Source organism: Vigna unguiculata, chromosome 7, assembly GCF_004118075.2.
Source record: "Vigna unguiculata cultivar IT97K-499-35 chromosome 7, ASM411807v1, whole genome shotgun sequence".
NCBI classification, from domain to species: domain Eukaryota; kingdom Viridiplantae; phylum Streptophyta; class Magnoliopsida; order Fabales; family Fabaceae; genus Vigna; species Vigna unguiculata.
In genome coordinates, this window is record NC_040285.1 from 6,869,173 (window position 1) to 6,941,261 (window position 72,089).

At 31.4% G+C, this 72,089-nt stretch overlaps 5 protein-coding genes and 1 pseudogene across 7 annotated transcripts in view; all 6 read right to left on the minus strand.

The window, feature by feature from the left end:
- Nucleotides 1-1,642: 1,642 nt before the first annotated feature.
- On the minus strand, nucleotides 1,643-2,792 carry LOC114192692 (annotated as a pseudogene).
- Nucleotides 2,793-20,581: 17,789 nt separating this feature from the next.
- Nucleotides 20,582-25,508, minus strand: LOC114189465 (glycinol 4-dimethylallyltransferase-like). Of its 3 annotated transcripts, none has more exons than XM_028078027.1 (13): nucleotides 25,377-25,508; nucleotides 25,230-25,280; nucleotides 23,564-23,850; nucleotides 23,353-23,436; nucleotides 23,180-23,254; nucleotides 22,755-22,838; nucleotides 22,570-22,659; nucleotides 22,377-22,478; nucleotides 22,116-22,211; nucleotides 21,952-22,023; nucleotides 21,781-21,879; nucleotides 20,988-21,092; nucleotides 20,582-20,872 (listed from the first exon to the last, which is right to left on the minus strand). In XM_028078027.1, exons 1-13 carry the CDS (start codon nucleotides 25,426-25,428, stop codon nucleotides 20,831-20,833), a joined length of 1,239 nt encoding a protein of 412 aa, XP_027933828.1. In that variant the 5' UTR covers nucleotides 25,429-25,508; the 3' UTR covers nucleotides 20,582-20,830. The 3 variants fall into 3 exon arrangements, with proteins under 3 accessions (XP_027933828.1, XP_027933827.1, XP_027933829.1); XM_028078026.1 differs by having other exon boundaries at nucleotides 25,230-25,298; XM_028078028.1 differs by lacking the exon at nucleotides 21,781-21,879 and having other exon boundaries at nucleotides 25,230-25,298.
- A 3,628-nt stretch (nucleotides 25,509-29,136) lies between these two features.
- Nucleotides 29,137-33,992, minus strand: LOC114189468 (glycinol 4-dimethylallyltransferase-like). The gene is made up of 12 exons (XM_028078031.1): nucleotides 33,905-33,992; nucleotides 33,480-33,769; nucleotides 32,958-33,041; nucleotides 32,783-32,857; nucleotides 31,955-32,038; nucleotides 31,772-31,861; nucleotides 31,592-31,693; nucleotides 31,411-31,506; nucleotides 31,245-31,316; nucleotides 31,058-31,156; nucleotides 29,536-29,640; nucleotides 29,137-29,430 (listed from the first exon to the last, which is right to left on the minus strand). The coding sequence occupies exons 1-12, from the start codon at nucleotides 33,960-33,962 to the stop codon at nucleotides 29,389-29,391; spliced, it is 1,197 nt and encodes a 398-aa protein (XP_027933832.1). The 5' UTR covers nucleotides 33,963-33,992; the 3' UTR covers nucleotides 29,137-29,388.
- A 5,249-nt stretch (nucleotides 33,993-39,241) lies between these two features.
- On the minus strand, nucleotides 39,242-48,702 carry LOC114190375 (glycinol 4-dimethylallyltransferase-like). Its single transcript, XM_028079226.1, has 13 exons — nucleotides 48,639-48,702; nucleotides 48,184-48,585; nucleotides 41,812-42,089; nucleotides 41,629-41,712; nucleotides 41,473-41,547; nucleotides 41,118-41,201; nucleotides 40,937-41,026; nucleotides 40,740-40,841; nucleotides 40,451-40,546; nucleotides 40,283-40,354; nucleotides 40,105-40,203; nucleotides 39,624-39,728; nucleotides 39,242-39,283 (listed from the first exon to the last, which is right to left on the minus strand). The coding sequence occupies exons 1-13, from the start codon at nucleotides 48,700-48,702 to the stop codon at nucleotides 39,242-39,244; spliced, it is 1,593 nt and encodes a 530-aa protein (XP_027935027.1).
- Nucleotides 48,703-56,219: 7,517 nt separating this feature from the next.
- LOC114189466 (glycinol 4-dimethylallyltransferase-like) lies at nucleotides 56,220-60,326 on the minus strand. The gene is made up of 13 exons (XM_028078029.1): nucleotides 60,168-60,326; nucleotides 60,023-60,073; nucleotides 58,794-59,071; nucleotides 58,570-58,653; nucleotides 58,401-58,475; nucleotides 57,835-57,918; nucleotides 57,651-57,740; nucleotides 57,462-57,563; nucleotides 57,173-57,268; nucleotides 57,009-57,080; nucleotides 56,825-56,923; nucleotides 56,605-56,709; nucleotides 56,220-56,503 (listed from the first exon to the last, which is right to left on the minus strand). Exons 1-13 carry the CDS (start codon nucleotides 60,217-60,219, stop codon nucleotides 56,462-56,464), a joined length of 1,230 nt encoding a protein of 409 aa, XP_027933830.1. The 5' UTR covers nucleotides 60,220-60,326; the 3' UTR covers nucleotides 56,220-56,461.
- A 9,257-nt stretch (nucleotides 60,327-69,583) lies between these two features.
- LOC114189467 (glycinol 4-dimethylallyltransferase-like) overlaps nucleotides 69,584-72,089 on the minus strand; it is a 4,572-nt gene continuing 2,066 nt past the window's right edge. Inside the window, exons 5-13 of the mRNA XM_028078030.1 lie at nucleotides 71,953-72,027; nucleotides 71,250-71,333; nucleotides 71,069-71,158; nucleotides 70,876-70,977; nucleotides 70,576-70,671; nucleotides 70,411-70,482; nucleotides 70,225-70,323; nucleotides 69,963-70,067; nucleotides 69,584-69,856 (exon numbers count right to left, since the gene is read on the minus strand). Coding sequence (XP_027933831.1) covers nucleotides 69,815-69,856; nucleotides 69,963-70,067; nucleotides 70,225-70,323; nucleotides 70,411-70,482; nucleotides 70,576-70,671; nucleotides 70,876-70,977; nucleotides 71,069-71,158; nucleotides 71,250-71,333; nucleotides 71,953-72,027 — 765 coding nt within the window. The 3' untranslated portion in view covers nucleotides 69,584-69,814. The remainder of the gene's footprint in view (nucleotides 69,857-69,962; nucleotides 70,068-70,224; nucleotides 70,324-70,410; nucleotides 70,483-70,575; nucleotides 70,672-70,875; nucleotides 70,978-71,068; nucleotides 71,159-71,249; nucleotides 71,334-71,952; nucleotides 72,028-72,089) is intronic.

Consider the following 72,089-nt stretch of genomic DNA (forward strand, 5'->3'; position numbering starts at 1 on the left):
AATATTCCTTGTTCGGAGCTACCCGAGCTCACATCTCCGTGTAAGTAGACCTCCACCATCTTTTACCAGCTGTTTTGTTGTGGCCCTACCTAGGGTTCGTCTTAGTAACTTTATTTTGTTTCGGGTGTCAATATTTTCAGCCCCATAATTTGTTCCTGAAGTTGTGGTACTCTTCCTTGGGGTCCTGTTTCGTTTGGCTAAGTTTTATTAAGGTAAGGTGATCTACACCTTATATTCACGTGATTTCTATTTTATGTGATTAGTGTTTTGTGGAATATGAGACAATACTGGAGAAAACGTTAATTTTTGGTGTACTTTCGAGTTAGGGGTTCAAATATTCATGAAACTGTGATATTTAACGTTATTTTTCGTACTTTGGAAGTGTCGTGTGGTCGCTGGGCGACTATGTTTTTTTTTTCTGATATGTGCGGTTTTAATAAAATTGACTTTTCTAACTCATTAACCGTTGGATTGAGCTCAAATTTGGACATTTGGTTCATAACATTCTATTTTGTGGTTTGACTGGTTGGATCGTCGATTAGATGTATGTAGCTTGAGAAATGTGTCACACATTACTGTAGTGATTTTGGTTTTGTGATAATAAATTTTCTTAGGAATTTTGGTGTTAGAATTATGGTTGTGTTGTGCTTGATTGTATGGAATTGCAGGTACTTAAATGTTGGCACTCATTTATTTAGAATGAATACTATTTTGTGATATATGTATAATGCATTTATAAAGTATGAGATTAAATGAAATCTTGTTATGTTGAGTATGAAATGGAAAATATGACTTGTTTGGTTGGTGGTCACTACAAAAAAACATGTAAATATCGACAGTTATTTTTGTAATTTACGTCATTTTTAACCGTCGTTTTTTACTTGAGTGACGGTTTCCAAAAATGTCGTAATTCTTGTCGTCACAAAGTATAATATGGCAGTTTAAGATGAACCGCCGTAAGAACCGTCATTTTATACTATATATAAAGTGACAGTTTAAAAAGACAAATAACGTCAATTAAAACAGACGTAATATTTTTACTAAAAAACGACGCTTGGAACTAACATTATTATCATTGTATTATGACATTTTTAACTGTCAATATTATAATTAATTCTCAGATAAACTACATTATTATCAATTTTAATAATTTTAATATTTAAATATTTATTATTTTCTACCTATATTTATACTTTTGTAATTTAATAAAATTTATTTTTAATATTAATTTAAAATATGCAAAATATTATGAAAATTGTACAAAAAATTAATAAACACCCTTTTTTCTTTGATTGATCAACAAATCGCAAGGAACTCAAGAATTCAAAAATCCAAAAACAAAAAACATAATTTGAAAGTAATTGTTAAACAATACAATTCTACAATTGTTATCGTAATCCTAATCCTAGAACTTTCTAAAAGTTCCTAAATTTCCCCATCATATCACAATCACATATTTTCTAAGATTGTAATAATCTTTCCAAGGCCTTGCTTCATCTCGTTGAGCCTCATTTGTCATTCAATGTAGAACCACTTCTATTTGGTTCCTGAAATACATAAAAAACATAAATCTCGTTATTCAATTTTGATGATAAATCAATTTGGTGGAGCTTGAACAGTTCCTAGTCCCATTGAAATAATGGCCTACATTGAAATGCATCTAGGAGTAGATTGTCTTGACAAGGATTTTCAACAAAAAGTTGTTTCCCTATGTAGTCTTGTCATTGCTCAATAAAGACATGTCTGCAAGATAATCTACAAGATGAGTGCATCGACAAAGTCAATGAAAGCCATAAAGAACCTTCCGAGGATCCAATTGTCCACTACAATAGCTTGATGAAACAGTGGAGAGTTCCTGATATCCCATCCACTCTTCTAAGGGCTTCAAGAAAACAGGAGTTTCAATAGCTGCAGAACATACACATATCATCATCTTGTAATCATCATCTCCCAAATCAGGGATTGCCTTGGCCTTCTTAGCCCAGGGATTCCACACCACTGCACTCTCATCATAATCACAACAGATCAGAAATGTAAATGTGAATGCCAAATAGATTCATACAATGCCATGCAAAAAAGTCTTAACTACCTGCATCTGGCATTCCTTTCTTCTGGAGTACAAAAGTTCTTTTCTTCTCATAGTCTATGATGGCAATTTTATTTGGACTGTGCAAGTACACTCTGTCAATCTACAAAGGTAACCAAGCCACACTTGTTCTTAGAAACCTCTTAAACAAAACATGATTAGGTATCTCTTACAAATATTCCAAAAATGAGAAAATTTATGAGCAGAAGATGAAGCTATTATACCTCACCATCAAATGTAAGTGCATCAGCCTGTTCTGTGAACCGTGATCTGTTCATCAAATTGTCAAAGTAATCAAGTGTCTCCAATCCCTCAATACGCACTTCACTGCAAATTCATTCCACCTCTCTTAGACTCATAGTTAAGCCAGATATGATGAATTGGAACAATCTATATCAGAATTAGCAATTAGCTTGTCAACACTGAGAGAGATGCGAAGTCGGAACTCAAAACTGCAGAAGCAGCCACACAAGTTAGACATTTTTACTGGTTCCATTCAGCAGAACTTCATCTTTTTTAAACACAGTTTGATTGAATCCATATATAGATGTACCTGTGGGGTGTCTTTAAATCAACTTTTGTTAACTTCAATATTAGATCCACTGATGAGTGATTGTCTAATGGAGGAGGAAGAGGTGAAGAATCCCTATCCAATGACCACATCCTGTTTCTTGCAAATCCATGTTGTTCAAGTGAACCAAGATCACCAAACTGAAACAAAAATAGCATTGAAAATGTTGGATTTCACAGCAACACAAGCCAAGTATATTTTTAGGGCAAATCACCCTCAAAGATATTTCAGTATACTTAGGTTTATTTCTTTTCTGAACATTCTAGTGATGCCACTGATGTTTTACCCACACAAACCTTGAACCGAACCTGATTTAGTAGTTCAATTAGAAAAAAAAATACAAGAAACAAACAAATGTGACCATACCAAAGGCAAATCGACATGGTTTTAAGAGTCCAAGACAAAAATGGGATTTAATTAGTATGTAATGCATGATTGGAACCAAGCACAAAACTGAATAAACTCCAAAGAAAGAGGGAAAATGGTTAGTTAGGTAGTACCTTGGAGCTGGAACAAGTAACACTCTCTCTTGCTTTTCTTCTTCAGTTCCGCTTCATGTATTTCTCCTATATCAACCTACACCTATCATTCAATAAATAAAAAGAAATCGATAATTAACCCAACAATGAACACAATTCAACAAACACGAGGACCCATGACAAGAGGAAAACATCAATTAGGAAAAGATAGTGAAGAATCGTGGAGGCGGTGTCAGAGAACCCTCCTTCTCCATGCATTGTTTTGTATGACTTCATAGGAAAGAGGAGTTTCATTTCAGATTGAAGATTGGAAAAAAGAGAATTTTGCCAGCGATATTGTAATTGATTATGTAAAGGTGAAGGAGACTCACCTGGCGACCCACAACCACAACACAGAGTGGAAGTCCTTCCTCTACTGCGAATGTAGGGTGGGAGTCCTCTGTTGCAAATGTGCGTGAGGGATATGAAGTGGCTCTAATAGCGGCATTGTTCTTTTTGGCCAAATGGCGAATGAGGGGAGTAAAAAGGGGAAAACCTAAGGGAAAAGTGGAAAACATATGAATGTAACGGGAAGCAAGGTGAATAAAAAATCTAATTATCATGTTGGTCATGGGGTTGCAGGTGGGTCTGCTGGTGGGTCGTGGCTACTGGTCAGGGAAGGTGATGAAGGGGAAGTCAACGATGAAGGTCCTCTGGATGAACTCCCACTTAGACTAGGGTTCCACAATGTATATCTCAAAAGGTGGGAAAATAAGAAGGATAAAATCTCAAAGGCGGGAGAATAAAATTCAGAGGAAACTGGTTTAGACTAAGTTGGAAAATGATAGATGGAAAAGCAATATTAAGATTTATTAAAATAATTAAAATAATGATGCTTACAATTGCCATATTTTACATGTAATATATGGCAGTTTAAAGATTGATAGTTAAAATCGGTCATATTTTACATGTAGAATATGACAATTCTTAAATTGCCGTATTATGTTGTAAAAAGCGACGGTTTTAAACAACTGTCATATTAAAATTGTCGCAATTTACATTATTTTTTGTAGTGGGTGGATTGGCATGAGACTTGAATCACTAGTGCAGGGAAGAGATTTTGCTGCGGTTGTTTAGGCTTTTTGGCTTCAGTTTTATACCTGAGGCATATGCCAGCGAGGTAAAAAAATATATGTTTATGCAATGCGAGGGTTACTGCCTTGGTTCTGGAGGGAATCGAAGCCTAATGTGCATCGCAAATTTAAAAAAAAAAAAACTTTATGACCCAATAACAACGTCACACGTAGCCATGATCCTTGTACACATACCTACACCAACCACAGTGTGTCACATCATCATCTTCAACCTTCTCCCAAATCAGACACCCTAGCCACCACTCAAACCCTAAATGTCGTTAGTGTGTCGTCACCACCATCTTCGACCACCGCATCATGCTGGAACAGCTTCATGACGCCTTCATTCATCTCGCCGGCGATGCAAAACAACTTCTTTTCACCACCATATCTGAATGGAAAACGTGAAACATCCAACAGCTAACCACCGTGAGTCAAATCGCGACTTCGACACACATCAACGTTCGAAACCCACAGGAGAGTTTTACGATTTAAAAAAGAAGAAGCATATTCCTACAAGCGATATTTAATGACGACAATGGAGGCGACTTCGCAACCTCTACAACGACAACATTGGAAGAGGCCCGCACTACGGAGAAGGCTCGTTCAACGGCGGACCGGTGGTGGACACTACAAAATGCACTCCTTGAGTTTTGTTCTCATAATGCCATGTCATGTGTTGTGTTGTTTCCATTGAAGCAAACATTCTTTGTAATCTTGGAATTATAGACAAGTAAAACATAGATTTCAATGGAATTGGTTTTTTTTGCCTTCTTCCTGCATGGATTGTGTGATATCGAGCTTGTCCACAAAATTTGCATTCAAGTAAGGATGCATCATTTTTGCCATTATCGTTGTCATAAAAAAGCATACACCCATTAACACAACAATCAATCTTCTTAGACTCTAATCCTAACTTTGAAACTAATCTCTTGGCTTCATAATAATTCTTTGGCAAAGAATTATTTGGTGATGTTAGATCTAAATAGATTTTTGCCATATTGTCTAATGCTTGGTTGGGAATGTTCCAATTAGATTTGCAAGCCAATAGTCTAACGCATACTGATAGTTTCGACTCTGTTACCCCTTCAAATACAGGTTGATTTGCCTCTGCCAATAAATTGTAAAACCTCTGAGTGGCTTCGTTTGGAGACTCTTCTAAACGGCTATTGTCTTGTTCTTCAAATGAAGGATGTCGATTAAGAGCATCATTCACCATTTCTTGCATATACATAAATTGATCCATCTCAGAGGTGTGTGCAACAGTACTTGAACTATGAAGGCAATTTTCTTGTGCAGTCAAATCAACAGAGGCCATTTCTTCACCATGAAATGTCCAAATCTTGTAATTTGGCATGAATCCTTTTTGGTATAGATGAACTTTAACCACCTCGTCTTTTAAAATTTTAGTGCATTGGCACTTTAAGCATGGACATCTAATCCCTCCATCAAGAGCATAATATTTATATTGTCGAGCCGTCCAAACAAAGTCTTCAACTCCTATGATAAAATCTTCCTTTAAACCTCTTCTTCTAGGATAACAACGGTCATACATCCAACCACGATGGATGGGAACTTCGGCCATGTCCTGGGACAAGCCAAAGGAGGAAAATGTTATGTTACACTATGCTAGTGCAACAAAGTACAATTATCAAACATGAGACTTAAGTAATAAACCTATTACTACTTAAGCTCATGCATGTAGAAGGCAAAGATAGAGGGTGCACGAATAATTTCTTCATTTTAGCACACCTCTAGTTAACTTGATTTCAAATTTTGCACCAATTTTATAGTATTATTTTAGTCCAATAGCAATTCACATATACAATTGGATGAGAAATTCGACCATGTCCTAGGACAAATCAAAGGAGGAAAATGTTATGTTACACTGCATAAGTGCAACAAAGGACAATTATCAAACATTAGACTTAAGTAATAAACCTATTACTACTTAAGCCCATGCATGTAGAAGGCATTTGATTTGAAGGTAGTATACTTGATTTCAAGGTAGCAATTAAATAAAGCAATTAGTATTTGTTGTAATCATACTTCAATCATATATATTCAAACAACAAGAAAAAATTTACAATGAAAGCTACATACCAAAAACACCAGAGAAGGGTTGAGGAATTAGAAAAGAAGATAGTCAATGTACCTGCAAAAGAAGAAGCCATTTAGAAAGTTGACTAAACTTTGACTTTTTTATTTGAACCTTAAATACAAGTGTAAACTGATGGAGAATGTTTAGGATGCTTCAATACACGTATTATAATTAACAGAAGAAAGGTGGAGAAAACATCACAACTCAGAATTAACAAGGTAATTCGAGTTTGCCTAGTCAAAACCAAGAAAAGAACTAGAAATTGGCAAAAATGAGCTAAGGCTACCAAATTAGTAAGGGAATTGATAAGCAATGATGCAAACACAATCTAATTTGTATAAGAATGATGAAAACTTAGGCCAAAGTGAGGAATAAGATGGCACACGAAAATTCATATGTGGAGGCAATTTTATGCATAAGTAGTCTACCACTCACAACTTGATTAATGCTTTTCTCATTGATATAGAGTTACTAACTTTGTGGCTTAGTTTGATGTAGAAACAGTGATCCCATGGCAGAAAATGCAGCTGAAATAGTGGCCTAAACAAGCACTAAATTGGATGAAAAGTTGCTAAGTTGACTAAGAGTTGACTTTTTGCATTTTTGCTCTAATATGATAACTATGAAAACTGGTAAAAACAGCACCAAGAACCTACTCAACAAGCTTAAAATGACAAAAGGAACCTAAGAAATAACTCAAAACTGAAATTCTACATAAAACTCAAAGTTTCACTAACTAAAACCTCTGAAAAAACTCTAAAACTAGGCTAAAAACTATGGTTATGCTAAATCATGGGTAGAAGTGGATAGAAACTACCTAGACAAGTTTAAAATGACTTAAGAAAACTTAATCCTAACACACAAACTGCCTCCGAACAGATTTACACAAAATCACTACCTAAAACCAAGACTAGTCTACTAAATTAAGTATTTTCTATGTGCATGTACTACCCTAACCTATGCAACTTTAATCTAACTATCCACACAAGTTTCTAATGCCAAAATATGACTACAAAACAGCTCACACGACTAAAAATAACAACAACTCGAAATTTAAGTCCTTAAGACCTAAAACTACCACTAAACTATGCTAAAATTGTGAAAATTAAGAAATTAAGTACACTAGTGCATATAACTCGTATAAATGTGAACATATCAGCATTGGTTTGTGAGTTGTGAAAATGGACATGGTTGTTTTGTTGGGAAAACAAAAGGGTGAAGGTGAGTAAGAGTGATTATGGATAAGAGAGAATGGGTGGGGCCACCATTAAAAGTTCCATATAAACATAAGAAATGACAATCCTATATACGACTAAAATCAAATTTGGAAACTGCATAGGTTGTTTTCTGCAGCAAATTATTATGAGTTTGTGCAAAAAAACCCAAACACAAAACACTGGAAAGTAATCTTTTTGTCATCATCAACCACATGCCATGATAAGAGTTAAACATGATTAGGCTAATGCACCAATAATGAAAACAAGCCAAAGTTGGCGTTTCCAAGTCAAGTACAAATAATTATCATAAAATTAAGCTTCTAATCACAACAACATGCTCTATCACATTCAATTCAATTCAGATGCTTCAAATCACAACAGCAACATGCTCAATCACATTCGATTTAATTCAGAGATGGTTCAAATCACATTCAATTCATATGCATATCACATTCAATTCACATCACACTCAATTCAGATTCAATTCAGATGCAAGCAGTGGCAAGAAAAATTAATGGAACACGGGTACCTCCACGATGGCCCAACAACACCAAACCCCTACGGTGAGAGCGCCTCGACGACCGGAGTGTCTCAACGATCGGAGTAGCTCCAAACACAGCACCCTCCTTCCACAGAAACCCTTCTTCGCAGAAATCCCCCACTCACGCGAAAGTCCAATTCGCAATGGGAGGACGCACGCGACAACATTACCGGAAGGAGGCCGTCACGACGCCGATTGCGAGTGGCACGACAGCGGAAGTCGCAGCAGCAACGGGTGGCGACAATGGCAGCGACTATAGTGATGCCCTATGCGGAGAAGAACTGCGTTTTGAAATTGGGGAGGCCCGCGATAGTGTTACTGGAAGGAGGTCGGAACGGCAGCGATTGGGTATGGCGTGGCAGCGACAGTGGTAGCAGCAAGGGGCCACAACAGGGGCAGGAACAGGGGCGGGAACGGGGGCGACGATTTTAGTTTGGAGAAGAAATGGTGAAGTGGTGAGTTTCGCAATGGGGAGAAATGGATTTTTTTAAGTTTAATCTGTGAACTTATCGACGGATCAATCTGTCGGCCACCTGTCGGTAATTGTCTCCTCACCTTACCGACGGATAAATCCGTCGCCAAATCTCCCCTGTGGTTTTACCGACGGATATTTCCGTCGTCATATGTTTGTTGTGTTATTACCGATGGATATTTCTGTCGGTATTTTTCCCACTCTAGATCCGTTGCTAAATCCGTCGGTAAATCATAGTTACCGACAGCTATTTATCCGTCGGTATTGGTTCGTCGGTAATTAGCATATTTCTTGTAGTGGGAGAGGCGAAATTGTAGCTACGTGGAAGAAGGAACCTTTGCATTTTCCAACAATGGCATTCGAAAATGGAAGAAAGAAAAATGAACGTTACTCTACACGAAGAAGACGAACATTGATGTGATTTCTTTTAAACCCTAAGAAGGCTTATTGCCTCGATTGATTTTAAACTGAGGTATAAACATCTATCTGTTTCGGTTAGATGTGACCTGAGGCATATTCCACTCGAAAAGCAATCAAATATGCCTCGATTAAAATAGACCTAAGGCATAAACATCTATCTGTCTCGATTAGATGTGACTCGAGACATAAAAGTCAACCACCAATTTAAAAATATCAATGCAGTGAAAAAAATAAAAATTTTGGGGGGTTTATGCCTCAGTTCTAAGTACAACCGAGGCATAAAAATTCGAAAAAATTATAAAAGTGCCACCGCATTTTTATATACCTTGATTGCAGGTGAACCGAGGCATATAGAGCATTGTAAAAAATCCATTATGCATTAGTGAATGATTGAGATGACATGTGGAGATTATTGGTAAAAGAGTTTAAAGGGAAACTCTTGGTGATGGTGGTTAGTGCATACCTTGATATAAGAGATGTCTAGATAAAGGAAGGTATCCTGAACTCTAATAATCGTTCACACTCACATAGAGCAAAATGATTTATGTGGTGAGAGTGGTAGGAGGTCCTAGTCTTGGGACATATTGGGCCTAAGACATTAGAGGATTAACCATGTGTGTGATTGGGTGATAACCCCTTGCGTCTAGACTCTGTAGAGTTTAGAAACCAGGACAAGTGCATACTTCCTTTAGAATTCTATATCAAGAGTATGATACGGATAATCGGGTCAAAGAGTCCTGTATTTGTTTGCCTTCACATGATTTGGGTGTTTACTGCTTTATATGATTTTAATCTGATTTAGCTTTTATTTGCCCTGTAACATGATTAAAAAAAATTTTACTCTAGCTTACCTTGTTTGTTTGGTGTATGCCTTTTGTTTTTCCCTTTTGCGATGATCATCAATTAGATTGTATGAGCAAATGCAGAAACCCCTGGCGGTCATCAGGATGATGGGAGTGCTACGATTTAGATGAATCATGCTTTGGTGTTGGCTCATTACTGAGCCCCTTTTTGGAAGAACAATAATTGTTTTAATTCTCTGCTCTTTGGGCAGTTCTTTTGCGTACTATTAACTTTTATGTTCTGTTAGTGGCCATTGTTTTGTGCCTTAACTTTCATTCCAAGTATATTTTGGATAATTGTAATAGTTAGTACGTGTATGCTTCATGTCGTGTGCTCTTTTATATTATAATCATGTGATGTTCCTCCATCAGTTGTAGGAGAATATGATTGGTGCTCTAGTGTACGATCCTCACCCCCAACCTCCACCCCCTGAATGGAGCTTGGAGGATTTCTTGAAACATCAGCCGACCAAGTTTGATGGCAAGATAAGTCCCAATCAGGTGGACCAATGGATGAAAGATATGGAGTGCATCTTTGATTCCAAGAGGTGCTTGGATGAGAGCAAACTTGCTTTTCACTGTCTACACTCACAAGGGAGGCTAAGCATTGTGGGCCAACATGAGGTTGGTCATGGAAGAGAAACATGAACAGATCCCCTGTGAGGCCTTCAAAAGGAAGTTTTTGTCTGAATACTTTCCTGATAGCGTGAGATACGCTAAGGAGGTAGAGTTCCTTCAATTGACCTAGGGAGACAAGTCGGTGGCTGAGTATGCTGAGAGGTTCAAGCATTTGGGGCGCTTCTACACCATGCCACTAGATGAGGAGTGGCGATGCAAGAATTTTGAGAATGGCCTTCGAGGAGACATCAGATTGATGGTGGCACCACTCTCCATCAAGGACTTCACAGCTTTGGTGGAGAGAGCTCGTGTTATGGAGCAGATGAAGGCTGAGGTGGAGGCTCAACAAAGTCAACAGTAGCAGAAGGTCAGTGGATCGTCTAGGTCCAGACCTAGAGTAGACATTACAAAAAAAATAGATATTACCGATGACCGAGATCCGTCGATAACAACAAATATCCATCGGTAATCTAATTTTTTTATGGATTTTCGATGGGCTGAAATCCGTCGATAAAAGGGTCGTAGCTAATATTTACCGACAGATAATGTCTTTCGTTAATTACCGACAGCATTATCCGTCGGTAATTTCCAACAGCATGATTCAATAATTTTTGACGAAAGGATCCGCCAATAATTTCCGATGGCAGAATCCGTCGGTAAATACATGAGATTGGCGCAGCATTTTCCGATGCATTGTCGACGGAATAATCCGTCAGTAATTTCAAAACCATTTTCCAGTGCATTTTGTATTTGCACAGTCCACAAAATTTATCAAACCTGCAATCTCATAAATACAATCAGACCTGTCAATCTTATAATTATCCCTAGCCAATTCAAACAGGTATCTTATACATACATCACCCATGCATAAATATTCTAAGATTCTGCATATAAAAGTGAAATAAAGATAAACATCTATCAATCACAATCTCATAGGTTATGTTTAACTAATGTAAAAGTATACATAAGTAACAAACTCAATATAGAAAAAAGTCCTAATACTCTACATAATCATTTGAATGATTTTCTTCTATAGGGTCTTCTTGTTGCTCAGTCTGTGGCTGGACTACGGTGGACTGGACCGGAGTGGGTTGGACTGCAGTCAGTTGTTGCTAGGGTGGTGTTGGGCTGGACTATTGTTGTTGAAGACGAGTGTGGGCATCAACAGGTAGAAAGGCCATGACTAGATTTTGGAAGCTTTGAAACTGACTTCTCAAATTTTCATAAGCCTGGTCATGTTCTTCTAGTCGTTGCGTGAGTCAGTTTCACGGCCTCCTCAACATTGTTGGAAAAAGATGCTTGTTGTTTGTGGATATCTCTTCCAACATTGTAACCTTTGCCAAGTTCTCTAGTGCCATAAAGTCTTCCTTTATTTTTTCCGCCGACAACGTCAACCCAACATTGTGTCCTAATGATGTCTTCCTTATTAGCATCGTCATTATGCTCTAATGCAACAACACATGACCCTTACTCAAATCTGACCTATGAGAGTCTAGTTGAAAATTCTTCCACTAACTCATGTGGGGGTAGTGTTTCAATAACACAGAACCAATTTCTATATCTCAATATATAAGTATATTGTAATTATTACATCCTCAATAAACCTATATGTAGATTGGATCATTGCATCTGCATTCTTCTTTTTCTTTTTCACCCTTTGGGTCAAAGGTTTAGATCACATATCAATTAGCCACAACCCTTTTCATACAAAAATATGTGTAAAATATGGACTTTTACATTGGTTAGTTAAAATGAAGTCTACCTAAACAATTATTAAAGATTGGTGATGATAATTATCATAAAATTAAGCTTCAAATCAACACCAACATGTTTTATCATTCAATTCAGATGCACTACAGTAGGAAGAAAAATTAAAGGAAAATGGGTGTTACCTTCACGACAGCCCAACAACACCAAAGCCAGTAGGTTCCCCCCACGGTCAGACCGCCTTGATGGCCAAAGCGCCTCAATGGTCGGTGCAACACCAAACAGAGCATCCTCCTTCCACAACAACCCCTTCTACGCAAAAATCCCCACTCACGCGGAAGCCCAATTCGAATTCCTCTCGCCACAAAAATGGAAGCAACTATCAGAAAAAAAATGATTGGTAAGGATGAATTAAAAGGTTAGATGATTGCTCGAACAACAAAACCCCTTACCTTGCTTCTCTTTCGATGTCAGAGCAGATCCGGGAAGTCAAACTCAAGCTAGCGAAAACGTTACCGAAAGGAGGTCGTCACAGTGGTGATTGGGAATGGCACGACAACGGTAGTAGCAACAGCAATGGGTAGCAATAGTAGAGACAACTTCAGTGATGTGTTTAGAGGAGAAAAATTGAGTTTTGCAATGGGGAGAGGGCAACGACAACGTTACTGGAAGAAGGCCGTTACGGCGATGATTGGGAGTCACATGACGGCGATTTGGAGTGGCAGCAATGGCGCCAACAGTAGCGACGCGATTTCAGCTATGCGTTTGGAGGAGACAAACTGAGTTTTACAATATGGGGGAATGGGTTTCATCTGATTATTTTAAGTTTAATCCGCGAACTTATCGACGGATTAATCCGTTGGTAAACTGTAGCCAAATGTCCCTTGTGGTATTACCGACAGATAAATCCATTGCCAAATGTCTCTTGTGTTATTATCGATAGAAATATCGGTCGGTATTTTCCCACTTGAGATCCGTCACTAAATCCATTGGTAAATTATACTTACCAACGAATAAATATCTGTCGGTAATTAGCAGATTTCTTGTAGTGAGAGGAGAGGAAAAACCCTATGCCACTACAACAAAATAGGTAATTTGCGAGGGAAATTAGCGAGGGAAAGTATTTCTTACTAATTTCTCGCTATTTAGCGAGGGATTAGTGACAAAAAATTTTGTAGCTAATTTGTGAGGGAAATTAATGAGGGAAAATATTTCTCACTATTTAGCAAGGGATCAGCGACCAAAAAAAGTTTTGTAGCTAATTTACGAGGAAAATTAGCAAGAGAAAATATTTCTCACTAATGTCTCGCTATTTAGCGAGGGATTAGTGACAACAAGGTTTCGTAGCTAATTTGCGAGATAAATTAGCTAGGAAAAATACCTCTCACTATTTAGCGGGGGATTAGTGACAAAAAATTACCATAGTTAATTTGCGAGGAAAATTAGCTAGGAAAAATATCTTTCACTTTTTAGTGAAGGACTAGCGACAAAAATAAATTGTAGCAAATTTAAAACTAATTTACTATGTTTTGAAAGAGGTAAATCATTTTATGATTATTCTCTCATTAAAATTCAAGTTTATTTAATTATGAAATTTTTTTCCACAAATCCATGACAAAAGAATAAAATTTGTGTTAATAAGTAAATAATATTCAAAGTATTCTCGCTCTAATGAAATTAAAAAATAAAACTATAGATGTATTATGCAAATTTCATAAGCTATGAATATTTTAACAAATTGTTAAAAATATGTTTTATTATTATATAAATTAATAATTTTATTATATCTTTATATGTTAATTTAATTTAAATAAAAATATTAATTAATTTATATTGTTACATACTATTAGAAATATCTAATTAGTTTCAATTAATAATTAATTTTTTATAAATAATTATTAATATTAGTATGCAATTTTTTTATATTTACATAAATTAAGTTTTTCATAAATAATTATCGATATTAATTTATAACTTTTTAATATCTATATAAAGAAAATAATTACATAAATACTTACTTATAAAAAAAATAACATTGAATATTACATAAATAATATTAGAAGTGATTTAAAACCTTGAAAGCTTAATCTTTTTTTTTTTGTGTGTCAAAATTGTGAAGTGTTGGGCCTGTCAAATGAATTGAAAAATTGAAAGAAAGTGTGGAGAGCGTACAAGAGAGTGAAGAGAAGCTTCAAAGAGAGCTTGGAGAGAGCTTGACTACATCAACGACATCGAGTTTAGTTCCTTAGAGCAGGTTACATATGCTTCTATCTTCACGTTCTTGGGTTTCATCGAAGTAAAGCAGTAATTGATTAATCAATTGGTTGTTCTTGTTGTTGTTTGGTAGATTGTGATTGAGACGATTCCGGAGTTGCCGAAATTTTGTATTTGAACGGAGGAGGCAACACTGTTGCGTTTCATTGAAGTGAAGGAGGCAGTGTTGTTGCCATTACTATGTGAACGACACCAGATCGAGGGATTAGGGCAAACATTGATCTCGTTCCCTTTGCCAGCAACATGTAATCATTTGTTCCTTTTCTTGAGTTCTTAGTTTTGTAATCATTGTAGCAGAGTTCTTAGTTTGTAATCATTTTAAATAGTAGTTTGTAATCATTCGTGTTTTCAAATTAGTTAGTGTCTGGTTGGATGTATATGCTAACCTTGCCCTTTAGGGTCTGCCACACAGAAATCTTGGAGAGCACTGGTATCAGCTGCTAAAGCAACTGAAAGTGAAAGAGATAGAAGAAATATCAACAACGAGAAATTAGTCATTTGACAAGAACTCAAGAAGAACTACAGTGGATTTTGCAGTGACAAAAATAAGTATCGCCTATTTGTACTAATTGATTATTGGTGAATGAATATGGCATTGGGTTAAGAAGATGCGATATAAGAAGAGAATAAATCATGTTTGACGTGGTAAGAGAAAGTGATAAGGGTTTTTCTGAAGGTGCCATGTGGAGATTGTAGAGGGGTTATTTCTTATTGTGGATATAATGCCGACAGAAAGTGTTGTTGCCATTTGGCTAATCAACCAGAAAAGAAGAACAGTATGAACCCCAAATTGATGACAACCTCTATTTTGGTTAAAGGTAATGTAGGGTTACTTCCATCAATTTTTACCGAAGCTATCATAATCCATTTAAATATATGTAATATACAAAAAAATAGTAATTATATCTTTAATTATCAATCGTGATATAAAATAATATTCAAATTAGTTATGAATATAGTAATACATTTGATCACATTCCAACGAGAGACTATATTTAGTATGATGCGCCGCCACCTTCCATTTTAGTTTGATAGACATTGGCAGTAGCATATTCCCCTCATCATGAATTCAACCTAGTATTTATGTTAATCTTATGGTTGACATTACACTGGATCTTGATCATGTTCACATTAGTTTTAGTAATTGCCTCTTAATCAAAATCAAATGGGTGAGGTAGCTACTATCAGACTCACTTTTGTTGAATAGAGTCTGTCAAAGAATCAAAACCTTTCCTTTAATGCATCCAGAAACTTCTTAATAAATGTTCTTAAAAGCATTTATGAACATTATGATTGTTTTTTATATATAAATCATGTGCCTTTTGGAAACAATACTATTACGAAAAATCACTATCAGTAGGTAAACTCTCACTTTGGATATATTTATAATTGCAAACTTCTGTTGTTTGAGTATGGAATCCAAATAAAAGGAATGAAGTGAATTTTTTTTCTTATTTTTTTTTATTAAGATCACATTTTGTTCTTTTAACGTCATATTTGTTATCTCACATCATCATATTGTACAAGAGTTAAATCAAGCCATGAAATTGAAGCTAAACTGGTCTTCTTAATTTATTTATTTCTTAATTTATTTTATTTTAACTGAATTTCTAATGTTATTTTTCTTATAGTTAAACTTAGTTGTAGTTAGTTCTGTAAGAATTTTAAAAGCATTTTCTCTACTCTCACACAACATTAATTCTTAATATTCTTTACTCATAGTTTATGATGCATGATTTTGCAAGATTTACCTCTGCATAATCTCAGAAAGCTAAACTGATAATTAATGTGTTTTTCAATAATACCAGAATCCTTAAATTTCAGATGGTACCATAAAGTTTCTCTTATCTTATAGCTATTGGTCTTATTGTCATGTTCCATTGCAATGTAGGGAGATGTTCAAAACGTTAAGTTCTGTTAGTGGTGTGGTAGTCCAACGAAGCTTGGAATACCTGAAGGAGAAGAAAGATTCAGAGCTATATGTACCAGCTGTGGGAAGATTGCATATCAGAATTCAAAAATGGTAAATGCTTAAAGAATCATACCTGTTTACTTTCATGCCAAGAAAACCACCTTATTTTCTCCTCAAATCTCACAATGTTTCTCATGTTATTAAAGATAGCGTTGCAATTTTCTGATGGATGGTTTGATTCTATTGTCTTAGTTGTAACTATATAGGGATTGGTATAGTTTTGTGGATTACCTAACACTCTATTCAAGTTGATTTAGTATGTATAATCCTTTAGACTGAAAGTGTTTGATAGTTAGTACTTATAAGTTATGACTTGTTATTTTAAATATAATGACTTTTACTAGATTTTTAAGGTAAATTTCATGCTTACATTGAGAAAAAGAAAATGTGGTTCTATCTTGACTAAGCATTAGTTGATCTAAGGAAGCAGATTGTTATATAAGCTTTTGGACTCTGTTTATTATGTAATACATGAATTTAGTTCCGAAGTTGATATGGTTCATAATTAATCACGTATTAATGGTTTTATACTAGTTGTATGACTTCTATTTTCTACAAAATTATTGTACTAGTTGTATACTATTTACTCTACCACTCACTACCAGGCCTCAAGAACAACTTGTGCAAGCAAACCCTCTCTGCAGAAAACATCTAATTACTGAGGATCTCCAGACTTTAAAAGACCACACATTTGCACCAATCCTTTATCTTTGTGAAAATACTATTATTATAATAGCTTAAATATTAAAACTGTGCCTTTAATTTTAAATATTAGGAGTTGTTGAGGCCAAACTTTCATGATTACAACATGCAAAACTATTAAGAGGTAGTCGGTTGCCTCATTGAACATGATAACAAGGTCCTCCTTTGCAAGTTTTTTATAGCCATAATTAACCTATTGTTTGGCACCATTCAATGGCCAACTAACAAACTTGAATTGAAACTACCCCAACTATATTATGCTAATTAATGTGTTTATTGTTCCGTACATCAAGGATGTTATTCTTGGATGCTAATAATGATGTTTTGCAGGTTGATGTGGAACCGGGAATGTGGAGACAACATCGTTGTTGTGTAATCAAAAGTCACCTAGAACTTGCTCTCACTAGTGCATTTTGGACTTTTTAACTTGAGCTTTATGCCTCGGTTATAGCGGAAACGAGGCATATAAACATGCAGTGGCAGTTTTGTAATTTATGCAATGTTTTATGCCTCGGTTGTAATTGACCCGAGACAATAAAGCTAGTTTATGCCTAAGTTGTTATTAACCCGAGGCAGTAAAGTCAGTTTATTTCTCGGTTGCTACTGACCCGAGGCAGTAAAGTGTTAGCAAATTTTTTTTCTTTTTTTTTTCGGACTCTAGGGTTTCAAGTGTTAGGACTCAAGGCAGAAGATGGTGACATGCCTCGGTTTTCAATCGAACCGAGGCAGAAGGTGGGATAAAAATCTTCAAAACCAGAAACAGTCAATCTCCTTCCTCTGGTGCGCAAAAACCCTAACTCTCATATTTCTCTCTTCGATCCTATAAGTTTCATTAGGGAAGTGCAGCAATGGAGTGGCTAAAGCGTTGCATTCTAAATGGGTTCGTGATGTTGTGTTCGTGACTTTGGTTGCGGTGGTTATGAAGATTTGATGGATGCATTGCTATGTAGTGAATCTCGCGATTAGGGTTCGTGATGGCTTGGTTCAAATGTTGTAGCATTGAGTTTTCTGGCGTGGTAGACGTGTGTTGGCTAGGTTCGTAGTAGTTCGTCTGCGTGGAAAAATCCATGGCGCGTTCTTGATTGCTGGGTTCGTTTTGTCTTGCTGCAACAAGATTTTGGCGAAGAACTGGTTTGTTTCGTGAGTGCGGGAACGAACCTATGCCAATGGTGGTTCGAAGGTACTGTGCCATTCTCGATCTGCCCGTGGTTGCGCTTCTCGATTTGCTCCGCCAGCACAGCTCCGACGTCATTCGTGTCGTGAAGATGGTATGGAAGGCTGAGTGGAAGGTCAGAGAAGATGAGAGAAAGATGATTTCTGCAACTTTTTTTTTAATTTTTAATGTATATTACGCCTCGGTTGCCATCAGAACCGAGGCAGTAATGATGGGATATGCCTCGATTGAGAATCGAGGCAAAAAGATGACCATTTTTGCCTCGACTGCATATGCCTCATGTCTTAAACCGAGGCCAAATGACCAAAATAACCGCGACAGCAAGTCTTTCCTGCACTGGTGTCTAATGCCACCCAGTATGTGTTTTAGGATAGTTCCATCCTTCACTAGCAGCTAACCAAGTTCTAGCTGATGCATTAATTCTCCAAGGCATAAGTCTTATCTAATAAAGAGTCGTGACTATTGGTCAACTTTTGTTTTGATCATGTATCTTGAAATTGTAATGTTAAAAGTTTACGTTTTATGTATATGACTAAGTATTTTGAATACAGGGAAATTTCACATATTTCATCCAAATGTCTTGCAAGATATATTATATTTTTTTGTTTACCATTATATTTTTTAAATGCATTTAAATAAATAAGAACATGGAATATTTTGGTATATTTATACAACGTAAATACGAATGAGTTAGGGTGCTAGGGATAATTATTATAATATAGTATGGATCAATTAGGAATCAACTAAGGATAAATTTGCTATGGATTAATTAGGGATTAGCTAAGGATAAATTTGCTAGAGATCAACTAGGAATCAACAAGGGATAAATTTGCTAGGGATCAGCTAGGGATAAATTTGTTAGGGATCAGCCAGGGATTAACTAGGGATAAATTTGCTAGGGATCATCTAACGATTAGCTAGGAATAAATTTGCTAGGGATCAGTTAGGGATTAGCTACGGAGAAATTTGTTAGGGATTAGCCAAGGATTAGCTAGAGATAAATTTGCTATGGATTAGCTAGAGATTAGTTAAGGATCAATTTGCTAGGGATCAGCTAGGAATTAGTTAGGGAGAAATTTGTTAGGGATTAGCCAGGGATTAGTTAGGGATAAATTTTATGGATTAACTAGGAATTAGCTAGGAAAATCATGGATAATAGCGAGGGAACAACCTCCTAGCTATTTAGCTACTCATATTTTAGCTATGGAATAAAAACGACGAAAATAAAACTCAATAAAAACGACGAAAATAAAAGTTAAAAGAGAATTTAGGCCTGTTAAAATAACATTACGTAAGTATCTAAATGTATTTAGTCTTTCTTCTTCTAGCGTAACGTTATGTACTTTTTTAAATTAAAATAATAATATAATACAATTATTTAGCTAGTCTATTAAAGTGTAATTCTATATCACTTATGAGTGTATAAATATAAACTAGGTTTTCTTCTTCATTTTATACTTGACCAATGGTTATAAAACAACTCATAGATGAGTGATATGCAACGTGGAGTGTAAAGTATGGTCATTCAACATAAGAGGAGTGAGGAATGTTTCGTGTATTAATATAGAATATTTAGAGAATTGTAAGAAAACAAATTTAACAAACTCTAAGCCTGCAAAAATTGACTTGGTGAGAATGATTAAAACATCAATGTAATACAATATTAAATACAAAATCTTTACTATGTGCATTGTTATTAGACGATAATGTTTTTTACAACTCTAATTTATAAGATCTTAAATTGTTAGGCTAAACCTTAAAGAAAACTGTTGTATGATGTGTAATGTTGGTGGATTTAAGCCACTTTAGGATTATGCTATATGTGTTTTAAGACTTATGAGTCTTATAAAAGCTAAACAAGGTTCTGATCGATCTAAGTGTTTTAATTGGTTCTATTAGTTGGTTGTGATTAATCGTGATTCAATTATTAATATATCATGTAATTTTGTTATTTATAATTTTAAGATTCTATTTATTGAAATTGTGCTCTTTCAAATTTTAGAGTTTGAAATATATGATTATTTAATATTATTATTTTTTATTATAATAGATTCAAATCCATCTAGGAGTGGAAATTACACCAGTTCACTTTTATTAGATTTAAACAATAATCATCCTAATTCAACACCAAAATTAACAACGAAATTAAGGAGGGGATCCAATCGAGAAGGTGGCAAAATTGTTTTTTAATCACTTACAAATTATACAAATTTAGTAGTTTTGTTGCTTAGAGCAGCTTGAATAATACCTAAAATCTGAGCTAAAGCAGAAAAAACCTCATAGGATAATCTTATAATAACAAGTTGCTTCTATTTTCTTATTCCTTTATTGAAAGATGTGGCTATAGAGATAAAGTTCGATATACATACTGAAAATCATCACACAATTAAGAAAAAAGAAAAAAAAAACCTCAGTGATACAAAACTCATCATATCTAGAGGAACACATATATGTGTAATTTTTTTTGCCTCAATAAATTTAGATGCGAAGGGTGTATTTCTGTTGCATGTGTTGAAAACTTGGTTTAATCTTGAGTGACACCTTATCTAATTAAAGGCAGGAGAACGTATGAGCCCATCAACAACTGCAAAAACAAACTCATAAGTACTTATGTAATTAGATAACTCTTTCCTTAATTATAATAAAATTGATATTGAACTATTCAAATGCTAAACAATCTTTATAAGAAGAATTATTACCTTCCAGTTCAATGAATAGAAGGATCTACCAGAAGCTGGATCTGTCACGTCTACGTATTTGGTCTGGTACCACAGAATTGAACCAAGAACAACATTTCCCAGACACTAAAACATAGCACATATTATGTTTAAATTTTCTTCATAAGTTTAAATAACTTCATTTATAATGATATGTAAAAAACAATAAACCTATGCTTGTACTAAAATATTGCTTATTTTAAAGATCAGTTGTACCCTTCACGTCGAGATTAAAAAGTAGGAATAATCTGCACCATAAAGACAAAAAACATTTCTAGAGAAATCTTTTGTTTATCTAAATAAAGATATATGGCATATCATTACCAAGAAATGTTAAACATTAGGGATGTTTGTTGAACTCCAAGAAACTTTGTATGAACAGAGAGATTTAAAAGGGAAAAAAAAATGGTTTCACTCTATGAACTTTTCAGCTCAAATATCATTTGATTTTACCTTTTATTTTTCATTTTTAGACTATTTTGCTATCAATAACGAAGTCTCCCTTATCGGATGAAAAAAAAAAAAATAGAATACATAAAACAATTACACTGTTATTTCACTAGTGCAAAAATAGATATAATGACTACTTATTATGACGGATGAAGGACACTAGCCATGATAAGTAGACCAATTACATATTTTAAAACTTGTTATGACATATGTAGATGAACTTATTAAAAGAATATTCTCTGCCAAAACAGCGTATTATTATAAGACTTTGTTCATCAAAATCATTCTCCATGTTGAGGAAAAAAAACAAATAAAAATATGTTACCGTGACAAATTTAATCCAAAAGGGCGATGAAGATGATGCTGCTGCCAAAAAGGCAACTCCAAATGCCATTTCAAAAAGGAAAACACAAATCCAAAATACCTATCAAAGAGTTAGAATCAGTCAAGTGTCATAACAAAAAAAGAAAACATTTAATGTAAGAAACATATATACTTTTTTCTGGCCTAAACGTGCTGCGAAAGAAGCAACGCCATGTTTTATATCTCCTTCTACGTCAGGTATATCCTACACAAATCCAACACAAGATTTTACATTATTGGACCAAAAATCTTGATGTTGGAAATTAATACATGTCCTGAGAAAATAAAGACATTTACCTTGGATAATGCTAAACCAATAGAATAGAAACTCATGAACAGGAGAGAAACAATGAATGATCTTGTAAACACAAGTGGCCTCTTCAACACAAACGTCTGAACATTTGTTACAAACAATTAGTAATTTAATAAATCCATTTCTGATCGGTGGATTCAAATGGTTGATTTGTTATTATTCTTTGAAAGTCATAATAATTAAGTTAAAACATGGTTATTCAAAACTAACATCTATAAGAGGCAAAGATTAGTGATAGGGCATACCTGCATATGAAGGAAGTATGTAAATGGAATTAAAAATGTCCAACAAAAAAACATGAGTAATGATGTCTGTACAGCATTTTTCTTCCATCGTAAGAAAGGCAACTGCAGAATATATATATAAGAATAATCAATGCACCATTACTTATACCTTAAAACATAATAAACACTTTAAATGAAATTGAAAAGAACTTACATTGACAGAATAGCAAGTCCATAATGTAACGCTCAACACAAAGTTCCAAATCAATGCAGGAGAACCTATCATCAAGTTAATCCCTAAACCCTGTAAAACAGAATAAAATAGTAACTCTCATTTTTCTATGAATTCAGCTCATCATAAAATCCTTTATTCTAAAAAGTGATGGATCTATATGGCACCAAAATTGCAGATAAGGCAACAATAAAGACACAATTTCTGAAGGATAATTTGCCAGCAGCCAATGGAAGATATGGTTTGTTTATCTGCAATAAAACATGTAACATTGATTAGTTCTAAGAAACATCCAAAAGGTTTGTAAACTATACATAAAAAGTTACATGCTTTCACTATCCTATCAAAGGATACGGTAATTAATTAATGGAAGACTTCCGAATCAAAATTATATAAATTGTTCAAATTGATGTGCATGTGACGTTCTTGCGTAAACTTAGTCTTTATACATGTTTCTCAATATTTAACTTTAGATCAATCTTATACAACAATAATTTTTGATTGTATTTTTTAACGGAATATATACAAGTATATAAAACAAATAAATAAAGAAATAACTCATCAATGATCCATAGTATTTTATTCATAATACCTTATCTATTTCAAAGTCAAACAATTGATTCACTCCGCTAACATAAAGAAGCATAAAAGAGAGAGTTGACACAGCCTGAAACATTCGAAAAAACAACTCAAAAGAATGAATTTTATTGAAGTTAACGGGTAATTTTAAACTGTTTCAGAAAAACAATATATTTGGAGTGTCACCTGCAACAAACCAATAAAAAACAATGGAGATATATCTGATAGTTTTTGTACTGCAAGCAGAGACGCAGAAGTTGAAGCTGATGTCTGTAAAATACAGATTAAGTTAATTTAAAATAGCAACGGTATTAGTTGTACAAATAGGTATTTAATACAAAGGAAAAATTGACCATAACTTTTGAATATTGAGAATGATGGAAAAGTTTGTACTTACCTGAGCAAATAATGCGTAAGGGTAAATAAATTCGTACAAAACGGCCATAAAACTTTTGACAGAGTCCACAATGCTTTTGGAGTTGGAAGCTTCAGATTCTAACTCAGAAGATGCAACAGAGTCGGCTTTCACAACATAAATTTTATTGGTTTCTTCAAATGTTGCTCCTCTTTCAATGCTTTTGTAGTTATGATTAAAAGCTGATTGTTGAAACCTCAAAGGATTATACTGTATTTGACCTTTTATATTGTGCTTAGAAGCTTTTGATCCATGACAACCTAATGTACCTAGTGTTCAAAGTTGAAATAGAATGACATCAAGTAACTTGTTGAATAGAAATGGTTTGCAAAATATATAATAAGTAAGAATAAGATGAGAAATTGACTTTTATTATTTTCTAATGACTATTATAAAAGTCAAGTTTCACTTTACACATATATATATCTTAAAAAAAGTATTTAACGTAAGTGTCAGCTTTTGAAGGCCGTCTAACACAAATATATATACTACAAAAAAGTATTTAACGTCAGTGTCACCTAATAGATGTACAAAAAGTTGTTAGAGAGATACTCAGAGAGCTAACCAAATAATAAGTCCACTATTACATCCAATTATTAAGACTAGTGTAAAGTTTAAGTTTCCATCAACATGTGAATTTTTTAATATTATAACACATTTCAATTAATATCACTGCACCATTTTTTAATTTAAATCACACTGTGGTATAAAAGTATCCTCAGTACTGTCTAAAAATAGAAATATTCACTATAATTGTGACTTAAAATTATTAAAACTCACGTTTTATAAATCATTAATCATTTAAGTAACATTTTTTTTAAGTTGTCCATAAAATATGTGGACAAAATAATAAAATTATAACAATTTTCTTATGTTGTTTCTTTATTAGTTATATTATACATTATGAATCTTCTTCATATTTATAGATTAGACAATATTGGCATGGCAACGATAAGGAAACCATTATATAAGATAGAAATAAGCCACAATTTTTTTTTTATTATGTAGTGAGTTTTATTTACCTTAAACCTAGAGAATATACAAAAAAGTGTTGTCTATTTATTTTAAGCAATAAGGTAGAAAATATTGATAATTATAGGTAACAATTGTTAAAATGTGACTACTTTAGACCATATTTTTAAAATTGTGATAATTTAACTTTAAATATTTTTAAATTATCATCATGTGATTTTTTAAATTATTGTAAAATGGATTAATTATCTTGTGGTGAAGGATAGCTGGACCAAATCACAATAAAATCATGACACTTTGGCTTGCTACAATCTTAAGAAAAAAGAGTTAAACTTTAACTATTAGCTAAAGTTTTTGACTTAATGATAAAAGTTCAATCCAACAATTGGTATTAAAGCAAATGTCAAGAGTTCAATTTCCAGTGAAAGATTATGTTATAGGTAATGATTTTCAAAACTTTGCTTTAGGAAAAAACCGTGGTAAAATCTTTATCTATACTTAAGATTTTTTTTTTTTTATTTTAGGCATCATTTTTAAGTTGTTTAAATTACAAAATGGTGTAGTGTATAAATGAACAAAAAGATGGAAAAAGTGAGATAGTCATCAGAAAGTTAATAAAATAATTAGCCATGATAAAGGTTAGTTGAAGGAATAAGGTATAAGTGATGAGACATACTTTGAAAGTAAACAGTGTTGAAGGAGAGTTTCCTGGCCCAAAGATTTGAACCTACAATTACGAAGCATGCTTCCACATATTACTCAGAAAATAAGTTTGCAGAGAAAAATGAAGGAAATTATGAAGAGAGTGAGTATATATAAGTACCAGTTGTGAGTGAAGAGACGTTAGGAGAAGATATAAGATGTAGCCTAGCCATGGAAACTAACCACACAGAGAGTAACACCAAACTCTATAGAACAGATAAGAACGTACAGTACCTTGTCCTGTAGATGAGAAGAGAGGAATGACAGATTTTATAGGCAAAAAAAAAAATTGATTTTTCTTAGCGAGAGATAAAATTTGATTGGCACATATAGAAATTGATACACCACGCACATAGTCAACATTTTCTAGGCAAAAAATTGTGAAATAATCAAACTAACAGTGACGTGTAAGAAAAATTTAAAAGACTTTTATAATGTGGAAGAAATAACACTAAACTCTGTAAAACAGATAAGAACGTAGACATACCCTGTACAAGAGTCAATGAAATTTGATTTTTCTTAAAGAGAAATATATAAAATTCTTAAGGAGAAATATCATTCAAGATGTTTGTGAACACTTCAATTATTCTTTTAATTTCCGTCTATTCAGTGTATATTAAAAAAAGGATGTCAACTGTTAGAACCAAATTTTCTAACATTTATCTTTATTCATACCTCATAATAATGGTTTTTATTTGTATATTTTATTTATTTATTATTATAGTCAAATTCAATTTATCATTGTTACTAAAAAATTAATTTATTTAAATAAAATGTAAAATATATCAATATTTAAAATTTAAATTGAATAAAATTATATTTAAAAAATATATAAAGAATAAAATATCTAGACCTCAAATAGTAATTATATATTTTGAAAAAATTACTATAAAAGAATTCTTGTGTATTAGTAGAAAAAATATATGTATAACTTTATTTTCGCAAGAAAGATTACTTGTCATTTTTCTTTTTATAAAAAATTATTTACGAATTTAAAATACGTAAAAGAATTACTTGCAAATTTAAATTTGTAGAAAAAAAATATTTGCTGTTTTATAAATTAAATTATTTTTTAAAGAAAATTGCTGCGAATATATTTCACAAAACAACTTATAAGAAATTTTATATGAATTTCTAAATTTCACGCAGGAAGTATTATCTATTCCCCAAAAGTTTTCTATGAAGCTCATCTTAAAATCTTTTATTCTAAAAAGTGATGGATCTATAAGGCAACAATAAAGGCACAATTTCCGAAGGATTCCCAGCAGAAGGAAGTTATGGTTTGTTTATATGCAATAAAACATGTAAACATCCGACTATATTCTCAATTATATATTTTGATTAATTCGGTAAATCTAAAATAGATTTAAAATAAGAAAAATAGTTAGGTTTTGGTCAAAGTTTGAATGCTGTAGTTTAAGATAAGAAAAAGGAGGAGTACGTAAGTAAATCTCAAATATGAGAAGAGTTTGAAAGTTTCATACCTTATATATCTATTTCAAAGTCAAACAATTGATTCACTCCATTAACATAAATAACCACAAACACTCAACTATATGATGTTGATTCGGTGTTAAGGTTTTTAGGTAAATTATTGCAAAGAAGATAGTTCTATTTTGGAATGATAATAAACAACTTACTGTGAAAAATAAATTTTCCCTTGCTTAATCTAGTGGAAAGGTTGATTTATGGAAGTGCGTTAGATATCCAGTTATTTTTTGCAAATTTATTTTATATTATATATAGATCGTTAGATTCAATAGCTTGACCATAATTTTTAGAGGAATCAAAATAATATATTTAAAATTTATATATATTTTAAAGAGGTAATTAATATGAAAAATCTCACCTACACTACACACATAATTATTTGAATATTAAAAAATATCTCTTTAACTCAACAATTGAATCTTTAGTATCACATAAGTAAATTTTTTTAAGAATGATAGAAAGGAAATATATCGTGAAGATAAAAACAAGAAAAGTTCTATGACTTTTTTAAGTTTAAAAATAAAAATAATTTATCAAAATTTAATTAAAAATTGAAAAACATAATTATTAAAAAAGCAATATATGATAATCAAGTCACCATTAAGTAATTGTCATAAAAAACATGTAAGACATAATTTTTCCTTTTTCCTTCTATATTCATACAAAAATAAATTTACAAAAATTCATTAGATGAAAAAATACTATTTATTATACTAATATTTCACTGTTAGTAAGAGAAGAAGAGAGTTAACCATTATAACTTTGATAATGAAATAGAACATATCAGAAATAAGAATAGTTTTTGCAAAACAAAGTAACTGCTCTCCACTCAAAATACCAACACCAAAACCTCCCTTCTCTCGCGCGCTTCTTTCAAAACTATGGCTCATGTGGAATTTAGAAAAAAAAAAAATACTCTTTCACTGCGACATCTAGTAGTGAGAGAAGTTGTTAAAAAACAACGTATCATTTTCCTTTAATTTAATGGCACCTAATAATATCCAACATTCCTGTATAGTGAATATTGTTTTTTTGTTGTTCTTATTCTTTTGTACCAAACATATACAAACATCAATAAAAGACTTATGCTTTTGTAACGCATATTAGGGAGATGATTTTTTATTGAGTGTATTTATAAAATAAAACTTCTTCCATCTTTTGTTTAGCTAATTAATAGAAATACAATAATTTACTTTAAAACTTAAGAAAATCAACAATGGTAGAGTTCTTCATGCATGATTTTTTTTTTTTGCAATAAAGGCATTTTGCATGAGGTGCTTGTGTTGAGACCCGACGATAGAAGTTGATGCCGGCGATACATGTTCCTGCCGTGGAGACCAAGGTTGCCGTGGGTTTCCGTCGAACAAACTTGGGTCATTGTCGTCAATGGCTGGCCACCAAGGTTGTGAATTTTGTCTCCGTCGGTGACCGCCACTCGCCTTCTTCCTCCTGGGTTGGGTCACGATTTTACTGTCGAGTTGTTGCTTGTCTTGCATTTCTGAGTTGAGTTGATGATGAAATGAAATTATAGAAAAATAATGATACGACCATACGGGTCAGCCCATTTCTAAATCAGTTATAGATTACGGGCAAGCCCGCGGTCAACCTATCCTTCGACCCAATGGGGTTGACGGGCTGAATTCATACTCGTTGATATATTCAAAATTTTGATTTAGTCCACCTTTTATTTAATGGGTTAAGGGATTGATGCGTCAAACTTAACTTATTTTGTCATCCCTAGCAAAAACTAATGTATGTAACTTTTATACTACAAAAAAGAAGGAAATAGATGATTCAAACATAAGAAACATACAAATTTCCAACAAAATAAAACATAGTGCATAGCACCGGCGGAACTTAGTGGTTCCCATATTGTAGTCAATGTGAACTTCTTTGTATTTTCCTTTTAGAACCATTCAAAACGCCTTTTGAAAATGTCACAAAAGATTCCATAATCTTCTGCTACGATGCAAATATGATAATCAATATATGTATATTCATGATTATTTATATCCTCTACTTTGTGCCGACCAGACAGACACTTATATTAATAAAAAATTACCATGTAACATCAGTTTGATTACAAAATATTTAATGTTGTTATTATTGTTTTTTATGTTGGTTTAGGTCGGACTTCTCCTACTCTATTCTTTATATTTCATTTTATTATGGGTTAGGACTCTAATTAATGGCAGTTAATACCCAACATTCGTGTGGTGAATATTGTTCTTATTTTTTGTTCTTATTCTTGTGAACCTAACATATACAAACATATACAACGAAAGACTTATGTTTCTGTGACGCATATTGATGATTTTTTATTGAGTGTATTCCTAAAATGACACTTTGCAGAAGAAAAAAGCTCATTTACTATATAGGATAATCTTATAATAACAAGTTGCTTCTATTTTCTTATTCCTTTAATGAAAGATGTGGCTATAGAGATAAAGTTGGATACAGATACTGAAAATCATCACACAATTAAGAAAAAAGAAAAAAAAAAAACTCAGTGATACAAAACTCATCATATCTAGAGGAACACATATATGTGTAATTTTTATTTCTTCAATAAATTTAGATGCGAAAGGTCTATGTAATTCTATTGCATGTGTTGAAAACTTGGTTTAATCTTGAGTGACACTTTATCTAATTAAAGGCAGGAGAACGTAAGACCCCATCAACAACTGCAGAAACAAACACATAAGTACTTTGTTAGATAACTGTTTCCTTTAAATTTAATCTGGATATTGAACTACTGGAATGGCAACAATGTTTAAGATTAGAATTACCTTCCATATAAATGAATAGAAGGATCTAGTGGAAGCTGGATTTGTCACGTCTACGTATTTGGTCCGGTACCACAGAATTGAACCAAGAACAACATTTCCTAGACACTAAAACATACCATAGATTCAGTTTTAAACATTGTTAAAAGTTTAAATAACTTTATATTCATTTATAATCACATGTAAGAAACAATAAACCTAAAATATTGCTTATTTTAAAGATAAATATTTATCCTTCACATCGAAATTAAAAAGTTGGAATAATCTACACAATAAAGACAACTTTTCTAGAGAAATTTTTGTTTATATAAATACAGATATATGGCATATCATGAGCAAGTAATGTTAAACATTAGGGATGTTTGTTGAACTCTAAGAAACTTCGTATGTGTGGAGGGAGAGGTTCAAAAAGGAAAAAGAAATGTGTTCACTCTTTGAACTTTTCAGCTTATATAGCATTTGTTTTTACATTTTCTTTTTTAGTCTATTTTTCTATCGATAACGCACTCTCACTTGTTCGATGTAGCATATACCGATCATACTTAGAAGTTTAAAGATTGTAGAAATGATATGAAAGAAAAATAGAATACTTAAAACAGTTACATGTTATTAGTATTAGTGAGAAAAATTGTCACAAAAAAAAAACTATTTTTTGTTTTATTAATAATTGAACCCTAATCCTAATTATTTTTTTTAATCAGCAAAAAAAAAATATTGAATAGGGATAATTGGGTTGTCCCAACTCATACATAATGTAATATATACAAAAAAAAAGACAAATGACAACAATATACCATTCCTTCTCTAATTCTCTAAATGATACTGCAAAAAACATTATCATGATAACAATCTCATTGAAGACTAAACTTTATATTATAGTTTGTTTTCTATAACAATGCTAAAAGCATCTATTCAAAGAGTTCTCCATACATATGTATACTTTAATCAAACATAGTCTCAATTCTTTTCATTATAGATTTTGTGGTCTTCAATGGATCGTCCACATTATTTTACAATCATGCAAAAAACCACAACCAAGAATCTCACAACAAAAAAGTCACAACATCATACAAAACAAAATACATAAAGACACATAATGGTGACAACTCGGTCATTACACTATAATTCGTGATACTTTAAAAGTTAGTGTACACATCACTTAAAAAAATAGTTTAACCATTCAACTAGTTTTTTTTTTTTTGAATTTAAAATAATTATTTTTAAGATAAGACATTAAGAAAAAATCTTAAAGAAGTAGATAGAATTTACTTTTTAAAATATAAAAAAAATCTTATTTTTAATAGTAAAACATATTAGACAAATATACAAAACAAGTAAAAATATGCTTAGTTTATTACAAAGAGAACATTTACTTTAAAAGAATATACCCAAACAAAACAGTGTATTATTATAAGACTTTGTTCATCAAAATCAAACCCCCCTTTGAGGATAAAAAAAACAAATAAATTCTGCATACCAAACAAAATTCCAACCTATATATATACACATAATAAAAATATGTTACCGTGGCAATTTTAATCAAAAAGGGAGATGAAGATGATGCTCCAGCCAAGAAGGCAACTCCAAATGCCATTTCAAAAAGGAAAACACAAATCCAAAATACCTATCAAATATTTACAATAATCAATCAAATGTTATAAGAGGGTATAACCAAAAAATAAAAAATAAAACATTGAATTTACGAAACATACTTTTTTCTGGCCTAAACGTGCTGCGAAAGAATCAATTCCATGTTTTATATCTCCTTCTACGTCAGGTATATCCTACACAAATCCAGTACAAGGTTTTAGATTATTGGATCAAAAGCCTGATGTTGGAAAATGAATACATATGTCCTGAGAAAATAAAGACATTTACCTTGGCTAATGCTAAACCAGTAGTGTAGATACTCAAGAACAGCAGAGAAACAATCAATGATCTTGTAAACACAACTGGTCTCTTGAACACAAAGGTCTGAACATTTGTTACATCAATTAGCAGGAAGATGTTTATTCAAAACTAAGATGTATATAAAAGGCAAAGAGTGATAGAACAGAACCTGCACATGAAAGAAGTATGTAATTGGAAATATATATGCCCAACAAACAAATATAAGTAATGATGCCATCACCGGATATTGCTTCCATCGTAAGAAAGGCAACTGCAGAAAATATATATATAAGAATACTTATATCTTAAAACATAATACACTGTTTAAATGCAATTAGAAAGAACTCACATTCACAGAATAGCAAGTCCATATTGTAACGCACAACACAAAGTTCCAAATCAATGGCGGAGAACCTATCATCAAATTAAGCCCTAAACCCTGTAAAACAGAATAAAACAGTAACTCTTATTTTTGTATATGAAGCTCATCTTAAAATCTTTTATTATAAAAAGTGATGGATCTATATGGCACCAAAATTGCAGATAAGGCAACAATAATGGCGCAACTTCTGAAGGATATTTTGCCAGCAGCCAATGGAAGATATGGTTTGTTTATCTGCAATAAAACATGTAACATAAATTACTTTTAACAAATATGTACCATACGAATAATTAAATCTCGTAAAAAGTTACATGTTTTCACCATCCTATTAAAGGATATAGTAATTCAGATTCCAAATTATAAAGGAATTATTTCAAGAAACTATAAAGGGACTTGTAAAGTATTCTCACCATTTTCAAGGTTGAAGTACATTAAAAAAACTGTTCCAAACATCCAACTATATATTTTCAATTATTTTAATTAATTCGGTGATATATAAAATAGATTTAAAGTAAGAAAAATAGTTAGGTTATGGCTAGAAATTCTGTTTATCGGAGTGTGAAACTAGGTCAGAGCATCTTTTTGTTCATGTTGTTATGTTGTTTTGTATAAGAGTTAGAGCACTCCTTAAGTGTTCTTTTTAATTTAATTTCATTTTTTTCTGATAAAAAAAAGAAAAATAGTTAGGTTTTTGGTCATATTTTGGGGCTGTACTTTGGTGATGCTCCCATTAAAAAGAAAGTAGGAGTACGTCGATAAACCTCAATTATGAAAAAGAGTTTGAATGTAAATATTATATAAATTATTCAAATTGATGTACCTGTGACGTTATATGTTTCTGAATATTGATCAATCTTATACAACAACAATTTTTTATTATATTTTTTAATAGAACATATACAAAGTATATAAAAGAAACAAATAAAGAAATACATTATTTAATGATCCAAAATGTTTTATTCGTAGTAAGTTTCATACCTTATCTATTTCAAAGTCAAACAATTGATTCACTCCATTAATGTAAAGAACCACAAAAGAGTGAGGTAACACAGCCTGAAACATTCGAAAAAACAACTCAAAGGAATGACTATTATTGAAGTTAAAGGGTAATTTTAAATTGTCTTTTAAAAAAACAATATTTCTGGAGTCTCACCTGCAACAAACCAATAATAAACAATGGAGATATATCTGATAGTTTTTCTATTGCAACGAGAGACGCAGAAATTGCAGCTGATGCCTGTAAAATACAGATTAAGTTAATTTAAAACAACAAGAAAATATTAATTATCCAAATAGATATTTAATACAAGAAAAATGACTTTTTGACTATTAAATTTTGATAACTTTCTCTTACAATCTTAAGTGTAGATATGTCAAAGTGAGCCAACTCGGCTCACACGGGTTGGCTCACCACAAACCGGATTGAAAATGAATGAACCCAACCCGACTCACTTTATGGTGAGTCAGAAATTAAGTGTCATATTTTAAGTGGTTTTCCATTTTCTTTTCTCATTATCAATATTCAAAAACCATTTAAAAAATGACACTTCATATTATAAGATAAAGTTGTCAAAATTTAATAATCAAAATATCATTACTCTTAATACAAAGCAACAAAACTTAGTATTGACCATAACTTTTGATTACTGAGGATAATGGAAAAGTTTGTACTTACCTGACCGTACAATGCGTAAGGGTAAATAAATTCATACAAAACGGCAATAAAATTTTTGACAGACTCCACAATGTTCTTGGAGTTGGAAGCTTCAGATTCTGATTCAGAAGATGGCACAGTGACGGCTTTCACAACATAATTTTTATTGCTTTCTTCATATGTTGCTCCTCTTTCAATGCATTTGTAATGATGATTAAAAGGTGATTGTTGAAACCTCAAAGGACTATACTGTATTTTAGTTTTTATTTTCTGCTGAGAAGCTTTTGATCCACGACAACCTAATTTACCTACTGTTCAAAGTTGTAGCATGCACAACAAATTGAAGGTGTTAGAGTGAGATACTCAGAAAGCAAACCAAATTGAAGGAATAGGTATTATAACATGAAAAATGAACGAAATTAGAAGAACATAGTGAATGTAGGTACCACTTGTCACTGGAGAGACGTTAGGAGAAGATATAACATGTCCCCTAGCCATAGCCATGGAAACTCACACAGATAAGAACGTAGATATATCACAGTAGAAGAGAAGAGAGGAATGGGAGATTTTATAGGCAAAAGAACTCCTTTAAGTTTGATTTTTTCTTAGGGAGACATAAAATTTGATTGGTGCATAGAAATTGAACACGACACACATAGTCAACATTTTACAGGAGAAAATTTGTAAAATAATCAAATCAATCACCACGGTCATGCATAACAAAGATTTAAAACACTTTTATATCTGGATTTCGTAGTTTAGATTTTAATAAAGTTACAACGTAAAGGTTTGGAAAGACTATGTTAATTACATGGATTTTTGTAATGTATATTCAAAGCTACAGAAAACCCCATTAGTGATAGATGTGTTATAAGGTTGGACAAAGAAAAAAAAGAAAAGAAAATTGAAACAATCTTTTAATTATTTAATAATTTATTGATTGTAGCTTTCACACATATTAAAGTAACATTATGCAGGTATTTAAATATAATTAGTCTTTCTTCCGGCGAGACCATATGCATTTTTTTTAAATAAAAATAATAATATAATATAGTTATTTAGTTAGTTTATTAAAGTGTGATTCTAGATCACTTATGAGTGTATAAATGTATAAATATAAACTAGGCTTTCTTCTTCATTTTATACTTATCCCAACGCTTGAAAATTTTATAAAACAACTCTTAGATTAGGGATATGCAACGTGGAGGAGTGAGGAATGTTTCGTGTATTAATATAGAATGTTTAGAGAATTGTAAAAGTAAACAAACAAATTCTAAGCCTCCGTGCCTCCGTAAATTTAGAGACGTTAAAATAGATAATTCGATCCGGTTTGACCCACCACGGGTTGATCATTTAATGAGTCAACCCAATCAAATTTATTTATTAATGAGCCAACAAAATTCGAATTCAACTTGGTCCATCACGGGTTGGTGGGTTGAACGGGTTGGCTCACTAATTCACTTAATTAAAAAAAATACATTTTTTTTTCAATATCAAAAAAACTAATTATACTTTTGATTAAAATCTAAATAAACTTCAATAGAATCCAAATAGAATCCAAAAGGATGTTAAACTCCAACTACAAACCAAAATCATAAAAACACCAATGTGTTGGCTAAAAAAACAATCTCACTCGACCCAAATGCAAAGCCCAACATAATAAAAAATACTTGTGTGACCCTTTAATTACGAGTTGGTGAGCCAACCCGGATGAGTCAGGTTCTAGATGAGTCGGGTAAAAAATTAACCTGTATTAAAATTTGTAAATAATTTTCAACCCAACCCGACCTGAACTTGTAGTGGGTCGGGTTGGCTCGCAGGTTCTAACTCATTTTGATAGTTCTACGTAAATTGACATGGTGAGAATGATTTAAATAGGGCTGTCAAAACGGGTAACCTGGCCTGACCCGGCTCGACCCACCACGGGTTGATGATTTAGTGAGTCAACCCAATCCGGCTCACTTTTTAGCGAGCTAACAAAATTCGAACCCGGTCCGGTCCACCACGGATTGGCTCACGGGTTTACTTAATTAAAAAAAATATTTTTTTTTTCAGTCAAAACTAAATTGTAATTTTAATTAAAATCTAAATAAACTTTAATACAATCCAAAGACAAACCAAAATAATAAAAAAATACAAATTATTGTTGGATAAAAAAACAACTTAACATGACTCAAATGTAAAGCCCAACTTAATAAAAAAATAAAAATACTTGTGTGACCCTTTTATCTGCGGGTTGGCTCACCAACCCGGCTCACCACGGATTCAACCCAGATGAGCCGGGTAAAAAATCAACCCATATTGAAATTTGTAAAAAAATTTCAACCCAACCCAACCCGAACCCGTGGTGAGCTGGGTTGGCTCGCGAGTTCCAACCCATTTTAACGACTCTAGATTTAAACATCAATATAATATTAAATACAAATTGCATCATAACAAAAATATTCACAATATAGATCCTAACTTTGGTATTATTCGCTGTAAATGCTTTGTTGTTCATAGTCTTTACAAAAGTGAAGAACAATACTCCTTTGTTGTTTAACACTCTACAGAAAAAAGAACATCCCCTGCATGCTTCGTATCTGCAAAAAAACAAAAAATGGTTCTCTCCAACTATCCCCAACCCAATAAAGTAACAACATTCTCCTATTGTCTACCCCTAATGTATGAATGTCCAGGAGAGAATTTCAGCATCACAAAACATTTGTGCACCTTCCAATGAGCTATTTATGTGTTTCAAAACATTTGTTTAGCCGTCATAGTATATTACCCCTACCTTACCTCCACTTTTTGTTAAGCTCATTGCCTATTTAGTTTCTCTCACTATTTGTCTTCCTTCTTCACTTTCCTTGTGATTATATCCCTACACCAATTTGACCCTTTTTGTGTATACCCTTGTTTCCTAGTATTGAAGCCATTTTATTTTCAAAAATATTTTAAGCATGTGGCAAGGCTCAAACACCAATCTGAGTATGTAAATGATAATTTTGAATACTTATTAATAATCCACCCTCATGTTTTTAGTTATGCCATTGTAAATGCCTCTTTAGCATATGCCATTTCATATCGAAAGATAATATTGTTTTTATGATTCCAAATTATCCAAACTATTGTCATCCACATACATTTTAAAACACCATTTTGTTTACCATTTAACTTTGTGAGATAAAATTGTTGGAAATGTTGCTTTTCTTTAAAATGTTGAACATTATTAATACCTATATCTATTTGTTACATTGATTCCACACAGTCTTGACACATTCCATTCTTTTTCTTATGTTTTCAATTACCACTCTCCACAATTCGAATCTCTTAGGGATGCCACCAATCGGCATACCTAAATAAATGAATGGTAAATGCATAACATTACAATTCAACATTTTTGAATATATTTGTATAATGCCTTCCTCTACTCCTAGCCCAATTTTACTTTTAATGAAATTAACTTTTAAGTTCATCGGCTAACTCAAAACATCTAAGAATGCTCTTTATGATCAAAATATTTTGTATGTTTTCTTCACACAAAAATATTGTGCCATATTCAAATTTTAACATATTATGGCCCCTACTTTTATCCCCTGTAGAAACTTTTTCTTTACTACTTGCCTAACCATACCATCTAGACCCTCAATTGTTTTGAGGTACGAAAACAAAGCTAGAGGATCACCTTGTCTAAAACCCTATGTAGGGTTGAACTCGTGTGTTAGGATGCTATTAATCAAAACTGAAATTGTGGAAGATTCTAGGCACTCCTTTATCCGGTTAATCCATCTTGTGAAAAAACCTAATATTTCCATAATATAAAATAGGAAATTCCACCTAATTGAGTCATATGCTTTCACATAATCCACCTTAACTATGATATACTTGGTCTTTTTTTCCTTGATCTCATCAATAGTTTCATTAGCAACTACAACAGTATTAAGCATCTCTCTTCCCTCTAGGATACAGATTTGGATAATATCTTATAAATGTAGCCAACTAGTTATATAGGTATGTATTGATCTAATTCTTGAAGTTTATTGCATTTCGGTACAAGAGCTATGAATGATGAGACATTATATCCTTTAGACCACCTACCTGTGTTATAAAAGTTATTAATTGCCTGCATTATATCCCTTTTAATAGTACCCTAAAACTTCTTAATAAAACTAAAATTAAAGCCATCTCGACGGAGGTTTTTATTGCTTTCACAATCCCATACTACCTTCCTAATTTCATCTTCTGAAAATATCTTTGTTAGTCTGTCATTGTATTCTAGTGAAATTGACCTAAAATCAACATTTCCTAACTTTAGATTGAACCCTTTTTTTTCTCCTTTAGTCCATCCTCATAATATGCCTTGACACCTTCGTTAACTATTTTCTGATCCTCACACCACTCTCCATGTATCCTCATCCCTTTGAACATATTTTTTTCCTTTCTCCAATCAGTTGTTAGATAGAAAAATTTAGTGTTCATATCACCTGAGGCCAACCAATTAATTAACTCTACACTTTTGTCTTGCTATGGATTCTAGGCAAAGTAACGAATCTCCTCCTCCCTTTGTGCATCATTTATTTCACTATCATCGTCTTTTTTGTCCAACTCCCTAATTCTAGCAATTAATCGTTGTTTTCCCCTAGTTATGTCTCGAAAAACCTCCTTACTCCATATTTTTAGGTCATGTTTCATTTTTTTAGTTTCTCTTTTACCGTAATAATCCATTCCATGACACCTTGTAGTTAATCCAATGTTTCTTTACAAATTCCCCATATTGCCTCCCTCTTCCTCCTTACACGCTATTATTTCTTCCCACAATCCTCTTTTCTCATTAAAATCACTTGGTGAATACACATTTTATAGAAAGTTTAGATATTCTTGTTTTTATTTTGTAAATCATAAAGAGATAAAACATTTCAGATTTCTTAATCTATAAGTAAACTAATTCAAGTTAAACTTTCATTATTTATCAACAAAGCAAGATTAATCCATAAAATGTACGAGATGAGTTGATTTTGTGTGATAACTTACATTAGTAATTTTTTTTGAATCCATTGCCAATTGCATTTTGATCTCTAATTTTTATAAGTAATTCATTGCAAATCCATGTATTCTTAGTTTAGTTTGTAATTTTGTGCCTAGTTGGTGTTTTCATTGCTAATTTCGTAATTATTTCATTGCTAATTCGTTTGTGTTTGATTTTACATTTTATAAATGAATAATGTTGCTTTTGTAAAGCATGTGTAATGTTTCATAATAGTATTCATGCTGTCCTTATGAAGTTTCCTTCCTTTAGAAGTTTGATGTTACTGAGTTTAAATTGATTATTGTTCTTTTCTCCTGTTGTTTCAGTCTTTTTGTTCTTTTTGTGTATTTTCATAGCATTCTCTTATAAGCAAACCTTCTCACATGACTAATCCTATCGATTAAACTCTTATTCAGTCACAAACTTCTTAAGAGTTTTTATTAAAACTTGGGCTTTAATAAGACTTCTGCTTTCTGTGATTCATATTTTAGGGAGATGATTTTATATTGTGTATTTATAAATGAACACTTTGCAACAGAGAAAAAAAAAAAACTCACTTACTAGCACTCATTCTTTAGGGTAATCTTAGCATAACAAGTTGCTTCTATTTTCTTATTCCTATAATGAAACATGTGTCTATAGAGATAAAGCTCGATATAGATACTGAAAATCATCACACAGTTAAAAAAAAAAAACAAACTTAGTGATACAAAGGGTGTAGGTTATTCTGTTGCGCATGTGGTGCAAATGTTGTTTTAATCTTCAGTGACACCCCTTATCTAATTAAAGGCAGGAGAAGGTGTGCCACCATCATCAACTGCAAAAACAAACACATAAGTACAACGTTATCATGTTCCACTTTTAATAATAAAATAATTTAGTAAAAAAATCTCCAAATAATATATATAGATAAACTGACAATAATTCACGTGCTGGTTTGTTCCAACCTTTAAATTATATTGAATTTTTAGCTAAAATATGAGATTAGTTTGATATATCACTAATCACATCATTTTAACCATAAAAATTATTGTTTTAAAAATTGAAATCAATAGAAATCAACTCGGCATGTTTCCGGAAACAATTGGAAAATTAATTAGATAACTGTTGGATGTTGAACTACTTAAATGGTAAACAGTGTTTAAGAGAAGATTTACCTTCCAGATAAATGAATAGAAGGATTTAGTGGAAGCAGCACTTGTCACATCTATATATTTGGTCCGGTTCCAGAGAATTGAACCAAGAACAACATTTCCTACACCCTAAAACATAGAACAAATTAAATTTTAAATTTTGTTCAAAAGTTTAAATAACTTTATGTTCATTTATAATGATGTGTAAAAAACAATAAACTTATGTTTGTACTAAAATATTGCTTATTTTAACATTTGTCGAGATTAAAATGTTGGAATAATCTATACAGTAAAGATAACTATTCTAGTGAAATCTTTCTTTATTTAAAATAGATACATGGCATATATCATAAGCAAGAAACATTAAATATAAGGGATGTTTGTTGAACCTTAAAAAAATATATACTCAAAAAAAAAAAATCGAACTCCATTCTGAGGAAAAAAAACAAATAAATTCTGCATACCTAATAAAATTACAACCTATATACATATAAACATATGTTACCGTGACAAATTTAATCCAAAAGGGAGACGAAGATGACGCTCCTGCCAAGAAGGCAATTCCAAATGCCATTTCAAGAAGGAAAACACAAATCCAAAATACCTATCAAAGATTTAGAATCAATCAAATGTTATACAAAAAGGGCTTAACCAAAAGAAAGTATTAAATTTAAGAAACACACTTTTTTCTGGCCTAAACGTGCTGCGAAAGAATCAATGCCATGTTTTGTATCTCCTTCTACATCAGGTATATCCTACACAAATCCAATACAAGGTTTTACATTATTCGACCAAAATCTTGATGTTGGAAAATGAATACATGTCCTGAGAAAATAAAGACACTTACTTACCTTGGCTAATGCTATACCAGCAGAGTAGAAACTCAAGAACAACAGAGAAACAATGAATGATCTTGTAAACACAAGTGGCCTCTTCAACACAAACGTCTGAACATTTGTTACAAACAATTAGTAATTTAATAAATCCATTTCTGATTGGTGGATTCAAATGGTTGATTGTGTATCAAATGAAACTAACCCAAAAATCTTGGGTTGAAGATTTGTTATTATTATACAAGTTGAAACATGGTTATTCAAAACTAAGATCTATAACAGGAAAAGATTAGTGATAGGAAAGAACCTGCATATGAAGGAAGTATGAAATTGGAAATAACAATGTCCAACTAATAGTCGTGAATAATCCTGCCACCACCGGATATTGCTTCCATCGTAAGAAAGGCAACTGCAGAATATAAATATATATAAGAATACTGAGTGCACCAATACTTATACCTTAGAACATAATACACAGTTTCAATGCAATTGGAAAGAACTCACATTCACTGAATAGCAAGTGATTAATACAAAGCACAACACACAGTTCCAAATCAATGGTGGAGAACCTATCATCAAGTTAAGCCCTAAACCCTGTAAAACAGAATAAAACAATAACTCTTCTTTCTCTATGAATCTCATCTTAAAATCATTCATTCTGAAATGGGAAGAATCTATATTGCACCAAGATTGCAGATGAGGCAATAATAAAGGCACCATTTGTGAAGGATAATTTCCCAGACGCCAATGGAAGATGTGGCTTGTTTATCTGCAATAAAACATGTAACATAGATTAGTTATAGGAATCATCGAAACGGTTTGTAAACTATAAAATGTTACATGCTTTCACCATTCTATCAAAGGATACAATAATGAGGAAGACTTCGAATTCAAAACTAGAAAGGGTCTTTTTTGTTTACAAGAAAGAAACTCTAAAGGGTAGGAGCAGTTTGGTAGTTAAATTTATATAAATTGTTCAAATTCTTGTACGCGTGATGTTCTTGTGTTAACCTGTGTTTTATTCATAGTAAGTTTCATACCTTATCTATTTCAAAGTCAAACAATTGATTAACTCCATTAACGTAAAGATCTATGAACAAGTGAGGTAGCACAGCCTGAAACAACTCAAAAGAATGCGAGGTTAAAGGGTAGTTTTGAATTGTCTATATAAAAGAACAACATATTTGGAGTGTCACCTGTAACAAACCAATAAAAAACAATGGAGATATATCTGATAGTTTTTCTACTGCAATGAGAGACGCGGAAATTGCAGCTGATGTCTGTAAAATACAGATTAAGTTAATTTAAAAACACAAGATCAGTATTGACCATAACTTTTGAATATTAATTATGAGAGATATGGAAAAGTTTGCACTTACTCGAGCATACACGGTGTAAGGGTAAATAAATTGGTACAAAACGACCATGAAATCTTTGACAGACTCCACAATGCTTTTGGAGTTGGAAGCTTCAGATTCTGACTCAGAAGATGGCACAGTGACGGCTTTCACAGCATAATTTGTATTGCTTTCTTCATTTCTTGCTCCTCTTTCAATACTTTTGTAATGGTGATTAAAAGGTGATTGTGGAAACCTCAAAGGATTATATTGTATTTGATTTTTTATTTTCTGCTGAGAAGCTTTTGATCCACCAGAACCTAATGTACCAAGTGTTCAAAGTTATAGCAAGCACAACAGAAAGGTATATTTAAAAGTATTGAAACTAAATCATGGCAAGATGATGAATTGAGAAAATGATAAATTTGAAATTTGAAATAAGAAAAATCGTGGTAAAAAAACTGTAGTTCTTCTCGGAGAAAACCTTAAAAAAATAATATGACAAGATTTTGGTTTTAAAAGAAAGTCAAATTCAATAGTCACATACAAAAAAATGTATTAATAATGTACAATATTTATAAAAACTACTTTAATTGATTTTCAAACTTGATATTTGTTTGACGTGTAACTATATTCTTTTTTGTATTTTTTTCTTTTAATAATAGTTTTATAAAAAGATATATAATTATTGATCTTGAGATACCAGATATTAAGGTTAAAGATATTGATAGGTCTTTTTTAAGGAGAATTCATCGGCAAGACTCAATTATAAAAAGATCTAATTACAATTGATTTAAACAATAATATTACATTCAACCCAAAATTTTTAAAGTTTTATCGATTTTTATCCTTATAAGATACTTAATTTTCTAATATTTATCTAAAAATTTAAACTCACAATTAAGTTTTCAAAAAAAAAATATTTATATATATATATATATATATATATATATTCAAATAATGAAAAAGAAAGAAAATATAAATAGTATTTTTTTTCTAAACTAAAATTACTTTATATTAAGGTAATTTATAAAATTTGTTTCATGCTTTTATTTCTTTAAAACGAATTTTTAATTCATATAAAAATTATGCAAAAGTTTATTTCATCTTTCGTCTTATTCTATTCTCCTAAATATTTGTAAAAATAAACTTATCCACAAATGCCTTTAACAATTTTGAAAATGTTCATTTTATCTATTCAGAAAAAGAAAGACATTATATTTCTTTTAAAAAATGAATGAATTTTTATTTTGAAAACAATAATTTAGCATCACGGGTCCGTATCACTCCTACTTACGCTTAGACGCTGAAAAGTTTTAGTTTTGCAATTAACATATTTAACTGTTAATTTTAATTTTGAAAAAAGAGGTTTAACAAATAAATAACTTAAATGTATACTTATACATTCATAAGAATTTATTTATTAATTTGTATAAACTTTTAAAGTAAAGATATTATTATTATTATTATTATTTATTATTATTATAAATAAAATAAAACGACATCAACCTACTTGTTCAACTAACTTATTCAATAGAGATGGTTAGTAAAATATATAATAAAATAAGATTAATCCAAGAGATTAACTTTTATCATTTTGCTAAATATATACTACCGTTACTTTTTACACCGGATGTATATACGACACTAAAATCATAGAGGTTAATCCGTTAGCTTTTGAAGACCGACATCAATGTTGGCTTAATCGCCATTAATTTATAATTATTTTAAAATTAATTTTTTAATTAAAATAGTAATAATAATTAATTAGATAGAAGAGTGTAAATGAAAAAATTAATGTGAATGAAGAGATAAATACGAATCAAGGAGACAAGAAACATATTGTAGATTAAGAAGACGTGGGACAAAATAAGATGAATGAGATGTATATGAATGAAAAAGATAAGTAGTAATATTTAGAAATGTGAGCGAGCGAAAGAGACGAGTGTTGATGAAAATATATGTAGTAATATTTATAAATGTAACTGAATTTGATGAGACATATATAAAAAGTGAGAGAAGAAAATTATAAAATATTTATCATCGTTATATCTGAATTCATATGCGGCGTGGATATATGTTAGTGTTGTTTAAGAACCTTTTAATATGAAGAAACTAAAATAAATTAGTTTATGCTAATATTTATATACTAAATTCGTTTTTTAATATTTATATTTATTTAAGTTCATGCAGACACCAACAGATTTTTATTGTGACAGAAGGGTTCATGTTTCCCAAACTATTTTATATTTATATAATTTCAAATATTTTTTTCAAATTTAATAGTTTTAATATATTTTATATATTTAATATTGTTAAAAAAAATTATACATCAATATCTATAAAGAAAAAAATTCTCTTTTTTTAAATATTTAAATATTTTTTTAAATTAAAGTAATTATTTTATTAATATTATTTTTTAAGTGATTATTTGTTTAATTTAACTATTTTTTTATTTGATTATTTTTTAAACTTAATTATAATAAATAAAAATTAACTAGAGTAAAATTATAAAAATTATTTATATTTAATTTTATAATTATAATTATAATAATAACAATAATAATAATTTTATTATTTTTATTATTATAAAGAAAGTAAATACAATATTTTTACTAATTTATATAAAAAATTTTGAGATCACTCTTTTGATTTTTATTTTCATTTATACATATCAAATTTGTCCTCTAAGTTTTATAGTTTTTCAATTTGATTTCAATATTTTAAAAATTAATGAAATTTGATTATTTTTGTTAAATTTTCTGAAACATATAAAATATTTTTTCATCAAAATTGAAATTGTGAAGATGTTAACAAACCAAACGATCTTATTCATAATTTTAATTTTGATGTAAAAATTGTGATCCAAATCTAAAAATTTAACGAAAAAGGACCAAATTACAATAATTTTTCAAAAGTCAGGATCAAATTAAAACTAAAAAACTGGATGATCAATTTGGCATTATTGAATGAAAATAGAAATCAAAAGAGTAATTCAACCAAAATTTTAGCATCCAAAATATTGAAAATTTGCCACTGAGAGACACTAACTATGAAGAGAAACAAAAACAAATAAACTTAGCATCCCCAAAGTTTCAACTCTAAAATTATTTATTTTATTTAGCATTCGTTAAGTTAATACTAACATAAATATTTATAAATAATATATATATATATATATATATATATATATATATATCGTATTAGAGCTGTCAAAACGGACCATCCAACTCGGCTCGGCCGGACCCATTACGAGTTGGTGGGTTAATGGATTGGCTCATTGACTCACTTAATTAAAAAAAAATTCTTCAATCCAAAAAAAAAAGGTAAATTAGAATTGTGATAAACTTTAATACAATCCAAAATAATGTTCAACTTCAAATACAAACCAAAATCACAAAAATAATAGGTTTGCATTTATCAACTCAATATGTTGGCTAAAAGAAAAAGAGCTCAACCTAACCTAAATACAAAAAAAAAAAAAAATTGTGTGACCCTTTATCTGCAGGTGAGTTGGTGAGCCAACTCAATTCATCACGAGTTCAACCCGAGTGAACTGAATTTTTGGTAGATCTGGTAAAAAATTAACACATACTAAAATTTGTAAAAAAAAAAATTCAATCCAACTCAATTGAAACCCTTGGTGGACCAGATTGACCCATGCATATCTGACCCATTTTGATAGTCTAAATTATACTATGGAGTGAAGGATGATAGTTGAAGGTGATTGATGAACAAAAGGATGTTAAGAGTGAGATACTCCGAAAGCTATTCAAATAACAATAAAGGTTAATTGAAGGAACAGGGTATAACCGACGAGACATACTTGCACAGTAAATGCTCTTGAAGGAGAGTTTTGTGCCCCAAAAATCACCTACAATTACCATGCTTCCATATATTACTCGACAAATAACTTTGAAATGAAAAACGGACCAAAGTAGAACATAGTGAATATAGGTACCACTTGTGACTGAACAGATGTTAGAAGATATAGCATGTGCCCTAGCCATGGAATCGGACCACCCTAAGTACACTAACAGGTAAGAACTTGTAGATTCCTTGTAGAAGAGAAAAGAGGAATGTGAGATTTTATAGGCAAAAAGTTTATTTGGTACGCAGAAATTGATACACAACGCACATAGTCAATATTTTGTAGGAAAAGTATTGCAAAATAATCAAACATAACAGTCACGTGTAAGAAAGATTTAAAAGACTTGGACATTAGATTTTAATAATTTATAAGGTAAAGATTTAAAAGTTTTAGAAAGACTTTGTGAATTACATATATTTTTATAATGTATATTCAAAGCTAAAAAACCCTATTAATGATAGATAAGATATTATAAGGTTGGACAAAAGAAACAATTTTTTCAATCATTTCATTCAGTAACTATCTAGGTATCTAAATATATTTAGTCTTTCTTCTAGCGTAACCTTATGTAATCTTTTAAATAGAAAATAATATAATATAGTTATTTAGTTAGTTTATTAAATGTGTAATCCTAGGTCACTTATGAGTGCATAAATATAAATTAGGCTTTCTTCTTCATTTTATACTTGACCAATGGCGCTTGAGAAATTTAAAAAACGACTCTTAAATTAGTGATATGTAACTTGGAGTGTAGCATATGACGATGATCATGGGTCATATTTTGGAATATCAAATTCAGAAAATTGGATCAAATAATAAATTCATATTTTTTTTTAACTGAGTTTAGATTTTTTTTAAATTTAGATCCAAATATTTGGATTAAGTTATAAATCTTGATCCACGCATTTGAATCCAATTTTAATCCAAATCTATTTCTAAATTCATATTTTTATTTCTAAATTAACTTTTTTTATAAATCTAATTTTAATATTAAATTTATATTTTTAAAAATAAAATAACTATTTAATTTAATACATAAATATAGAAAAAGTTAAACGATATGAAATATAATATTATTAATATTAAAGATTAATTATAATATTTATATAAATTCTTAATATTGAAATAAAAACTAAGAATTTTACTACTTCAATTCATTGATTATGAATTTTCTGATGCAAAACTTGCAGCTTGTATTTGGTCAAATATTTGCAAGCTCATATACATAGAAAAACTATTCTACTTCATATGATAACTTGAAATTGTCCACATTTAAGATCAACAACTACAATTGCCAATAAACATCAAAACTTAAAATAAAAGGTCATTGTATGGAGACATGGAGAGTTATTTGGTATAGGCATCATTATCCATCTCCATACCAAAAGTCCATTCATGACAAATATAGTAACTACAATTTCTAATAAAATAAAAAGTCAATGCAAGGAAACATTGAGAGTTATTGGTCATAGTATCAATATCCATCTTCATATCAAAAGTCCATTCTACACAACGATGGATTACGCGAGGGATTCTACACAATGTTGGATGGATGTCTTGATGTGATGCTTTGTTAGGGACCCAGTTACGAGTGTAACTTGTATTGGGGTAACACGTGGTCACTCGAGTTGTAGCATGGTGGTTTTGAAAGTCCAGTGGAGTGTGCGAGATCGTGGCTCGTACAACGAGGTTCCAAAAGATTGCCTTCTTTAGTGTAACTGATTGAGTTTGGTAGTTTGGGGGACAAATACGGACTGTGATTCGTTTTGGGAAACTCCACTTGGTGTCACGGATTGTGGTCATGACAATTTATTCCCGCGTGTGGACTATTAGGTGGTGGCCTGTAGTCGGAGGGGCGAGTAGACACTCGTGGCAGCAAAGATCGATCAATGTATTCATCAAAGGATGTAGAACCAAGAGGCATCCAGAGGAAGTGATGAAGATTGGGGTGTGAGGCTTGGGGTTGTTAGAAGTGGTTGGAATATTGAATGATTATTTATTATTGTGTATTGTACTTGTATTATGTTAAGCTCACCCTATTTAAAATGATTTCAACAGGGGAATAAGTTTGATGACATTCAAGCATACATCACCAAATGCTTTCAATAGGGGAAGGAAATATATTTTGTCCCTTATATTACCATGTAAGTGTACTTTGTTAACTTGTCAATATACACTAGTACAAAATTGCATTTTTACCTCGCCTTATAGGTCTCGGTTGGTAAGGAACCGAAGCATATAACAGCGCGGTGGCATTTTTGCAATTCCAGGCAACTTTTATGCCTCGGTTCAAGAAAAGTCCGAAGCCAAAAGGGGTTATAGGCTTCGGTTCAAAAAAACCCGGTGCCAAAAAGTCCTTATATGCTTCGGTTAAATAGACCTGAAGCCAAAAAGGTGGCTAGAAATTTCAAAAATGCCACTAGCTGTTACGTCTTTGGCCTCGGGTGGCACTGAACCGGGACCAAATAGGCTATATGCCTCGGTTATTAATTGAACCGAGGCCATATAGTTTAATTAGGGCAAAAAAAACACGAACCCTCTACTTCTTCCTCGTGCCGCTGCATCTCCTCCATCTCTCTCTGCGACAACACTCTCCTCACTCTTCCCCTTATCGCCACTCTCCAAAACCTCATTGGTATTCTCCGACGAGACCAAAACCCGCGCCTCTGCGCGCACTGAGGGATTGGTAGAAGACCCACCATTGCGACTCGCTGCCACCACGCCAGCCACCGAGACTGGGTCCGCGAGCACCAAGGAAACTAGCCCTCTGGCCGCCGCGACAACGACCGCTCCTGTCCGAGACTCCGACTCTGTAGAGGTTCCATTGACCAGCCGTGTTGTTTCTGGGAGGGGCTGATGAGGTTGTGTCGATTTTGGAGAAGGAGTTTCCGCTTCTTGGGTTGAAGAAGGAGAATTGTACCGAGGTGAGTTGGATTGATTCTGTTCTGTGGTGGAACAATGATGAAATGATGATGAAAGTTTGAACTCTGAACCCTACTGGATCGAAATCTGAACTCTGCTGGTTTTCTGAAAAGAAAATCCGATTTTGTTGAGAATGCCATTTCAAGAGACAGGTTGGAATGGATATTCAAGAGGATGATCGAGCTGGGTAAAACGGGGTTTCTTTCATGCTTTTCAGGTTTTCTTTGCATTAACTATGGGAACTGCTGGTATTTGCCAATCAAGCTCCATTGCTCCTGACTCGAGCAAAGCGAAGTCAGCCACTGCGTCCATATTTAAAATGCTTGATAAGAAGTCGAAAATAGATCCGAGTGATGAGTCTGGAACCACGAGTCTAGCTTTGAAGAAGGACAAGTTTATGGGAGCAAATACTTCAATCAGAATTTGGAGAGGCTGGTGAACATTAAGACCAAAGTGGATCCTGAAAACTTTTTCAGGAATGAACAGAGTGTTCCTAATTGACCTATGGCCTCGGTCCTAATTGACTCGAGGCATAAAGTTATGTATATGGCACCGGTTTCAAAACAACCGAGACATAAAATTGGGTCTATGGCTTCGGGTGATAACCGAGGCCAAAAGGTGTACCTTTTGGCCTCGCCCCAATATGCCTCGGTTCTAGACCCGAGGCAAAATGTGGAAAACAACCGGGGCAAAAAGCCCTTACTGCACTGGTGATAATCTATCATTTTAAGGTATACTAATGAATTTCTTTTCTTTTCAGGTGCCATTGGTAGCTACTTGTGGTTTCTCTGAAGGACAACCTTGTTGTGTGGTTTGCTCCTTGCACAACTCTTTTCCCATCCATCTCAGACAAGTAATAGATTGGTAAGAACCTCAATGTTATGAACTTTCTTTGTTATATAAATGTATCCTAACACATTCCCTTTATCATTGTTCAGTTGTTGGACATAACATATTGTTAGGGAGATCAACTACTAAGGCAAAACATATTGCATGGTTGTTGATAATGTTACTTTTTACGTGTTTTTTGTGTTTATTGTCATAAATAAATCAACTTTTCCTAACTTTTATCTTGTTATATTCTCAAGTTTAATATGTTTTGTATTGTTTGGTGCTTTAATTATTTTATGCTTGTTTTACCTTTAACATCTACTTTTAGTGTGTTAAATAAGTTAATAGGAAGCATTTGTGGTGGAAGAAAATAAGTAAGAACTCAAGGGAGCATGTTTTAGATAAGAAAAAAAATAATTTGAACCAAATACCCGCGTCGGGCGTCACTATAATCATGCCTAGTGCTTCAAATACAGAATGTTGTCAAACTGCACAAGGTTGTGCGGTGGAAAAGTGAGGCTGAGTACCCACTAGGCTGAGCGGTGAAAAGTGAGGCTGAGCACCCACAAGGCTAAGTGATGAAAAGTGAGGTCGAGCACCACCAAGGCTAAGCGTTGAAAGGTGAGGTTGAGCGCCATTGAATTCGTAAAACTTGGCACTGAGCGATGTTGAGACAAGGCTAAGCGGTGGCGTCGCTAACATGTTAAAAAATGGTATTTAATCTTGTCTCTCGCGAGGGTTTGACAATTCCTCTTTTTTTGTGATAAAGAAACACTTTGGGTGCTTGGAGAGCCTCCTAGAGGTTGTTAGGGGTGTGGGGTATCTCTCTCACTCCTCTTTGGGTCTTCTCCTCCATTCATGGTGGTTTTTCCCCCTTTTGGGGTTGGAGAGGAAGATGGGTTACGATTGGAAAATGGAGACGTGAATGAGAGACACAATTGGAGCATGGAATGGCTGCTAAGAACCTTGGGAGAGGGCTTGCACATATTCTCTTTGGTTTCCATTTCTTCCCTATCTCTTCTTTTGTAAACCCTAGGTTCTCCACCATGGAGAGCTAACCCTATTTGTTGAAATTAGATGTAATGAACTAAATTCTTGTTTAATTTATGTTGTTAATACATATGCTTTTCAATTTTAGTGTTAGTATTTGATTTCCATGCTTAATGCTTGTTTTGGTTTGGTCATCCATGCGTGATTTGTGATTCTTGAGGTGTTAGAATTTGTCTTTTGAACCTAGAACTGAAATTGAATACCTAATGAAACTTGTATCTAGGGATAGAACATGATTCATTAGTAATCTTTAGACTCTTGAACTTAATACATGATTGCTTGTTGAAGATTCAAGGAATTGGAACTTGATGAGTTATTATAGGCTCAAAGTCACTAGGGATAGGATTTGAGTATATTTGTGAGTTCATTTTGACTTGAATATGGAAATGAGATGTTTGTCAATGCATGAAAAGGAAGTGAATGAAATCTACTCTTGATAGTTGTAGATACTCTATGTTAAATTTCTTGTTGCACACAAACTGTTTGATAAAAATACCAAAAAGAGTTTTTTTTTTTGTTTTTGTAAGCTTTGTTGTCTATTTGAGTTGTGAATTGCGAGATTTGTCATGTGTTGTAGAAGTCTTTGTGGAGAGAACGATATTTATTACTTGCTACGTGCGACCGGTGTGCTTGTCATTTTTCACTTAACAATTGTCCTTCCAAGTTTGGTATTTTAGTCCATAATTTATAATTGTTTGAGTTTGTTTTCTTTCTTAATTATTTATAATTGTGTTAATATATGTGTGTAATAAACAAATCAGCTCATATAAGTGTGGTTACTATGTAATGCAATGGATGATAACCATTGTTCATGCTCATATTACAACTAATTGGAATACGGTAATATTTGTAATGAATCAAATACTTTGCAACTTTGTCTTTCTATATACTAATTGAACTTAATGTCTTTTTTGCAGAAATTCAAGAGTAGTGCACCAATTTCCAATGAGTCCATAAAGTATGATAGGATAACTTGTGCAAAATTTATAATATAAATGTTCAACAATATTTAGGATATTTACTTGTTAGACAAGACTTATAGTTGTATTTAGATTTTGGATGATTCTGGGTTTGATAAAATATATTTTGTTGTTTTTGTTATGGTTTTGTGGTGATATAATTTAAAATGAGGGAACAAACCAAAAAAAAAAAAAAATTAAAAAAAAGCACACATTAGGTTTCGGTTATGCCAAAATAGAAGCATAAGATGACATTTGGCTTTGGTTATTACCTCGCCAAATACTCTAAATTTAAAATAATTAAAAGGACACATGGCATTAATTCTTACTATAATTGAAGCCAAAATCTCATCTTAATTTAAAATTAATTATTTAATTTTAAAGATATATGACATCGGTTGTCCATCCAATCGAAACCAAATACCCTTCTTAATTTAAAATAATTATTTAATTTAAAGAGTACAGGCTTCCGTTAAAATATGAGTTGAAGCATAATATTGACTTTTTATTTATGTTGATCAAAACATCACGCTTTCTTATATCGCTTAAATATGCTTCGATTTGAGAATCAAAACCCAATGTCAAAAATAATCACAACCAAAATTCTTTCTTGGTGATATAATATTTATCCACCAACATGAGGGATTGTTGACATGAAAATTTTTCATTTAGCTAAACTATAATTTTATTATTAATATTAGATACAAAATATTACATAACATAGTTAGAACTTTCTTAATTTAATCTTGATTTGTAAACTCTCTCAATAACTTTCTAATTTGTAAGAATAAAATATTATAAAAACAATGCATCTATATGCAAAAGTATATGTTATAAAATGAATTTCATTTTTAATTATTATTTCTTATGTTTTGTAAATCATTCCAATGAAAAAAAATAAAAGAATTCAAGTTTTATATATAGAGATAGAGACGTAGAGATAGAGAGCATGTTGAGTCTCCTCCGACCACTAATATCGGCCATTATTTCTATACTTGATTTGGCCATACTTTTTCCAATGGCGATTTAACTGCCTCACCCATCAAGAAGCGTAAGCAGTTTCCTGTCGTGTCACATGTTTTAATTATCTTCACGTAAATGTATTTATCCTTAGACTTCACCATTTTTTTAGTTGGACTTTGGGCACATTTCAAAGACCTTATTTCAAGTTTTTGACTTATAGTTTTTAATTATTATCTTCCAAGCTATTTTTGGTTCATTTCATTAAATTTGACACTCAATTCATGAATAATCTGTCATTTGACAAGAGCTTATTCAACACGTGCTTAATTAAATATATATACCTAAATATCCCTTTGTCTCTTTCCAAATGCCCCAAATGAAATTATCGATAGTCCAAAATCATTCCGATATTACCCTTGGGTATAAAAATCTTATCATCCATAAATCTTTGTCTCTGTATCTGCATCATAATTAAAATTTTAAACTAAAAGATATTTGAATTTTTAAATAAGTTAAAATACAATAATTATTTTTAGTACTTTTTCTTCAGTGATAGCCTTTTACTGTGTTTTTCCATGAAAGAGAACACTTTTTTATTACTTTTAATATCTTTAGTTCTAATATGAATTCGTATATTTCAATAAAAAATATTAATAGTTAAAACTACCCTTTTATCACTGTACAAATCAGTTATTATACATGAAAAATATAATTTATATATTAAAAATATTAATTTATTATAAGCTTTAATTATAATGCAAGTTATATATTTAGAAATATAGATTTATCATAAATTTTAATTACATAAACTAACCATTCAGTCTACGTGTACTAAAAGATTAGTGTTAGTAGCAAAAATAATCATAACCTATGGGGAGAAATAGTGAACGGTCAACTAATTCGAATACAGGATAGTCTTTTTCTTGAAATTGTCAAGTCAAATTTATTAAGTGAAGTCAGCAGAATGATAATTTAATATATTATAGAAATCCATTACTTGAAGTAGTAAATTGAAGTGTCAAAGTTTTTAATTTAGATCTTATATTTATTGGACTCGTTCGAACAAATAGGTTTGACTATATTAATTGATAAATCGATGGTGCAACCGAATATACATGTTTGAATATGGATTCATGAGTGTAAATAGGTTTTAAGAGGATTAAATAAATAATTTAATATTGTTTTTATTGGATGCTAATTCTCTAACACATTACTCTCTGATCTAAAAAAATACCGTATTTTGTAAACAAAATAAAGCTGAATCACTAATTAAGAGGCCAGGAAATTGATTCTTCTAAAAAAATTATAATTAACATATTCTGAAAATTATTTCTTGAAGTTCTTGAATAGAGATATGGGGTTCTTGAAAAAAAAATTGGAGAAACAAATATAAGAGAGACGAAAAAAATGTTCAAATTACAACTATAACATATATTTGTGAAACACAAAATCATACTTCTAAATAATGTTCAAACTAATGGTGCATCAGATGTGTATGAAGGAGAGAAGGGGTGTATATAGAATATCTATGCATACACACGGTGCCATGCAAGGGTCCACAAGCTCAAAATACACATACAAACAGTGAGGATGCAGGTGTCTACTTTCTACAGCCTGAAAATTTCTTTGCACATCCCCAAATATGCAACTACTATTATACCTCTTTGAAAAAATGGGCTTTTGGATCACATGCTTAGAAAGTATTATGGAGCAAACTGTTCAGAATAAGATATCTGGAACAAAATTTTTAAAACAGAACCTTTAGAACAAGATTTCCAAAATACAAATAATACCTTCCGCAATGAGTTTTTTTTTTTTTATGTATTTTGTTTTTCCTTTTTCTCTTCCCTTCTTCTTCTCCGGTGACAATGGTTACCAGAGTGACACTAATAATAATAGATGCACGGATTAAAGAATTTGAGTGGTTTCTAAACTCTGCAGAGTTTAAATACAAGGGTTATCACTCAACCACATACAAGGTTAATCTTCTAATATCTTAGGCCCAATACGTTCCAAGACTAGGACCTCCTGTACTTCACCACATAAATCATTCTGCTCTATGTGAGCGTGAACGATTATTAGAGTTCAAGATACCTTCTTTATCTAGACATTTCCTATATCAAAGTATATACTAACCACACCATCACTAAGAGTTTCCCATGAAACATTTTTATCAACAACATTTCGCATACCATCTCAAGCATTATCATCTCATGTCAAAGCACCACCAACCAACCAACCCATTCTTATTTCATTTCATACCAAGCAAGTCAATATCATATGAAACATACATAATCACATATTCATGCTTTTAAGAGTAATTGAATTAATCTGCAAGGTAAAGTAAGGAATTAAAATTCTACAACAATTCTCACTTAAGCTAGAGTAGTCTCACTTAAGCTAAACTGATTTCGCTTAAGCTAAAAGTTCTCGCTTAAGCTAAAAGATCTCGCTTAAGCGAGATTGCAAACAGGGAGCACTATAGGTTTTTGCGAGTTCTCGCTTAAGCGAGACCTCCTCGCCTGAACGAGATAACTCGTTGCTTAAAACGGAAGCTTGTCACCTGCGCGAGAGTTCGAGCAAAAACCAGGGCGAGCTTCTACTATTCTCGCCTAGGCGAGACATGCTCGCTTGGGCAAAAATATCAGTTCTCGCCACTATTCACGCATGCAACAAGCAGACATTCGAAGCCAAACAACATCTCAATATTTTCTAGTAAACCACAACTGCATACAAGCATTATAAACACGAAACTGAACTGAAAACAGGCAGATACTAAGAAAACATTAAAAAAACTCTAGCTTCCCTTACCTGGATAGATGCTAGCAAACAAAAATAGGCACCCAACATATGAGCATTACAGTTCCAGGAATAGATTTGAGAGCTGAAAATACTGACACCAAAACAAAACATGGTTATGAAGATGATTCCTAAACAGAACCACAACAATAGAGCTGGAAAGGTTTAATTCATGGTTTAATTCAAAGTGAGTATACTCTTTATGGGAGAGTATAAGTGATTTTCAGTATAAGCAAAGATAAAAATGAAGATATGTTTATTTTAATCATGGTGGAGAATATTGAGTTAATGAAAATAATAAATCTTGGAAAGCCTCACATCACCTAAGATAAGCAATGGAAAGAGAGATAGTGGCTATATAACAAACTCTAAGTTCATGGTTATAGATGTCCCAATCAAAAAAAAAAAAATTAACCTTATATTTTACTTTTCTTATACTCTTGTAGTAGAGTATTGTGAAGATTGAGTTAAATTCTTATTTTGGACAATGTGGGTATACTTGAGATCAAATGGCATAGGAGAGTTGTCTATGTCTTGTACACATTTTCATATAATATTATTCTTTGGTTATCAAACAACGATTTTGGTTTTTTTGTGATTTTGAAATTTTCACAATATATTTTTGTGTTGATTGTGATGATCTTATTTCTCTATTAGTACGAAAATTCTCGTGGGTAAAAATGTTCATGTTTTTCAAGATGTATTTGTTTTTATTAGTCGAACACCGTATGAAAATAAAGATCCATAAACTTGTTATTTCAAGATTTTGGGTTAGTGTTAATTTCTTTTGTCTAGTCCTATTTGTGTTATATTTTCTCGGTGATCGTTCCTTAAAAGATCCTTGTGTATCTTGTGTCAATTTGTTTAGCTTGATGAAAAACTACATACATGATGTTCTTTAAATTTTGTACAAGGAAGGAAAGAATCTATTTCACCAATACAATTCATTGAATACCTCTTTCTAATAATTGTTCAAGAGTGAACATATACAATACTCATACTAAATATTATTGTATACTTATTCATATTTTTTTAGTTGCTGATGAAAAAAAATCTAGTTATAACAAGTTGCTTCTATTTTCTTATTCCTTTGATGAAAGATGTGTCCATAGAGATAAAGCTCGATATAGATACTTAGAATCATCACACAATTAAAAAAAGAAAATCTTAGTGATACAAAACTCATGATATCTAGAGAGAACACATTCATTGGTTCAGGAAATTTAGATGCGAAGGGTCTCTAGGTTATTCTGTTGCGCATGTGTTGCAAACGTTTTGTTTTATCTTTAGTGACACCTTATCTGACAAAAGGCAGAAAAACTTGTCCCGCCGTCATCAACTGCAAAAACAAACACATAATTGTACTTACGCTATTAGATAACTGTTCCCTTTAAATTATAGTCTACTCAGATGATAAACAATGTTTAAGAGAAGAATTACCTTCCAGAGAAAGAAATAGAAGGGTCCAGTGGAAGCTGGATTTGTCACATCTACGTCTTTGGTCCGGTAAAAGAGAATTGAACCAAGAACAACATTTCCAAGACACTAAAACATAGCACACAGATTGAGTTTTAAATATTGTTCACCATGTTGAGAGAAAAAATAAATAAATTCTGCATACACAAAATTCCAACCTATGTACATATAATAAACATATTACCGCGATAGATTTCATCCAAAGGGGAGATGAAGATGATGCTGCTGCCAAGAAGGCAACTCCAAATGCCATTTCAAAAAGGAAAATACAAATCCAAAATACCTATCAAAGATTTAGAATCGATCAAATCTTATACAAAGAGCACATATAACCAAAAGAAAACATTGAATTTAAGAAACATATATACGTTTTTCTGGCCTAAACGTGCTGCGAAAGAATCAACGCCATGTTTTATATCTCCTTCCATGTCAGGTATATCCTACAAAAATCAAATACAAAGCTTTTACATTATTTCACCAAAAGCTTGATGTTGGAAAATGAATACATGTCTGATAAAATAACGACACTTACCTTGGATAATGCTAAACCAGTAGAGTACAAACCCATGAACAGCAGAGAAACAATGAATGATCTTGTAAACATAAGTGGCTTCTTCAACACAAACGTCTGAACATTTGTTACAAACAATTAGTAATTTAATAAATCCATTTCTGATTGATGGATTCAAATGGTTGATTGTGTATCAAATGAAACTAACCCAAAAATCTTGGGTTGAAGATTTATTATTATTATATAAGATGGAACATGGTTATTCCAAACTAAGATCTATAAAAGACAAAGATTAGTGATAGGACAGAACCTGCATATGAAGGAAGTATGAAATTGGAAAAACCACTGCCATACTAACGACTACGAATAATGCTGCCAGCACCGGATATTGTTTCCATCGTAAGAAAGGCAGCTGCAAAGTTTCAGAACCATCAGATATTTATATAATATTTATATATTGTAAGGGGAAAAAAGAAGTTTAAATTCAAAAAGAACTCACATTCATTGAATAGCAATTAATTAATATAACGTTCAACACAAATTTCCAAATCAATGGCGGAGAACCTATCATCAAGTTAAGCCCTAAACCCTGTAAAACAGAATAAAACAGTAACTCTCCTTTCTCTATGAATCTCATCTTAAGAGAATCTTTTATTCTGGAAAGGGATGAATGTATATGGCACCAAGATTGCAGATGAGGCAACAATAAAGACACAAGTCTTGAAGGATAATTTCCCAGAGGCGAATGGAAGATGTGGCTTGTTTATCTGCAATAAAACATGTAGCATACATTAGTTCTAAGAAACATATCCAAAAGTTCGTAAACTATTAAAAGTTGCATGCTTTTTAGATCCTATCAATGGTTATAGTAATTATAGGAACACTTTAGACTCAAAATTATAAAGCGATTCTTTTTTATTTTTTTACAAGAAACTATATATAAAGGGACTTTGTTAAGAATTCTCACCATTTTCAAGGTTGAAGTACATTGATAAACTGTTCCAAAATCCAACTATATTTTCTCTTATTTTAATTAATTCGGTAATATATAAAATAGATATGTTAAATTACTTTAATATGTCCCATAGACTGAATTAATTAAGATAAATAAATAGTTAGGTTTTCGGTCAAATTGTAGGAGCTATAGTTTGGTTGTACTCCCATTAAGAAAAAGATACGTCGTTCTCAATTATATAAATAAATAATTTATCAATGATCCGTATTTTTTTATTCATAGTAAGTTTCATACCTTATCTATTTCGAAGTCAAACACTTGATTCACTCCATTAACATAAAGATCCATGAACAAGGAAGGTAACAAAGCCTGCAAAAACTCAAAAGAATATTTATTATTGAGGTCAAAGAAGTAGTTTTCAATTGTCTATTTTTATTTTAAAGCAATTTATTTAGAGTCTAACCTGTAACAAACCAATAAAAAACAAGGGAGATATATCTGATAGTCTTTCTACTGCAACGAGAGACGCAGAAATTGCCGTTGTTGTCTATAAAACACAGATAAAGTTAATTTAAACAACAAGGTATTAATTATCTCTATGGGAATTTAAAACCAAGGAACAAAAACTAGTAGTGACCATAACTTTTGAACATGAATTATGAAAGTGATGGAAAAGTTTGTACTTACTCGACCATACATTGCGTAAGGGTAAATAAATTGATACAAAACGGCCATGAAATTTTTGACAGAGTCCACAAAGTTTTTGGAGCTTGAAGCTTCAGATTCTGACTCAGAAGATGGTACAGTGACGGCTTTCACAACATAATTTTTATTGCTTTCTTCATATGTTGCTCCCCTTTCAACGTGTTTGTAGTGATGATTAAAAGATGACTGTTGAAACCTCAAAGGATTATACTGTATTTGACTTTTTATTTTCTGCTGAGAAGCTTTTGATCCACCAGAACCTAATGTACGCAAGTGTTCAAAGTTGTAGCGTGCACAACAAAAATATATATATATATATATATATATATATATATATATATATATATATATATATATTTAAATTCATGACAAGATGATGAATTAAGACAATAAATAATTTAAAAATTGAAATAAGAAATGCCGTTGAAAAAAAACTATAATTTGTGACAGTCGAAGAAACAGAAAAGTTATGTTGGATAGTATATTTTCAAATAAATTTTAATAATAGTTAAAACAGTGTATTAATCTAAAATAAATATTTTCAAATAAATTTTAATAATATTTTAGTTTAAGTGATAATATCATATAAATATTCAAATAATTTATACCTTTATTATTTTTAAAGTTTATTTGCATCATTTAAATATAACTATATATTTATACGTTGTTATTATTAGCAAAAAATATTTTATAAATAAATTTAAAAGTAAAGTATACCGATATATAATGGTTTATTTTTAAAATTTTCCATTCTTAAGTTTAAATAAACTAAGCTATTGTGACTTACATTAAATTTAACAGAATATTTATAAAATAATCAATTTTAATTATTGTTATTTCAGGAAATATATTTTAAAGTTAACTAACATGAAATAAATAAATTAATGAATAAGCAGTACTGTAATATTTAAAGATAATATAAAATGATTAAAATTAATGGGTGTTTGTAAAATTTATATAGTAAACAAGGATTATGTGAGAAATCTAGTTACCATCAAATATAAATAAGTCCACTATTACATCCAATTATTGAAGACCATTGTAAAGTTTAAGTTTCCATCAACATGTGCATTTTTTAATATTATAACACATTTCAACTAATAGATGAACAAAAAGATATGAAAGAGTGAGATACTGATCAGAAAGTTAATCAAATAATTAGGCATGATAAATGTTAGTTGAAGGAATAGGGTATAAGTGATGAGACATACTTTCATAGAAAGCACTCTTGAAGGAGAGTTTTCTGCCCCAAAGATTTGAACCTACAATTACCATTAATGTTTCCACATATTACTCAGAAAATAAGTTTGCAGAGAAAAATGAACCATAGAAGATAGTGAGTATATATATAAGTACCATTTGTGAGTGAAGAGACGTTAGGAGAAGATATAAGATGTGCCCTAGCCATGGAAACTCACCACACAGGGTAACACTAAACTCTATAGAACAGATAGGAACTGAGAGATACCCTATAGAAGAGAAGAGAGGAATTTCAGATTTTATAGGCAAAAAGACTCCATGAAATTTGATTTTTCTTAAGGAGATATATAAAATTTGATTGATACGTAGAAATTGATCACGACGCTTACATAGTCAACATTTTCTAGGCAAAAAAAAAATGCTAAATAATCAAATCAAACAAAACCAGTCACACATAAAATGATTTAAAAGACTTTAGCAACAGGATTTATTAGTTTAGATTTTAATAAATTGACAGCGTAAAAGTTTGAAAGGTTTGAAAGACTTTGTGAATTGCATGGGTTTTTATAATGTATATTCAAAGCTTAATGTTAAATAAGATATTATATATGGTTAGAATAAAGAAAAACAGAAAAAAAAAAGAAAATTGAAATAATTTTTTTAATCATTTAAGAATCGATCTCATTATGTGTCTTTATGTATTTTGTTTTTGTATGATATTGTGGATTTTTGTTGTAGGATTCTTGGTTGTGGTTTTTGCATGGTTGTAGGATTATGTGGACGATCCATTGAAGACTACAAAATCTACAATGAAAAAAATTGAGACTATGTTTAATTAAAGTATATATATGGATGGAGGACTCTTTAAATAGATACTTTTGGTATTGTTATGAAAACCAATTATAATGTAAAGCTTAGTCTTCAATGGAGTTGTTGTCATGATAATATTTTTTGCATTATCATCTAGAGAAGGAATGATATATTGTTGCCATTTGTCTTTATTATGTATGAGTTGGGACAACCCAATTGTCCCTATTCAATATTTTTTTTTTCTGATAAAAAAAAATAACTTGCACATGTTTTTAAGTAACATTATTCAGCTATCTAAATATATCTAGTGTTTTCTCTACTGTAATACTCTGTTTTCTTAAATTATATATAATCTAATATAGCTGTTTATTTAGCGTAATTAAAATTATTTAATTGTACTTGATTTATAAATATTAGCCCTAGGTTACTCGTGATTAATGCAAATATGTTTTCTTCATTTGATATTTGATCCGTGACCCAGAAACATTAGGAACAAATAATATAGGCGAGAAAAATATATAATACTTAAGGGTAAACGTCATTCATGATAAGAGGAATATAAAATGTTAAGGTTGGAGTCAAAGTTGTTGATAATTCGACTGGATTTCCTATAATATAAAAACCAGAGATTAACGTAACTCTAGACATTGTATTTAAAATCTACAAAGGTCATGGATTCTAGATATTGCATTTAGACTCTAGATATAGTAATGATTTTCCATATGTTATGTGAACAAAAGATATATATTGATATATGTGTGACAATAAATGATATATTTTGTTATGGTAATTTGTGTTTGGGAATATTTGTGTTGATGAAAGTCTAACAAGTCCACACAAAAGGATCTTTATGGTTTTCTACCTTGGTCTTGGAGATTTTTTAGGGGGGAAACTCTAGTGTATGAGTGTGGTGAGAATGACCATAAAACAATTATATTATACACAAGCATTTAGACTGGCAAGCATCTACATACTTGGGCTTACCAGTAGGTGCAAATCATAGGAAGAAAGAGTTTTGGGTGGGCATAACCACAAGAATTAGGAAGAGACTAAAAAGATGGAAAGGAAAATATATATCATTCGCAGGAGGGTTACATTAATAAAATCGGTGATATCTTCTATTTCATTGTATTATATGTCTTTATTCAAGATGTCAGTGAGTGTGATCAATATTATTATAAGAATGCAAAGAGAGTTTTTATGGGGTTGGGGCCATGAAGGAAGGAGGATTGCATGGGTTGAGTGGGAAAATACGTGTAAAACCAAGGAAGAAAGTGGGCTAGGTATAAAGGATTTGAGAATGTTTAACATGGCTATATTGGGAAAATGGAAGTGGAGGTGAAGGGGTGAACCAGGATTATGGAAAGAAGTATTATTATCAAAGTATGCTTCTTGGAGAGCACTAGACAAAGGAATAGATGGAAACTATAATTCGTGGTGGTGGAGAGATATTAGAAAAATATGTGGGGGAAGACAAATAACAAATTGGTTTGATAGGAACATAATATGAAAAATGGGAATAAGAAATAAAATAAAGTTTTGGGAAGATAGGTAGGCCGGTGAAACCCCTGTTAGAGATAGTTTTCCTAGGATGTACACAAATTCTATTCTAAAGGAAGCTACTCTAAAGGAAATGGGTGTTTGGAATGGTGATCAATGGATTTGGAAACTTCTACAGAGAAGAGAGTGGTTTGAATGGGAAAAACCTATGGTCACTACCTTGTTGCATAATATACAAAGGAATAATCCATGTAAAGAGAGGGAGGATGAGTGGTTTTGGAAGGGAGAAGATAACCAAGTGTATAGTGTGAAGTCAACATATAAGACTTTGCAAAATGGAGATATAAGGCAAGAGAATGCAGTGTTTGGTCTTTTTTGGAAAGTTAAAGCCTTGCCTACAGCCCAATTCTTTGCATGGTGAGTTATCTCTAATAGAGTGGCAACATATGACAATTTACAAAGAAGTGGTGTACTTTTGAGTAACAATACATGTGTGATGTGTGGAATTAATGTAGAATTTGTTAGCCATTTGTTCTTTGGGTTTAAGGTGGCTGCACATGTTTGGAAGATGTGTGACTTATGGGTGGGACTGTCATCTGTACATCATAATATAACAACTTCATACTTCATTCAGTTTAAACTCCAAGGTATGAATAAAAATTGCAACAAATTGTAGCGGTGTATGTAGGTGGCCATTATATGGTGCATTTCGAATCAAAGAAACAATATCATTTTTAGAAATGCAAAGGTTGATGCTGATTAAGTGTTCACTCTAGCCCAACTTAAATCATGGTCTTGGATAGTGTACAAAAATCCTAAAGCATTATTTTCATACTCTGAGTGGTGTTTGTGCCCAACCATATGTTTACAATCTTTGTGCCTTTAGCAGATATTAGGCTCTTTTGTTTAGGTTGGTGGTGGACTCATTTGTTATCCATGTATTAGTAGATTGTTATATTATCTGATGGGGTGGGGATGTGAAGGTAATGTTCTTTGTTTACAATAGGTTCAAAATGAAATTTTATCTATGTATGGTGTTGTGTTGCTTAAGTCTTGTTTGGTTTTAGCATGGTAAGAACCTATCAGGATAGCAAGAATAGTTATATTGACATAACTTGTTTTTTTCTGGTATTGGAATCTATACTGGTGTGTGGTATTGTGCTTATGATTTTATGCAGGATCCATATTGGTATTAAGAGTGGTAAATCAAGTTCATGTTCTAGTCTCCTTTCTTATTATACTTTTTTCTTGTAATTTGGTGGACAACAATTATGAGAGAAAAAGATGTATGGTTTAGATTTGTTCTTGTTGTTTTTTTTCTTCTTACTTTGTTTTTTTGTATTTGGGTTGGGATAATCCTATTGTCCCTATTAATATATTTGTTATTGCTAATAAAAAAAAATATACAAGCATTTAGACATAAGAGCATTATTATTAAGTTTTTTTTTGAAAGAAATACCGGATAGATTTAGTACAAATGAGCTAAGAAAAAATTCATACAAGAGACCATAAATCACGTTCAACCAAAATCTTAAGAGTTTGTGACTATTAGATATTGTTTATCTCTTGTTCATTTATGCTCAATGGGAAAATTCAAAAACCTAATTTTTTTTACTCAATCATTGTACTTGTTTGAACTCATCACCAGAACAAACTTATGACTTTAATATCACTTATTAGGCTTTTCTAGGAGGTAGTAAGGAGATTCCATTATAATGATAAGAGATTATATAATTATATGTAACCAAAAGTCTTAAAACAATGTGTTTGAGTTTTTATCTTTATGTATTGCTTGCATTTCTATCCGATATAAAAAGTCAAACTCACATTTGATCTCAACAATATTTGCCTTGAGCATGAGTCAATTTCATATTAGTAGGTACCACCTAAAGTAGAAGTAAACAAGTACTTTTACAACAATTATCAATGTTGTAATTTACATTGAATTACTGATGTTGTCTAACACACCATACTTGTACAATGAATTGTCCATATGTACTCATTGATAAATTGGACAAAATAAATTAAGGGGAGCAACAAACAGGGAGATATACAATTCTAAGTGTGAGTTGGAATTCCACATTTGACATAGCAAGATGAGTAATAAATAAGAATAAAAATTTACAATCTCTCCACTTTAAGATTTTGGGTTAAATGTGTCATATATCATGATCTCTTATATAAGTATACTTATGACTCATGTAGCGAAAGTTTTCCAAGAAATACTACTAAGGTTCTCATTTATAAAAATGATTTAATTTAAGAGGGTACCGATGTGAACAAAACTTTTACACTTAGACGAAAATTGTTAGAGCAAGAGTGAAAATATTATGTAAGAAAAGAAAAAGACTTAGAAACATATTTAAAGTTTTAAGTTGAAAGTGATGTTATTGTATCTTATATATAATTCTAAGACAAAAAATAGTTTATGTATTTTACTTTTCTTTTTCAAAATTATTATGGTTTATATTATTGAGAAATTTCTAAAAATTATTTTATTGTTTAACTTTTTTTTTAGTTTCATTTAAAAAAGTAATGTATAAATATTTTTTTACCTTTTTATTTTATGTTAAAAGGGTACTAAATGCTAAACCACATTCATTTTCTTCTTTCCTCGGTGTTGCATCCTTCCTTCTTGATTCCTCCCTGTCCTTCACTCCTTAGTGGTTTTTGTTCACCAACGAAGTTTTCATTAGGACCTTCCATGCGATTTCCAGAAACATAATTGCAGTTGCATCTATAGGGAACAATGAAACAATAGTAATTTAACCTCCGCGTTATCATGCTCTTTCTCCTATCGCAATAAAGACTACGATGTGGGACATAAACTGTCATTAAAATTCTTTTCTTTACAACAATCTAAGCTGTCATCGAATGAATAAACTTATAACAACTTAAATAATGACAGATCCAAAACCATTTTAAAAGGCTACTTTGAGTTGTTGTTAAAAGTCCTATGTGTTTCTTACTTTTTTTAGTTTTATTTAGAAAAGTAATTTATATATTTTTTTATCTTTTTATATTATCTATTTTATTATTTATTTGAGATAAATATTTTAATATAGAATAACAATGATTTTTATGTAAAGTTAATCAAACACTATTAAAAAAAACTCATATTTCCTACAATTCTTTTTAATTTTTTTTTTAGAAAATACTTACAAATTTTACTGTGAATTTTTTTTTGCAAGAAATTATTACCAATATTTTTGCAAAATATTTTGTATAAAACACTTTTCGTAACAAATTTTGTAGAAAATACTTACAAATTTTATAATTTTGTAAGAAAAAATTACCCAGAAGGAATTACGTGCCAATTAATACTCTTAGACAAAATGACAGAAAAATGTTTTTTCTTGTAATTTATTTTAACAAATTTACAAAAAAAAAAATCATATAATATGAGAATTTCTAATAGTGAAAATACGTTAAAAGATATATTTATCCATTAGTTTAATTAAAAATTAACAATACTATATTTTTGCATGAAGTTATAAGATAGTGCAAATAGCGGCTTAATAAAGAAAAGAGTAAATTATATAATAAAAAAAAAGTTAACAACTATCCTGAAAAATAAAATTAAAGTACAGGAAAGTCTCAATAATTTACGTAAAATTATCAAATAAGTGATATTTATATATTCTATTAAAATATTACACAACATCGGAAAAAAATATATAATAAGACTTTTTATAAGTTATAATATTAGTCATAATTAAATGTTACCAAAATGTCTTTCTTTAAAGATTTTGATAGTTTTAAATTTTAATAGAATACCAAAATAACTTAAATTAAGTTTAAAACTAAAAAAATAAAAGGATGCTTCTGTTTCTCAATAAGTTAAATTAAAATAATTATCTTGAAAGAAAGTATTTTTAATAGTTATTCTTCAGTGATAGCTTTTTACTGTTTTCTCTGGAAGAGGACACTTTTGAGGATTTATTTTATTATTTTTAATATCTTTTAGTTCTAATATGAATCTCAAATAAAAAAAATATCATATAAATTAGTTATCATAAATAAAAAACGTAATGCAAGTATTTATATATCACAAATTTGAATCACTTAATATAATCATAACCTATGGGCGAGAAATAGTGGACTGTTGTTTAATTTGAATAGAATATAGTCCCTTATTGGAATTTTCAAGTCAAAGTTATGTGGTCAAAAGTCAACTGTCGGGTTATTGAAGTGTTAAAAGTTTACAATTACATCCTATCTTTATTGGAGTGTTCAAAGTAATAGGTTTGACCGAGAACCATCCCTTTCATGTATCGTGTAACTGAATACTGTTTAAATATGAATATATGGAAGTACAAAATAGACTTAAAAAGAATTTTATATATATATATATATATATATATATATATATATATATTATGTTTTGTCTAGTACTGTAAGAAAACAACTCATGTTTTGTGACTTTTTTAACTGATGGGAATTTATTCTTTTAATAAACTTTTACAATACATATTCTAAAAGTTATTTCTTAGGGTCCGAGTTTTTTAAAAATAAGAGAAAAAAAAACAAATACAAGAGGGATAGAAAAAAATAAATATTTAAAGAATTTTTAGATTTATTTGAATATCCTCCATCCTAACTTTAATATCAATTACTCAATCTTTAAAACATTATTTATATTTAAGGATGAAACAGGCCATCAAACTCTTAAATAATATAACCAATAAATTCTTTAAAAATCCTCAGGGAAAATATTACAAATACTCTTGTATTGGGTGAATTTTAATTTAGCCAAAAGAAGTGAAAATATATTATTTGTTTGTGATAAATACTAAGTATTTATTAATTAAAAAACATAAACAATGTTGAATACATAGTGATCTTAAGTGATTGTGGAGGATTAGATAACCATTTATCTCTAAATGAAATCTCTCTTGTATGCAAAAACCAGGTGAAATCTTTTAAAATTCTAAAAGATAAAGAGAAGTCGTCATCCTTAGGGTAAAATAATTTATATGATTGAACCTAAAAGTTTAGTTTTTAAAGTTGCATGTAAGATGTGTCTTCTAAATCAAAGATGCGCAACAATTAATTAACTTTTTCTCTTGTGCTTGATCACATAAGATTATTGTTCCATGTACTACATTTTAACATGCCTTTCACTAATTTTGCACTGACCTTTTAAATGTTTCAAAGATTCAAAATCACTGTAAAAACTTTGGTAAGAAGATAAAGTTTCCAGTTTTGTAAAGACCTAATTAAATCATGTAACTTTTTATCATAAGTGGAATAGTTTACGTGACTACCTTTTAACATTTTACTAAAATAAGCTGTTGGGTATTCTTCCTGAAACAAGAATGAGTCCTAATATTCGAAGAAGTCCTTCTCATTGGCATTTGATTTTTGTATAAAAGTCGTGTTGGATTATTCAATAAAATAATATTGAATATGTTTCATATGTTTTTTTTTTTAAGAAATAAACGAGCTATTTCTTTGTAAAATTGTACTTAATTTCGTATGTAGTAATTCTGTCAAAAAAAATTTGTTAGTTGTGGAAAGAGATCTTACAAATTAATTTTTTTGAAAAACATATCAAGAATTAGATTTGATTAGATAATATATGGTTGAGATTTAGTTTTTTAGTTAAGATACACAATGTATCATAAAATCTTTAATATGATTTTCATTCAAATAAGATTCTAACAAATTTCGCATGACTTACCCCTACAATATAATTTATTAGTCAATTGCCATAGGTCAAAGTGACCAATTTTTGTAAAAAAAAAAAAAAAAATCTAACATTATTTTCTCCATTTGAGCAGCGGCTAGAGCCTTTTTATGCCACCTGATTTAGAATTGTATTATTTTGTTTTATTAATGTTTTTAAAGTGCTAAGCTAACCAATTACTTCAACATTTCTTCTTTTTTTACTTTTTGTGTATTTTGTTATTATTTTTAAATTTTTTAAAGTTAATTCTATTCTATTTTTTCTATTATTATTTTCGTATTTTATATGATTATTATAGGACAAAATTAGGTGTTTACGTCACTCTTATTAAATTTTATAGGTTTAATTATGTCTTTGGTTCCCATTTTGGACTCTAAATCTTAAATTGGTACCCGAATTTTTGAAAATCTCAAATTGATCCCTTTTTAGTTTAAAAGTCTCAAGTTTGTCCTTTCCGTTAAGTCTGGCCAAACGGCGTTTGTAGTTGCTGAGGTGAATTTTTGTTACTGAAACGTGTCAATTACGGGTAGAATGGAGTGCAAATATTTATTTATTTAAGCCACCAGCAATGTTGGGTCTAGAATCCCTAATTTTATTGTCATCTTCTCCTATCTTCTGTGATGAGTCCAGCCAATTGTGGAGATAACTTTGCCAGCTTTTGCCCAATCCATCTTTTTGGGAGGACGTTTCTGGTTAGGTGATTGCACTTTAATAGAAAACGTGAAACCAATCCCACTCGAATTTCTTGAACCTGAATCACAATCAAAAAGGACCGAGCCATCACCATTATTTGTTATACCCTCTTCATCATTCGCAGACTTCAAGCTTTCACTTTCAATTTTATCATTCAGATCATCATCACCACAATTACTATCCAAATCTTTACACTCTGAAACATCCTCCTTTGTCTCTGTTTTTGTACCTACAGCTTCACTTTCATTCTTATTCAGCAACTGATGAATGCGTGTAACCTGAGACGCACCGAACAAACACACCGAACCAAAATAGGGAAAGCGACTAACTTGAGAATGCTCCAGCGATTGAAATCAATGCGCACAATCCAATTACACAGCTAACCAATGCGTAATGACGATGGAGAAGGAGAGCGCACTCCAGAGCTTCCACCAAGCGCACAATCCCCAAATTTTCCCAACCTTTCTTATTTTAAAACCCTAAACCTAATTTCAGAATTCTGATATGTTTTAAAAAAAAAAATCCTAGCTTAAATTATAAAATATCTAAACCTAATTTAACATTTTAACTTTCCCTAAACCTAATTTAACTACACCTGTCATTTCTCGTCACTGTTTTCCTGCCAAATCACTATTCAATAACTGGTCAACCTTGCCATATCACTGTACACCTAACGCCGTCAACACATATTTAACGGAAAGGGGAAACTTGAGACTTTTAAACTATAAAGGGGACCAATTTGAGATTTTCAAAAATTCGGGTACCAATTTGAGATTTCGAGTCTAAAATAGGGACCAAAGACATAATTAAACCAATTTTATAATGTTTAATAAATTCGAATCAACGAGAGATTATATTGTTTGATTCAAACATACAGAGATTATAGGTGATTGATTTTATATTGATTATAAAATAACACTTTGGATCACAAAGAAACTCAGTGCCACCACTCATATCCTTAAAGAACTTATTTCCTCAGATATAATCTTTATGATGTGGAAAACTCATTGTATATAGGAAAAACATAAATCGCTTCAATAAATTTAGATGCGAAGGGTTATGTTATTCTGTTGCATGTGTCGCAATCGTTGTTTTAATCTTGAGTGACACTTTATCTAATTAAAGGAAGGAGAACGTGTGCACCCATCATTAACTGCAAAAACAAACACATCAGTTCGTACGTTAGATAACTGTTTCCTTAAAATCATAATCTGGATATCATTGAAATGGTAAACAGTCTTTATAAGAAGAATTATTACCTTCCAGTTCAATGAATAGAAGGATCTACCAGAAGCTGGATCTGTCACGTCTACGTATTTGGTCTGGTACCACAGAATTGAACCAAGAACAACATTTCCAAGACACTAAAACATACCACAGATTTAATTTTAAATACTGTTCAAAAGTTTAAATAACTTTATATATTCATTTATAATCATATGTATGTAAGATGCTTCACATCGAGATTAAAAAGTTGAAATAATCTATGCAGTAAAGACAAATTTTTTAGAGAAATCTTACCGTCACAAATTTAATCCAAAGGGGAGATGAAGATGATGCTCCTGCCAAGAAGGCAACTCCAAATGCCATTTCAAAAAGGAAAATACAAATCCAAAATACCTATCAAAGATTCAGAATCAGTCAAGTGTTATTATACAAAGAGGGTATAACCAAAAAAAATATATTGAATTTAATGAACATATATACTTTTTTCTGGCCTAAACGTGCTGCGAAAGAATCAATTCCATGTTTTATATCTCCTTCTACGTCAGGTATATCCTACACAAATCCAACACAAGGTTTTACATTATTCGACCAAAAATCTTGATGTTGGAAAATGAATACATGTCCTGAGAAAATAAAAACATTTACCTTGGATAATGCTAAACCAGTAGAATAGAAACTCAAGAACAGCAGAGTAACAATCAATGATCTTGTAAATACAAGTGGCCTCTTCAACACAAAGGTCTGAACATTTGTTACATCAATTGGCAATTTAATAAATCCATTTCTGATTGATGGATTGAAATGGTTGATTGTGTATGAAATGAAACTAACACAAAAATCTTGGGTTGAAGATTTGTTATTATTGTTTGAAACTAATAACAAGTTGGAAGATGGTTATTCAAAACTAAGATGTATAAAAGGGAAAGATTAGTGATAAGACAGAACCTGCATATGAAGGAAGTATGAAATTGGAATTATACATGTCCAACAAACAAACATGAGTAATGATGCCGACACCGGATATTGCTTCCAACGTAAGAAAGGCAACTACAGAATACATATATAATAATACTCAGTGCACCATTACTTATACATCAAAACCTAATACACACTTTAAATGAATTTGGAAAGAACTTACATTGACAGAATAGCAAGTCCATAATGTTGCGCACAACACAAAGTTCCAAATCAACGCAGGAGAACCTATCATTAAGTTAAGCCCTAAACCCTGTAAAACAGAATAAAACAGTAAATCTTATTTTTCTATGAAACTCATCTTAAAATCTTTTATTCTCAAAACTGATGGATCTATATGGCACCAAAATTGCAGATGAGGCAACAATAAAGGCACAGTTTCTGAAGGATAATTTGCCAGCAGCCAATGGAAGAAATGGTTTGTTTATCTGCAATAAAACATGTAACATAGATTACTTCTAAAAAACATTCAAAAGGATTGTAAACTATAAAAAGTTGCATGCTTTCACTATGCTATTAAAGGATATAGTAATTATAGGAAGACTTCAGATTCAAAATTGTAAAGGGATTTTTTTACAAGAAACTAAAGGGACTTACTTGTTAAGTGTTCTCACCATTATCAAGGTTTAAGTACATTAATAAACTGTTCTGAAAATCCAACTATATTTTCAATTATTTTCATTTGTTAATATATAAAATAGATGTAAAATTACTTTAATATATGTCCATAAACTGAATTATTAAAGTAAGAAAAATGGTTTGGTTTTTGGTCAAATTTTGGGAGCTGCAGTTTGGATGCTCCCAATTAATATGAAAAGGAGTTTGAAAGTAAAATTTATACGAATTGTTCAAATTGTTGTACCAGTGTTCTTGTGTAAACTTTGTCTTTATATATGTTTCAGAATATTTAACTTTTAGATCAATCTTATACAACAACTACGTTTATATCATATTTTTAATGGAATATATAGTATATAACAAACAAATAAAGAAATAATTTATCAATGAAGAAAAGTATTTTATTGATAGTTGAAACAAGTTTCATACCTTATCTATTTCAAAGTCAAACAGTTGATTGACTCCATTAACATAAAGATCCATGAACAAGGGAGGTAACAAGGCCTGAAACATCTCAAAAGAATGCATCATTGAGGTTATAAGGAGTAGTTTTCAATGATGTATTT

What these genes read in the sequence shown, in the direction of transcription:
- LOC114189465 (XM_028078026.1), bottom strand. Translation starts at nt 25,428, where the DNA reads ATGGCTAGGCTACATCTTATATCTTCTCCTAACGTCTCTTCACTCACA. An exon ending in TTTTTATTGGTTTGTTGCAG is followed by an intron (nt 23,255 to 23,352) that starts GTGACACTCCAA and finishes CGAATGTTTCAG; the next exon opens with GCTGTGTCAACTCTCTCTTT. An exon ending in TTTGGATTAAATTTGTCACG is followed by an intron (nt 21,093 to 21,780) that starts GTAACATATTTT and finishes GCTATGTTTTAG; the next exon opens with TGTCTGGGAAATGTTGTTCT.
- LOC114189466 (XM_028078029.1), bottom strand. Translation starts at nt 60,219, where the DNA reads ATGGCTAGGGCACATCTTATATCTTCTCCTAACGTCTCTTCACTCACA. An exon ending in CTGGTTTAGCATTATCCAAG is followed by an intron (nt 57,081 to 57,172) that starts GTAAGTGTCGTT and finishes TGATTTTTGTAG; the next exon opens with GATATACCTGACATGGAAGG. An exon ending in CACGTTTAGGCCAGAAAAAC is followed by an intron (nt 56,924 to 57,008) that starts GTATATATGTTT and finishes AATCTTTGATAG; the next exon opens with GTATTTTGGATTTGTATTTT.
- LOC114189468 (XM_028078031.1), bottom strand. Translation starts at nt 33,962, where the DNA reads ATGGCTATGGCTAGGGGACATGTTATATCTTCTCCTAACGTCTCTCCA. An exon ending in CGTCTCTCCAGTGACAAGTG is followed by an intron (nt 33,770 to 33,904) that starts GTACCTACATTC and finishes AACTTTGAACAG; the next exon opens with TAGGTAAATTAGGTTGTCGT. An exon ending in TTATTATTGGTTTGTTGCAG is followed by an intron (nt 32,858 to 32,957) that starts GTGAGACTCCAG and finishes CGAATGTTTCAG; the next exon opens with GCTGTGTTACCTCACTCTTT.
- LOC114190375 (XM_028079226.1), bottom strand. Translation starts at nt 48,702, where the DNA reads ATGGCATTCTCAACAAAATCGGATTTTCTTTTCAGAAAACCAGCAGAG. An exon ending in TGCAGCGGCACGAGGAAGAA is followed by an intron (nt 42,090 to 48,183) that starts GTAGAGGGTTCG and finishes TTGGTACATTAG; the next exon opens with GTTCTGGTGGATCAAAAGCT. An exon ending in CTTACACCGTGTATGCTCGA is followed by an intron (nt 41,713 to 41,811) that starts GTAAGTGCAAAC and finishes TGTATTTTACAG; the next exon opens with ACATCAGCTGCAATTTCCGC.